The sequence below is a fragment of the Phoca vitulina genome, unplaced genomic scaffold (assembly GCF_004348235.1).
Source record: "Phoca vitulina isolate PV1807 unplaced genomic scaffold, GSC_HSeal_1.0 scaffold22, whole genome shotgun sequence".
NCBI classification, from domain to species: Eukaryota; Metazoa; Chordata; class Mammalia; order Carnivora; family Phocidae; genus Phoca; species Phoca vitulina.
The window spans coordinates 5,443,032-5,513,138 of record NW_022589725.1 but is presented as its reverse complement, the minus strand read 5'-3'; the positions used below and the strand labels follow the sequence as shown (position 1 = coordinate 5,513,138).

Genomic DNA, 70,107 nt, shown 5'->3' with positions numbered 1-70,107 from the left:
ATTATCATATGGTTTCACTTATTTGTGGAACATAAGGAATAACATGGAGGACATTAGGAGAAGGAAGGGAAAAATGGGCGGGGGGAATTGGAGGGAGAGATGAACCATGAGAGACTATGGACCTGAGAAACAAACAGGGTTTTAGAGGGGAGGGGGGAGGGGGGATTGGTTAGCCCGGTGATGGGTATTAAGGAGGGCACGTACTGCATGGAGCACTGGGTGTTATACGAAAACAATGGATCGTGGATCACTACATCAAAAACTAATGATGTACTGTATGGTGACTAACATAATAAAATTAAAAACTACAAAAAAAATAAATAAAAAATAAAAAATAAATAAAATAAAATGAATGTCCCCAAACTGCTGTACTTTGAATTATTTTGTACAGCGTTTCCGTCTCTGTCATCACCAGCTGTCTCTTCTTGCTGTGGTCAGTGTGTTCATCTCTAACGGTAGGTCCCTTAATTCACTGCTTCTGATATCAGACAGACCTGGAAAGCTACGCTATTAAGAGTCATGGGCCAAGGCTCACTCCTACCAGCCTCATCTCCTTCATACCCAGTCAGCTTCCAGACCCCACAATCTTAAACACTACAGCTGTGTTCCCCAAACTTGCCTAATTATAAAGAATTACCAGGTATGTGGGTGGCCGTGGGAGAGTTTAAAATATACATTCTCAGTCCCCTCTCCTATAAATTCTAATCCAGTGGACCCAGGATGGGGCCCTGAAATCTATATTTTTAACACACACCCTCAGATGATTTTCATGACCAAGTTTAGAAACACATACAATATGTCATGGGTGCTGCCCACTTGAATTGGGATTCCTTCTGAAGCATAATGAACCTGGGCCAAGGCCAACTCCTTCCAGAGAGACCTTGCAACCAATAAAGTTGCCAGGTCATTGCTCTTCCACTGTCCTCAGGTAAAATCCCCTGATCTTCTGAGGCTCCTGCAGGTGGCCATACACCTGTTCTCTTGCCGGTAGTCTTCACTGAAGACTTGGCACACTTTCCTTCTCTCCACCCCAGACGTCCTGCCATCCCTGTGATGGATTTTCTGACCACATGGATGACCCAAACAACTCTCCAGCCTCTCAGTTACTTGACCTCCTTGACTTCACTCATCTTCACTGAGTTCACTTCATTTTAGCCATTCGTGCCTGTAGCAAAACCCAGGAGCCCATCATGTCCAGTGATTAACTGCTCCAGCTCTGAAATCTTCCACTCACATGTCCCTGTCTAACCACAATCTCCTATTATTCTATTACTCCAATACACACACTCCTTGACTTCATCAACACCTCTGGTCCTTTTCTCCTCCTCACCCAGCCTAAAAACCTTTATCTGTCATGTTAATCACTCCCTGGCCAATATCCAGAGCCTCTGCCCCACCATCCTTCTGCCAGCAAACCTCAGCCCTGGCTCAATCCAACCATATGCCTTCTGTGCTCCTAAAACCCGGCAGCTGAATGTTACTGATAGCATTCCATCCATGGTCTCCTACCTCAACAGAGCCCCTGTATATTGTCAGGAAATCATGGACATTGCCACAAATTCACTCTTCCTGACCTCAGTTATATGTCAAATCTCCTTGTTTTCCCTCTGTCCTCCTCCCAATTAGTCTTAGCAGACAACCTCATCCAGTACCTCATAGAGTTGTTGGAAACGACCAAACAAGCACTTGATCCTAAGCCATCCCACCAGAAAATTCAACTGTGCCCCGATATTTTTTTAAGATTTTATTTATTTTAGAGGGGGGTGAGAGGCAGAGGAGAGAGACAATCCCAAGCAGACTCGTGCTAAGCCTAACACCAGGCTCAATCCCACGACCCTGAGATCATGACCCGAGCCGAAATAGTTTGACACTTACCTGACTGAGCCACCCAGGCACCCCTGGTGAGTATCTTTCTGATGAAAGAGAAAAAACTAGCCAGACTCTCAAAAATGGCCAGCCTCTCAAAAGATCTATCCTGAGAACCTGAGCATCTTCAAGATGAAAAGGAGTTTAAAAAGAAGAAAACTATCTTACCTCAAGCATTTAACAAGTTTGAATCCAAACATAAAGTTGCCATACGTCAGTAGAATGATTATAAATCACAAGCCAAATAGTTAATTCCCTGATCATTTTTATAAATTCAAAGCCAGAGTCAGTGAAACAATACTGTTAGCTATGGTCTTTTCACTCTAGAGTCCAAACTCTGATTTGTTGATCGGGCTACAAGTCTTTTCCTGAGGGTTTTTTCCCTCCCTATAATATTAATAGCCAACATTCACTGTTTTTTTGTGTATAATTATGTTACTCACAATGACCCTGTGAGATAAGAACTATTATTTTTCTCCATTTACAGCTGAAAAAACAGACTTAGACATGTTAAGTAATTTGCCCAAAGGCTTACAGCTAGAAAGCAGCAAAGGCAAAATTAAAACAGAACTCAAACTAATCTATGTGCTTTGGCATAGTGGTTTTTTTTTTTTTTTTAAAGATTTTATTTATTTATTTGACAGAGAGAGCGAGAGAGCACAAGCAGGGAGAACAGTAGAGGGAGAGGGAGAAGCAGGCTCCCCGCCAAGCAGGGAGCCCGATGTGGGGCTCGATCCCAGGACCCTGAGATCATGACCTGAGCCGAAGGCAGACGCTTAACCATCTGAGCCACCCAGGCGCCCCTGGCATAGTGGTTTTTAACCACTTCCCAGGAAATGCAGCACCCTAATCCAATTTTTATACTCCAGTGTATGCTTAGAACCCTCAGACATTACTATTATGGTCTATTTCACATTCATTCATCCCTACACTCACATCAGAAGGCAGTAATGAATAGGAGGAAAGTTTCTACAGTCAGATCACATAGATTCAAATCCTAGCTCCATCACTTTGTTAGCTGCGTAACTTTAAAATTTATTCCTCTAAGCTCATTTTTTTCAACTAGGATGCAGAAATGATAATGTAATAATCACAGTCACCTTAGTCAGTTCTCCCAAAGATTTAAAGATAATACATGATTGCACTTAGCTCTGGACCTGACACATAGTAAGTCTCAAAAAAGGTTAGCTGTTATAAAAACTAGTATTCAAAAGGTATTGAGGACCTGCACCCATTGGATTCAAGGCAGAGCACTGGGTGCCAGGACTGCACCATAAACAGGCCAAGGCTGTCTCTGCCTTCATAGGTCTTGCAGTCTCCTGGGAGAGCAGACAAAAAAGAAGGAAACATATCAATGAGATACTTAGAATTCTGGTGAAGCATTAAGCAGGAAATGCACATGTACTAAGAGGGGACAACAGGGAGGAAGCTACCATGGAAGGAGTGATCAAGAAAGGCCCCTCTAAGGAGGAACATTTTAGCTGAGAGCAAATGTTTGAGAAGGATCTTTCTATGAGAAGAATAGGGAAGGGTGCCAGGCAGAGAGAAGGGCCTGTACAGAAGAGGAGAACTGGCAAATTAGAGGAACTGACAGTTCCAACCTGACAGAAGAATGGCTGGGCAAGGAGCAGAGGTTGGAGAGGGAGAGAGAGGCCGAGTACATCAGATTAAGTGTGGGTGTGGGTCTAAGTGCAGTGGGAAGCCACTGCGGTGGGGTAACGTGATCTGGTTTGCTTTTTAGTAGCATCACTCTGGCTGCAATGGGGACAGGGGTTAAAAGAAGGCAAGAGCAGAAGCTAGGAGACCAAGTACAGGCAGGGGCACTCATCCAGCTGAGAAGACAGTGGCTAGATTAGGAGGATGGAGGGAAGGGAGGATTTGAGGTATTCTGGAGGCTTGGCCAACAGGCTGTGCTGATGGGTTGGATGTGGGGTGAAGAATCAGGAAGAATCAAAGACAACTTTCAGGTGTTTGGCTTGAACAATGAGAGGACAATAAGGACAAAGATAGGGAAGGTAGGGGGTGAAAAAAGCTGGGAGAGAGGGAAGACAGAAGTCAGGAATGAGGACTAGAAATCTGGAAGTTGGAGAGGGAGATTTTTTGGACATAGGAAGTTTGAGATCATGGCGGGGCACCAAGTAGAGGTAGCAGGAAGGCAATGGGGACAAAAATGCAAGACTAGAACCAGAGAAAAGTCCAGGAGGAGGTCTAACCAAGGGAGGGAGTTAGCATCCAAAGGGTATTAAAGTCCTGGGAATAGATGAGATCATTTAGGGAGAGAATATGATGACAGAAGGGAGGTAGCCAAGTGCCAAAAGAGAAGAAATAATAAGAAATCAGGTTGGTGGGCACTGCGTGGCTCAGTCGGTTAAGCGTCTGCCTTTGGCTCAGTGACCTGAGGGTCCTGGGATCGAGCCCTGGATCAGGCTCCCTGCTCAGTGGGGAGTCTTCTTCTCCCTCTCCTGCTCCCCTTGCTTGTGCTCACGTGCGCTCTCTCTCTCACTCTCTGTCAAATAAATAAAATAAAAATCTTTTTTAAAAAATGAAAGAAAGCAGGTTGGTAATCTAAAACTGAACATGACTGTCATGGTCAGGTAGCCCATGCAAAAACACATAGAACTGCCCCAACTATGTGCTCAATAAATGCCTATGGAACAAATAAAAATAAATTCTTAACGCATTCCTTTTAGGCCTTTAAAAGAAAATTTTCATTTAGGATTTTCTCCCCAAGTTCTTGTATATTTGAGGCTGTTTTTGTATACAAAGGAATCCTTTTCCTTATGAGCAAAAAACAAGGATTTTTTTTTTACCAAAAACTCACTAAAAAGTAGTCTACTTGAAATTCAAGCTTTTTAAAAAGCTTACACTCATGCTATTTCCTTTCTGTAAAAATTCTACCCCAAGATACAATTTTTCCCATCCTTATAATGAAAATGCAATTATATGTTTTACTACAGATATCATTTCATCCTGAAAGATGAAACTAGTACTTTCAAACCATTCAAGAGTCACATGAGAGATGTAAAATGCTCAAGAGATCAAGGATTTATTTTAAAATGTTTAAAAAAAAAAAAAAAACTTAAGTATACCTGTGAGGCCATCCAAAAACTGATAAGCAAGGAGTTGAAAAGGATAGAATTGCCAGGAAAATAAGTAAATATAACAGCTACTCCTCAAATGAAAACACATTAAAGCTGTAATTATATCTCTGGGTATCTGTTAACACAAAAAACTCACTATGCTCTTGAGGCTTATACTATCACTAAGAACTTCCAAATTGAAATCACAGCTGTAAACATAACTGGGATACTTTATACTTTTCAAAGATTTCCAGTGTGACACAAGGGATAATGCATAAAAAAGCCAGTAACATTTGCCAAAAATGTTTCTTCCCTCGATTGTTCAAGTCAGATCAAGACTATAATTCTAAGATTATAAGCCTCACATGTAAAATTCCTCTTCTCAGATATGTAAAGGAAAGGACTATCCTGACTTCTAATGGACTGTTATCCCACTTCAGGATAGACCTATCTAAAAGCCTAGGAGGCTACAGGAAGGTCACAGGAATGGATGGATAATGAACATTCATTTACTCATTCATTCAACAAATATTAAGCACCTATAATGTGTCAGGTGCTGTTCTGAGCCCTGAGGACACATCAGTGAAAAAAAGTCTCACATTTCTGGGTTAATGGGGGGAAAGACATAAACCAACAAATAAATATGTAGTCACCAGTGGGAATAAGTTCTATGAAGAAAAGTGAGGTTAAGGAGGGTTAAGGAGGACAGGGGAATGGGGTGTATTTTACACAGAAGGGTCAGGAAAAGCCTCATAAAGTTACATCTGACCAGAGACCTGAGGCGAGAACCATGATATCCAGGGAACAGAGTTCTAGGCAGAAGGAATAGCAAACACAAAAGCACTGAGGCTGGCATATGCTTAAAGTTTTAAAGGAATAGCAATGAGATATGTTTGGCAAAACTGGAAATGAGAACAGGGAGGTAGCCTGGTTAGCCACGGCAAGGACTTCATATTTTACTTTAAAATCAGAAGCTACTGGAGTGCTCTAAGCAGAGGATCCAATTTAGTTTTTGAAAGTATCACAAAGGGAACACAAGTTCTTACTCATACACAAGTTTTATGAGTAATAAATAGGTTAAATATATACCTACAGAAGAGGAGACAATACCTCCAGCTGCAGAGTACTTTAAAGTTGCAAGTCAGATTAAGCAAAGAATTATGTATAATCACCACTGAATCCCTACATCCACCATCCTCCTCTCACGCCTTTATGTACGAGGCATACATAATCTGTAAGATTTTACATAATCTATTTATAAGTAGGAAAAAAGCATATAATAAAACAATCTCCTAGGGCGCCTGGGTGGCTCAGATGGTTAAGCCTCTGCTTTCGGGTCAGGTCATGATCCCAGAGCCCTGGGATCGAGTCCCGCATCGGGCTCCCTGCTCAGCCGGGAGCCTGCTTCTCCCTCTGCCTCTCTCTCCCCCCCCCCCCCATCTCTCATGAATAAATAAATAAATAATCTTTAAAAAAAATAAAGAATAAAATAAAACAATCTCCTAGTATGGTAGCATTTTGGTAAGAAAAAAAAAACTTATACAGAGGAACAAAAGACTAAAAGGATAAATACCTAACTGGTCTTCTATCGTTTGTGGGATTATGGGTTTTTTCTCAAGCTTTTGTTTTTCTAGTTTAATGCTTTAAACGTGAATTACTTTTGTAATTTTTAATGTTATCTTAAAAAAAAAAACTCCTACCAGGAGACTGCTCTAGTCTGAAATCAGACTTAAATATGAAAACAAAACAAAACACGGGGAACATTTTCTCCAAAAATTACCCCACTTCCATGCAATGTTTGCCCGTTAACGAAGCACTGCACAAATCAAGCGCTGCTCAATGTATCAAGGTCACAAAACCAACTTGGTTAATATGTTTATCATTACATAGTAGCTCTGTCCTCTACAGCAACTTTGATACCATCTTTCCAAGGCAGCAATAGAAGGGCCCTTTCATTAATGTCCTAAGACTCTTTGATACTACTTTGCTGCTTCTGGATTTTTCCACTGTATGTCTCTTAGAAACAAATTAAGCCCGAATAAGTTGTTCCAGCTAATGAAGTGTGCTTTTGGCTCTTTCCCCGTGGTTGAGAACTATCCGGCAAAATACCAATTGTTTTAGGACGTATTTTCTCTTGGTTTCTAAATACTGCGATGCTAAGTTTACTACAAATAAAGAACATCAACATAACAACGTACAAGAACACGTATACATGGAAACTACTGTCGCCCCTTTTTAAACTGAAGATGTGTGGAGTCTCATGAATAAATACTATGTGTTCACATGACACAGATAAAAACAGGAGTATGCCCTCCCTCCTCCCTCTACCTAACCTCTCCCCCCACCACAGAACAGTTTCTCCCAGGGTGCAAGCCCAGGGCAATCACTGCTCAGAAATGCAAACCACGCAACTCAAAGTGACTCAAGCTCTCAAACACTTTCCACCTAAGCTCCACATCCCACCCGCTCCTCAATCACTTCCGACAGGCTTCTCTGAATGGAAATCCCAAACTCCGCTCACACGCCACTCTCGGCATCCGGGAACCCGGCGCCCAGGGGGAGTGTTTTCGCGTGGGCAAACGAGGGTCCCGGGGTGCAGGGCTCTACTGTACCCCCAAGCGGCTGGAGTCCCCGGCTCAGCTGCCTCCTCGGCGGAGCTGGCGCGCTCCACGCCAGGGGCAAGGGCTGCCCCACGCCCGCAGCGGCCCGCGGGAGCCGTAGCGAGGGGCTCCGGGCCGCCCGGCATCCCCGCCCCGGGCTCCCGGGCGCCCACGCGGTCCCGCACCCGCGCGCTGGGACACGCACCCTCGCGGGGCCGGCCGGGCTTCTGCGAGCGCCCCCCTCCCCTCCGCGCCCCCTGGCGCTCCCGTAGCGGCTGCGGCCCGCGGGGTCTACACCGAGCCCCAGGACGCCGGAGCCCGGGGCTGAGTGGGGGGGGGGGGCTGACAGATGGGGCGAAGGCGGGGCTTTGGGGGGAAGGGGCGGAGCCTGCGCGCATGGGGGTGCTGGCGGCTGACAGAAAGACCCGGGGCAGCGGGCGGGAGGGGCTGGCGGCCGCCGCCGGCAGGGCCGGGGGGTCAGGCGTGGCGGGAGGGAGCTCGCGCAGACACGGGGGGCTGACAGGCAGAGAGACACACACACACACGGAGACTGACAGTCCCGGGGGCACGCGGGGCCGGCGGGCCGCGGCGGGCGCTCACCTGGCAGCGGCGGCAGCGGCGGCGCCCGCGGCCGGGCCGCTCTCCCCGCGCTCCGGGCCTCCCTCCCGGCGGGCGGGCGGGCGGCCGGCGCAGGCCCCGCGGAGGCGGCGGCGACGCCGGAGCCTCGGACTGCTGGGCGGCGGGGACGCAGCTGCACCAACCGACTCCGGGCCGCTCGGCTCGGCTCGGCCGCGCTCGGAGCTGCTCGGCTCCGCTCGGCCCCGCTCGGCTCGGCTGGGGGCGGGGCCCGAGGCCCCCCGCCCAGGTCGCCTCTTGCGCCCGGGGGGCGGGGTTTTAGTGCGGGCGCGAGCCCCCTGACGTCGCGGGGAGCGGACCTTGCCCCGGACGCATGCGCAGGCGTCGTCCCGCTTTTCTCCGCGTGGAGACTGAAGGGGGCGGGGAAGGAGGGCAAAGGGGGCGGATGCTGAGGCCCCAGAGGTTCCCGGCTTTTGTGCTCCATATCCTGGTCTTTCTGGAGGATCACCTAAGGAAGGTCGCAGAAGGCTACTCTTTCGAAAGGATGTAGGCAGGGCATGGATCCTGGTCCCTGCGCGGCCCCTCTCCCTACGGTCCGGTTTTTCCCAACAAGCACCGCCTGGGAGTTGGTTTTTCTTTCCTCCCACCAATGCTTCCACTGCAGTTTTTAATCTCTTCTGTTTCTACACAACAACAACTTCTGATGGCGTTTTATCATCAAATCTTCAGGTACTTGAGAACTTGCAAGCATCAGTCCCCGCAGGTACAATAATGCTGTCCTTTCTTAACAGCTTCCATTGTGTCACCTGTAACACCCGGGATGGGGTTGGGCCCTTTTCTGGTTTTTTGTCACATGTCCCAGGTACCTGTGTTGTCATGGAGCCCAAGTCTATGGCAGATATGCTCTGAAAGTGATCCCCACCTTTAGAATCCAGTGATTAATACACAGCAAGAGCTCTGCAGTCTGACACATCTAGGTTGGCATCCCCGATCTGCATTATATTGACAGATTAATAATTGGCTGGGTGACTTTGGACATGCCATTTAATCTTTAATCCATAAAAGAGCAATGAAAATATTAGTAATTAAGCCAGTAAAAACGACTGAAAGATTTAAATGACAGCGCCCATTAAGCTTTCTGCACAGTGCCTGGTGTTCAATAAATAAAGCTGACTTTAACTTCAGGTTGCATTTTAACCTTCAGATTCTGAAAAACAGTGAACATATAATATAAAGTATTGGGCAACGTGTCAAACTTGAATGTCCAAAACCAAACTCTGGAAGTTGCCCCTCAATTTGCTCTTTTCAGTTTTCCCCACCTCAGTTAAGATCAATTACATCGGTCTGGTGGCTCTGGCCAAACCTCAAAGTCATCATTAACACCTCTTTTCCTATCAACATATCCCACATGTAATCCAACAGCAAATACCTCTAAAATACCCTCATTTGAGCACTGGTCATCTTCTTCCTGGAATATTGCAATAACCTTCTACCTGCTCTCCCTGATACACCTCTGCTCTCAGAGAGCTTGTTCTCAAGAAGCCAGAGGGATTCTTTAAAACCTAAGTCAAAACATATTTCTCCCCTTCTCTAAAGCCTCCAATGACTTCCTATCTCAGAGCAAAAATCAAACTCTTTTTGTCAAGGACCCCCAAGAGCCTATTGTGACCTCCCCCCACCCAACACTCCTCCCCTTTTCTAACTGCATCTCCTTGCACTCTACCCCTTCACTCCGTTCCAGCCACACTAGCCTCCTTCCTGCTTGTGGAACATGCAGGCTCACTCCTACCTCAAGACCTTTGCATTTGATGTTTCAAGGCATGTGCCCTTACTCCAAATTTCAAAATTTTCAAAAGTCACTGCCTCAGACTTACCCAGACCACTTTACTAAAATATCAAGTCCCACCCCCCCCATCATTCTCTCTCCCCTCATCCTGCTTTACTTTTCCTTATAGCCCATATGACCTGAATATCCTCTGTAATATTCTGAGGGCAGGGACTTGTGTTGTTCCTCTGCAGTATCTGGAACATGGCCTGATATGGTTAGGTACTCGCTATATATTTCTTGAATGAATAAGAGTATATATGGAATATGTTGCTCAACTTTAACTGCATTTACTCAACAAACTTTCTGAGCATCTATTCCAATCCAGGTACTGTGGGATGTGCAGGTAAACAAGGCATTCTCCCAACCACTAAGGAACTCAGAATTTCAAATGAGACAGACATACAAAGAAGTACTTCTGGAAGAAATATGGGGCACCTGAGTGGCTCAGTCCGTTGAGCGTTTGCCTTCCGCTCAGGTCACTATCCCAGCATCCTGGGATCAGCAGAGAGCCTGGTTCTGGGTCTCCTGTTCCCCCTGCTTGTGCACGCTCTCTCTTTCTCTCTGTCAAACAAATAAATAAAATCTTCAAAAACAACAACAAAAAAAACCTGAAAAGCAGAAGAAAATATGTAACACTACATGTATGTGTTACTTGCTTTGGGAAGCAGAGAGAAGGACATAATTAATACAATATAGGGGAGTGTAGAAAGTCTTCCCACAGGAGCTGACATTGGAGCTGAGTAAAGAATTGAGGGAGGAGGAGAGGACTCCAGGCAGAGAATATAACATGCACTTAATAACCAGTGTTGGGAAGTATGTCACAAATAGTATTTACCCAAGGAGACAAATTATTTTCCTTAAGAAAAAAAAAAAGCAGATTCCAGGTGATCCCTATAATAATGTCACCTGAACTCACTCACATTCTGATGAGCTTTCTCAAGCAGAAAGAAATTGCCAGAAGTATAGTTGATGCAATAGAATTGCCACCTGACCTCTGTTTTACTGGAATAAGCTACACCTGCAACCCTTTTTTGTGTCAGGGTCCAGAGGCCAAGAGCATGTATCAGTTAGGAGTTTGCTGGCAGCAAGTACCAGTATCCTCTCAGGCCAGTTAAAGAAAAATAAAGGGGAATTTATCTTAGGGCTTTTTAGGGGTCAAAGGGATGGGTCTCTCAGGCCAACAAGAACCCAGATGGACTGCTGGATGGATTGGAAGCAGAGCAGGGGGTGCCAGTAAGACTCTCCCCACAACCTTGTTTTCTCTCCTTCCAGGTAATACAATGGAAAAATATATCTACCAACTATTCCCAAGTACATGATACAATTCCAACTACACAGAGACTAAAAATTCCTCATCATTCCAAACCCAAAATCTCAGAGAAGAGGCTCTAATTGACCCAGCTTGTGTCAGGTGTCCCCCTCTCCCCCAGAACAATCATGGCCAGCTTACAGGTCATGTCGTTCACAGGAACCCACCTCTGTGGATCAAGACCACAAAAAAAGGGAATTGTTTTGAGTTGAGGAGATATCTTAATAGAAGTCCCTGGTAGAACCATGAACTCCACTTAATGGCAAAACACCTGGGAGACATTTGATAGTCACACACAAAGTGAGTACTGAGTTTTCCTGATTTCTGCAGAGTAGGGAGGCCTCTTTTTCACGTAGCAATCAAAACCATAAGTTATTCTTTTCCCAAGAAAAAGTGGACAAAAACTGGGGTGGTCTCCATAAGCCCTCTGTGGTGGGTATTCTGATGGCCTCCTGTGGTAGTGGACATTAATGCTAGCCACCAAATATTTCTGGTGTGTTTCCCAGGCATATGATAGGATTCTACTTCCTTACAGCTTGCAGAGGTGGCCATGCCACTTGCTTTGGTCAATAATATTGAGTAGATGTACTCCCAGGTCCAAACTTTAAGAGCTAGCAGGCAATTTTGTGTACTCTCTTTCCCTCAGCAACAATAGACAATGCTGAAGATGGTGATTGCTCCATGGTTCTGGGTCCTGAAGGGAGGAGACATTAAATAGTGCCCCCCAGGGGACTCACAGTACACATGTAGTAGGAGCAAGAAATAAACTTGGCTTGTTAGCTACTACAGCCAAACCTAGCCTATCCCGACAGATGCACCTTCTAACATCCAGTCTATCCCACTGCTCATTGTACAGCATGGAGGCAATTTGGGTGGGATAGACCCCATTCCCCACATGTGAGTGTGGATTCTCTGCTAAGTCAGTTGAATTAATCTCATCTACCTTGTACTGATTGCTTCAGGAATAGACCTATTACCTAGGCCTACATCTATCAGTATCCAATATTAACCCTGTCACAATAGTTGAATAAAATCCTACTTCCCTGGATGTCAGTGAGGAACCACTTGCTGCTGGCAACTATTTTGTGACCATGAAGAGAGCAAGCCTAAAGATGAAGCCAACACATGGATAGGCAAAAGCAGAACAAAGAGAAACAGAGCTGTAGTGCTGATCAAGGTACCTGAACGAATAAAGTCAGGTAAATCAATAAATTCCCCATATTATTGATTCTAATTTGAGTTGGGTTTTCTAGTACTCGAAACCAAAAACATTCCAACTATGGCTATCCTACCGTATTCACTGCATAGTTCTGAGCAGTAGCCAGCGCTATGGGATCACAAGGGGAAAATGTCTGAACTTTGAACAATCACAGGAAGAGAAGCTGAAAATGCTGAGATTTATATGCCAGCTCCTTTTCTAGAATAAGGTATCACAATGCAGGCAGAGCACAGAAAAGGAACAGTAACCAGCTGAGAACCAAGGATTTGAAGGAGAAGAATCCTATAGAACCAGGATAGTGACAGACCCCCTGGTTTAATCAACAATACATAGTTCATTTCATAGAGAGGGTTCTGTCACTCCCCATGAACCTTTATGTTGCATTTATAAAGTCTGGAGTGAAAGAATCCAGGAGGCAGTTTCACGCAGTACGTAAGTAGGATTTAACTTTGCATCTCCTGGGCTTGAATCCTGTCTCCCCCACTTACTTGCTGTGTGAATTTGAGTAACTTACTTAAATGTAGTTACAACAATTGAATGAGATGCTCCGTGTTACTATTAACGTGGTGTGTGATGCATTATAAGGACTCAATGGCTTAAAACGATGTCCTGTCAATTATTTTAAGAAAAGTCAGTTAAGCGTCTGCCTCCAGCTCAGGTCATGATACCAGGGTCCTGGGTTCAAGTCCTGCATCAGGCTCCTTGCTCAGTGGGGAGCCTGCTTCTCCCTCTGCCTGCCACTCCCTGTGCTTGTGCTCTCTCTCTCTCCCACTCGCTCTCTCTCTCACACACACAAATAAATACATAAAATCTTTTAAAAAATAAATTTTAAAAAAAGGTTCTTAATCCAGTTGTGCCAACTTATCGCCTCTCGGCTCTAAAGCCACTCTTCTTTGTCTTGCCCTGTGATACTGGAACTGAATTCTGTAAACATTTCCCTTTTGCCAGTGGCACGATGCTAGGCTCTGTCAGTAGAGAAGGTTGGAGAAATCAAAGGAAAAAAAAGAAGCAGCATAAGGGTCTTCCTGGTTCAGAACCTTCCAGATTCCACTCTGCTCTCTTGCTCCTATAGCACATGGTTCCTGTGGTCTAGAGAGACCCAGTGGTGCTCACTGGGCTGTTCTGCCACCTGGATGGCCAGCTTCTGACCTATGGCCTGTGGCCATCCATCAAACATCTCCACCGTCCAGTGGGCTGAATTCCTGCTCTCTCCAACAGGGCCCAAATCTCACCTTGGGGTTGGGGGAGAGGCATTTGCAAGTCTGTGTTCTCCTTGGTCACTCTGCCCCAGCCCTAGAGATAGTAGGTACAGTCTATAGTTAGTATGCCTATATTCTTTGGAGTTCTCTTTTGACCCTTTTAGTCACTAACCACCTTTCATTAGCTAATAATTCTTCATAAAAAAGGTCCCTTGTTCAAATTACTGGTGTGGTTTCTGCCTCCTGAGTGGGCCCTGTCTGATACACCAGCGGCCCCAACTGCCAATTAGACAAATTTCTGGGATTGAAAAGGAACTGGTTTGTGGGAGCAGGTGGGGGGAGTACAATTGTGTGTATAACAGTAGTTACAAAGTCATGACTTCATCCTCAAGAGAACACTGTAAGAAACATACAATGGGGGGCGCCTGGGTGGCTCAGTCGTTAAGCATCTGCCTTCGGCTCAGGTCATGATCCTAGGGTCCTGGAATCGAGCCCCGCGTCAGGCTCCTTGCTCAGCGGAGAGTCTGCTTCTCCCTCTCCCACTCCCTTGGCTTATGTTCCCTCTCTCGCTGTGTCTCTCTCTGTCAAATAAATAAATAAAATATTAAAAGAAAGAAAGAAAGAAAGAAACAAACAAACAAACAAACAAACAAACAAACAAACAAACATACAATGGTGTCCTCCATACAGCATGAGAGCCAGTCTTCTGCCTGTCCTTACAACTGGGGTTCTGCTGGCCAAGCCCAGCCCAGCCCAGGACCTGAGCCAGACATTATGGGCAGGATCCTGAGGCCTATCACAGGGTGGGGCCTAGAGTCACATCTTGATTATAAATATATAGTTTCTGTTGGACCAGAGATGAGTTTGAATGTCCATAAATCCCTCCCAGCTCAAGGCACTGTCTATCTCCACCCACCTCTCTTTCCCCAAAAAAGGTGTATTGTGCACCTACTATGTACCTGGCCCTGTATTAGGTTCTGAGTATGCAGCCTTGAATAAAACCAGAGACCTTAATGTAGCTTACAGTCTAGTAAGTAAGGCAGACATTGGTCAAATAACAAAAACATAAATCTTACACAGTGCATGGTACCATGAGATCCACTAATAGGAGGCTTTGGCTCAAAGATGTTTAGAGAAATAGTTGGTATGAAATCTAAAGGGAAAAATAGGGGTTAAATTAGATGTATTAGTCTGCTTGGGCTGCCATAACAAAACACCATAGACCAGGTGGCTTAAACAACAGAAATAAATTTTCTCACAGTTCTTGAGGCTGCAAGTCCAACATCAAAGCCCCAGCCAATTTGGTTTTTGGTGAGAACTATCTTCCTGGCCTTGCAGATGGCTGCTTTCTTGCTATGTTCTCATATGACCTTTCCTCAGTATGTGTGCGCAGCAAGAGAGGGAAAATGAGCTCTCTGGTGTCTCTTCTTAAAAGGACACTAATTCTACTGGATCAGGGCCCCACCCTTATGACCTCAATTAATCTTAATTACTGCCTTACTCCAAATTACAGCCACACTGGGGGGTTAGGACTTCAACATATGAATTTTGGGGGAATATATACACTTAGTCCACAACAGTAGGCAAATAGGGGCAAGAAGAGTACTCCCTATAGAGGGAACAATACATGCACAGGCCCTGTGGTCACCAAGGATACATAGTGGTTTAAACAAAGAAGAAGGAAAATGTACAGTGAGGCAGATAATTGGAGGAGATAAGGCTGGAGAGGTGGCCAGTGGCCAGATCATGTACAGCTTTGAAGGTCATGGTAATAATTTAAGTCATATCCTAAGAGCAATGAGACTTTACTGAACTGAACTGAGTAGGGACAATATGCTGGGTGGAGATCAGAAAGGAGGGCTCTGAATAGACCCAAAGAGCACAATAATGAAGTTGTCCAGGGTGTCTAGGCTCAGCCAAGACTACATAAGTGGTCACTGGCTAGCCTGGAGGAGTCACTGGCCAGAAAGTTTGCCCAGGACCAGTGAAGAGAACCTGTTTCTGGCCCAGGTGAACTATGACCTGCAGCTTCTCTGCAGTCTTGGCTTCTCTCCTGCTATACTCCACCTGGTTGACCCCATGCATTATCCACCTCAGCGAGGACAGACCAGCTCTCTGACTGGTTTCGTATCCCTAGCCCAGTCTGGCCCAGCTTGCCTTCCTCCTTTTCCCATACTGGACCACAGAACTAAGATTCAACATGCTGCCCCCTGACGAAGCAGATGTCACAGCAGCTGCCCATCCCTTCTCCAGACTCCTCAGTGTGACATTCAAGCCCTGAGCCAACAAAACTCTTTACACTTTACTTTAATCTAGGATCCTGAAGAGCTTTAATTTAAGAGAAGATGTGAACTGGAAGTGATCCATTCCTTTTGCAGATGGTTTCAAGTCATCTGAGTGGACTAGATAATGTCAAGCTCTGAATACAGAGCAAAAAGATCCTAAACTTTTAGCACTCCTAGGGCCTAGGGGGGGAAATCTCTTTGGGGGTGCCTGGGTGGTGCAGTCCATTAAGCTACCACTCTTGGTTTTGGCTCAGGTCAAGATTTCAGGTTTGTGAGATTGAAGTCCACATCAGGCTCACACTCAGTGCGGGGTCTGCCTCAGATTTTCTCTCTCCCTCTCCCCCTCCTACTCATGCTCTCTCAGTCAAACAAATACATTAAAAAAAAAAAAAGAAAATCTCTTTGGAAGAGGTTTAATTTACATCATTCTAACATTAAAATAGTTTCTACAATTTTTTAAATGCACTACAATGCCTAATGCACAAATACAGCCAGACATATAAGAAGACACCACAAGAGGAAATAAGTAAAATAAAGAAACAGACTCGTGATGACCCCAAATACAGGAAATTATCAGAGACCAAAAAACAGCCAAACACACTACATTCATGGAGATAAAAGCCAAGCTTAGACAAATAAAAATCATGAGATACCACTCCACAATCATTAGAATGATTATTATCCAAAAAAGAAAAGAAGAAGAAAAAAACAGATGTTGGAGTAGATGCAGAGAAATTGGAACACTGGTGTGTCATTTGTGGGAACGTACAACAGTGCAGCTGCTGTGGAAAACAGTATGATGGTTCTTTAAAAAATTAAACATGGAACTACCATATGTACCAAAAATTCTACTTCTAGATATATATCAAAAAGAACTGAAAGCAGGAGCTCGGAATACACATTTGTATACCCTTATTCATAGCAGCAGCATTCACAATAGCCAAAAGGTAGAAGGAACCCAAATGGCCATCGACAGGTGAATGGAAAAACAAAATGTGGTATATACACACAATAGACTATTATTCAGGCTTGGGGCCTAGGTGGCTCAGTCGGTCAAGCAGCTGGCTCTTGATTTTAACTCAGGTCATGATTTCAGGGACCTGAGATCAAGCCCCACATCCAGCTCTGCACTCAGCAGGAAGTCTACTCCTCTCCTCCTCCCTCTCTCTCTGCCCCTCCCCGAGCTTGCATATGTTCTCTCTCTCGCTCTCTTAAATAAATAAATCTTTTTTAAAATAAAGAATATTATTCAGGCTTAAAAAGGGAGAAAATTCTCAGGGTGCCTGGGTGACTCAGTCGGTTAAGCACCGACCCTTCCTTTTGGCTCAGGTCATGATCTCAGGGTCATGAGATAGAGCCCAAGTTGGGGTCTGTGCTGGGTATGGAGTCTGCTTGAGATTCTCTCTGTCTCTCCCTCCCTCTTCCCCTCCCCCCACTACATGGGCGCTCTCTCTCTAAAAAAAGGTGGGGGGGGAGAAAATTCTGACACATGCTACAACATAGATGACCCTTGAGGACATAATGCTACATGAAATAAGCCAGTCACAAAAGAACAAATACTGTATGACCCCATTTATTTTTTTGTGATTGCAGTTTATCGTAAAAGATATAAATGAACAGCCAGATGAAGAGGTACATAGGGCAAGGTTCAGAAGGGTCTAAAACACAGATGGAGTGTATGACCCCATTTATATGAAGTACCTAGAATAATTAAATTTACAGAGACAAAAAGCAGAATGGTGATTGCCAGGGACTGGGAGGAGGGATGAGTGGGAAATTATTGTTTAATAACATTTTTTAAGTTTTCAGTGTTGCAAGATGAAAAGAGTTATGGAAACTGGTTGCACAAAAATGTGAATGTACTTAAGACTAGTAAACTGTAGGGGTACCTGGATGGTTCAGTCATTAAGCATCTGCCTTCGGCTCGGGTCATGATCCCAGGGTCCTGGGATGGAGCCCTGCATCGGCTCCCTGCCCAGCGGGAAGCCTGCTTCTCTCTCTCCCACTCCCCCGCTTGTGTTCCCTCTCTCACTGTGTCTCTCTCTGTCAAATAAATAAATAAAAATCTTAAAAAAAAAAAAAAGACTAGTAAACTGTACACTTAAAAATAGTTATGATGGCAAATGTTTTTATTTTACCACAATGTTGAAAAATCAAATGGAGAAGATAAAATGGAATAATAAAAAATACTTGATCCAAAAGAAGAAAGAAAAAGAGGAAAAAAGAGGAACAAAAACCAGGTAGGACAAAAAGAAGGCAACAGGATTATAGATGTAAATGGTTTTTAACCATATCTGTAATGATGTTAAATGTAAGTGGACTAAATATTCTAACAAAAAGAAAAAGATCAACAGAGCAAATTTAAACAAAATACAAGACTCAACTATATGATGTTTATGACATACTTTAAAATGAGGACATACAGGTTAAAAGATAAAAGAATGAAACTATTCCAGCCAAAATTTTAAATAAGAAGTAATACCTATCTTATACAAATACTCTCAGAAAATAGAGGGAACACTTCCCAACTTTATTTTATAAGGTTAGCATAATTGTACCACCAAAACCTGACAAGAAAAAATATAGACCATTATCTCTCATGACCATCAATACAACAATCCTAAATAAAATGTTAGCAAATCAAATACAGTGACAAATTAAAAGGATAAGAAATCATAACCAAGTGGAGGTAATCTCAGGAATGCAAATTGGTTTAATATTTAAAAATCAACCAACCACATTAACAGAATAAAAGGAAAAATAATTTGATTATCTGAATAGATGCTAAAAAAGCATTTGACAAAATTCAATACTTATTCACAGCAAAAACTCTTAGCAGCCTAAAGATGGAAGACAACTTCCTCAATCTGATATAGGAGATACAGGAAAAAAACTAGAGCCAACAGCATTCTTAATGGTAAAATAGTGAGCATTTTCCTCTCTAAAATAAGGAACAGAGCAAGAATATCAGTTATCATCACCTCTAATCAACATTTTATGAGATGTCTTAGCCAGGGCAATAAGGCAAGAAAAAGAAAAAGAAGTCATAAAGGTAGGAAAGAAAAAAGTAAAACTGTCTTTCTTCAAAAATGACACGATTGTGTAGGTAGAAAGCCCTAAGGAATCTCAAATAAACTTTTAGAACCAATAAATTATTGTCTTAGTCTGGCTGCTGTAACAAAACATCACACACTGGGTAGTTTATAAACAATAGAAATTTATTTTCCCCCATTTTGAAGGCTGGCAGTCTGAGATCAGGGTGACACCATGGTCAGGTTCTGATGAAGACCCTTTTCCAGGTTGCAAAATCAATATACCAAAGTCAACCTTACTTCTATATTCCAGCAAATGTCAGAAAATTGTTTTTTAAGAATAGAATAGTTTTGAAATAGCAAAAAAAAAAAAAAGTACCTATAAATGGATCTAACAAAAGACAGGTATGACCTCTATGGAGAAAACCATGAACATTTTAATAGACATTAAAGAATAAATGAATAATGGAGAGAGACAGCATATTAATAGATTAGAAGACTCAATACTGTAAAGCTGTCATTTTCTTCAATTGGCCTATAGATTCAAAGCAATCCCAGTTGATTTTCACATGGCACTTGACAAGATCATTCTAATATAAAATTTATATGACACTGCTGAAGGCCAAGAACAGCTAAGGTACTCCTGAAGAAGTACAAGGTGGAGAGGATTTATTCTATCAGCTAACAAAACTTATAATAAAGCTCTAATAATTAAGACAGTATGGTATTGGCATAAGAGTAGACAAAAACCAATGGACAGAAGAAAGACCCTCCCCCAAGCAGATTAATGTTAGAGATAGCATTGCAGAACAGTATGGGGAAATGATCTTTTGAATAAATAGTGTTGAGTCGATGGAATGGTCACATGGGAAAAATGGCACTGGAATCCCATCATATACCATACTCAAAAGCCGATTTCTATTAGATTATGGACTAAAATACAAAAGGTAAACCAATAAAACTTTAGAAGATAACATACAGTATCTTTATGACATCAAGGGAGGAAAAGTTTTCTTAAACAAGATCAAAACAGCACTAACCACAAGGGAGAGACTGATAAATTGGACTTCTTTACAGTTAAGAACTTCTGTTCATCAAGAAACATCATTAGCCACAGAGGAGAAAGATTAACAATGCACATAACTGGCAAAAGGTTTATAGCCAGAATATACAAAAAGCTATAAAGAAATAATGAAAAATACAGAGCAGCAGAAAAATGGGAAAGAACAGGGTCTTGGCTTCACACAAAGAAAATCCAAATGTCCAATAAACGTATGAAAGGTGCTGAGCCTCATTAGTAATCAGGGAAATGAAGCAGAGAGAACACCTACTACAAACCCACCAGATGGCTAAAGTACAAAGTCTGATAGTACCAGTTGCTGGTGAAAACTGTTGGTAAATGCACAAGGGGAGCTCTCATATATTGCTGGGGAGAGTGTACTTGTCTAATCATTTTGGGAAACAGTTCAGCATTATTTTTTTAACTTAAGCATAGGAATACCTATAACCCAGCAATTCTGCTCCAAAGTATATACCTACGAGAAATACATGCCCAGGTAGACAGGTAGACATGTACAAGAATGTTCACAGCAGCATTATTTATAATAGCCCTAAGCTGGAAACAACCCATATGTCAATTGGTAGAAAGGATAAATTGTGGTATATACGCTCAACGGAATGCTTTACACTGCACAAAAAATGAACCACACCTGCACACAACAACATGGAAGATTCTTATAAACAATGTGGAGTGAAAGAAGCCAGACACAAAAGAACATCCACATTTAATGACTGCTTTTATATAAAACCCATAACCAGACAAAATTCAACATGCCCCCTGCCCCCACAATCTTTGCCCCTCCTGTACTTATGAGATATGTGAAGAATGGTAATAAAAGATGGATTTGCGGGCGCCTGGGTGGCTCAGTTGGTTAAGCATCTGCCTTCAGCTCAGGTCATGATCCCAGGGTCCTGGGATGGAGCCCCAGATTGGGCTTGCTGCTCAGCGGGTATCTGCTCTTCCCTCTCCCTCTGCCCCTCCCCCGGCTCTCTCCTTCACACACTCTCTCTCAAATAAATAAATAAAATCTTCAAAAATAAATAAATAAAAGATGGATTTGCAAGGTACCTGGCTGGCTCAGTCAGTGGAACATGCAACTCTTGATCTCAGGCTCGTGAGTTCGATCCCCACATTGGGTGTAAAGATTACTTTAAAAAAAAGGATGGAGGGGCACCTGGGTGGCTCAGTCGTTAAGCGTCTGCCTTCGGCTCAGGTCATGATCCCAGGGTCCCGGGATCAAGCCCCGCATCGGGCTCCCTGCTCAGCAGGAAGCCTGCTTCTCCCTCTCCCACTCCCCCTGCTTGTGTTCCCTCTCTCTCTCTGTCAAATAAATAAATAAAATCTTTAAAAATAATAATAATAAAATTAAAAAAAATTAAAAAAAATTTTAAAAAGGATGGATTTGCAGACAAGTTGGGGAATCACTCTTTTGTCCCCAGCCACAACCACCCCCCCTGCTGGAGTATCTCCAGTCTGGAGGGATGATAAAAGAAAATGGTCCTGGAAGTGAGCTGAAGGAAGTTATTGACACAGCTGTCTGATGTGGGGGTGGAGAACAAGAGTCAGGCACCCCTTATGTTGGGGTTCATTATGAGGACCTCAGTGACATTTTAATAAAGTCACTCAAAGATAGGGGACCATAATGATGAATTTCTAGTGTATTAAACCTTTAAAGGAGACCTGGAGACCATGAAGTGGGACAAGAATCATGGGCAATTTCTGTTTTGCAACGACGTGGATGGAACTGGAGGGTGTTATGCTGAGCGAAATAAATCAATCAGAGAAAGACATGTATCATATGACCTCACTGATATGAGGAATTCTTAATCTCAGGAAACAAACTGAGGGTTGCTGGAGTGGGGGGTGGGGTGGGAGGGATGGGGTGGCTGGGTGATAGACATTGGGGAGGGTATGTGCTATGGTGAGTGCTGTGAATTGTGCAAGACTGTTGAATCACAGATCTGTACCTCTGAAACAAATAATGCAACATATGTTAAGAAAAAAAAAAGAAGAAGAAGATAGCAGGAGGGGAAGAATGAAGGGGGGGAAATCAGAGGGGGAGACGAACCATGAGAGACGATGGACTCTGAAAAACAAACTGAGGGTTCTAGAGGGGAGGGGGGTGGGAGGATGGGTTAGCCTGGTGATGGGTATTAAAGAGGGCACGTTCTGCATGGAGCACTGGGTGTTATGCACAAACAATGAATCATGGAACACTACATCAAAAACTAATGATGTAATGTATGGTGATTAACATAACAATAAAAATTTTTAAAAAAAGAATCATGGGCAATTTCTGAAATGCACGGTGCACTAGCCAAATAGGGCTAGGCTGTTTTCGCAAGATTCCCAACAATGAACATAATTTTTGTGTGTGTGTGTGTTCTTCCAGATTTTTTTCAGGATATCTAAACATTTTTCATTAATGTAACTATGGGATTATACAACACACTGTTGAATTTTTTAAAAAACTTAACAGGTGGTAGACATCTGCCCATTTCAATCCATATCGATCTACTTCTTACTTGGAGGTGGTGGATATATTCATTATCTTGATCGTGGTGGTGGTTTCATGGGTAATTACACATGCCAAAACTCCAATAGTACACCTTAAATATGTGTGGTTTACTGTACGTCAGTCACACCTCAATAAAATGAGAAGTGTTGTGCTTTCAAGCTCTTGGACTGCTTTCCCCACTTAGCTCTGTAAGTCCTATGCTGCTGTATGCACCCCTATTTCATTACTTCTCATAGCTGTGTGGAATTCCGAGGTCGACGTCCACCATGGTTTACTAGCTCTTTCCTTTAGCACTTCCCCTACCTCCTGTTCACCCGTGCCATGAATAATGCTATTCTAAATAACCTCCTTCTTGTCTTACGTGTATCTGAGCAAACTTCCAAAATACATTACAAAGAGTGAAATGGCTAACCTCTGTGCCCTATGCATACTTAATGTTATTGAGAACTACCTGTTTATTTTACAGAACAGCTAAGCAAGTTTCTATTCCTCCCAGCTGGGCATGGAGAGTGCCCAGTCTTCACTGGGGTTTCTGACTCTGCACGCCGCACGAATGTCCATGCCTCGTCCCTCCCTCCCCCTCATTTGGTATTGACTTCATGGTCGCCGACAAATAATTCTGCAGACCGTGGCACACGGCTGTGGCCATTCCCTCATGCTTAGCAGATGGAATTTCTCTCCATCTTTACTAGGTTTGTAATCATGTTTTTTGGGGAAGGGCGCAGGTTCGAAAGGGGAGCTCTCTAGCCTGTCTTTCTGGGCACTCCCTGGCTGCCTTGAAAGGTCCCATCTACACGAAGGAACTGGGCCTTGGTGCTGGGGCCAGTGTTTTAAGCTGCGAGGAATGTGGTGACTCAGCTGGTCTCACAGGGACACCTCTGTGAACAAGGCCGAGGGAAGGAAGTCATTACACAGACAGCTGGGCTATAAAAAACAAAAATACTCCACACACCAAACTCTACAAAGTAGTGTGGCTGTGGGTCCCATGACTCAACGGGACTGCTTCTGCCATGTGGCACTCGGCTCAAGATATGTGGCACACGGCCCTCACCCACTGCCAGCAGGCTGCCCTCTGAGCCGCTTGCAAAGCTGGCTGGGCGGGGGCCCCAGGGAAACCTGTGCCGGTCCTCTCTCCACCCTCTCCACTCTGCCCATTGCTTCCCTCATCATCTCCTTCCTCCTTCCTCCCTAATCCTCTTGCCCTTAAATAAAACAAAAACAGGAATTTAGTATTTCACGCCTGCTGGAGACGTGGCAGGGACACAGCGAGGTCAACACACGGGCACCCCAGGAAGGCCCTCCTGAGTCAGGCAGATGCCCGTGACAAGTCATATCACCTAGGCAGGGGCTGGAGTCCTGGGGATAGAGGTTGGAAGGAGATGGAGAGTTTGAGTTAAAGGCAAGACCATCAGAGATGTGGACACTTACCCACTAACCTTTACTGGAGACCTACTATGTGCCAGACACCATTCTTGGGATATATCAGCAAAGACAGATCTTGTTCTCATGGGGCCTACATTCTCGTGGAGAGGGAGACAAACACCAAATATCATAAATAAGTAAAATATATCGCATGTAAAAAGGTGGTTCGTGGTCCTGGAAATAATTAGAACAAGAAAGGTGGATGGGAGTGGTCAGGGCAGAAGGGTGACATCTGAGTCATCTTGAGGGGGGTGCAGGAGTGAGCCATGAGGGTGTCTGGGGAAAGAGCACTGTGGGAACCACCAGGGCAAAGTGGGGAGTGTGCCCGGTGTGCTTATGGATCCATGAGGTGGTGAATGGATGGCTGTGGAGTGGGGGATGGGGACGGAGTGGAAGAGGAGGGTGGCGGTGGGAGGTGTGAGACTGGGAGCTGTGGGAGGCTTCTGAGCAGAGATCCCAACAGAACAGATTTTGGGTTTAACAGCATCCTGCAGTCAGATGGCTTTGACCCCTGGGAGTATGGCACACAGGGAGTACAAAATGAAACTGGAAATCTTGCCAGAGATGTAGAATTTATGAAGTCAATGAGCATGAAGTTGGCAAACAGCTAGAATCACACAAAGCACTGGCGAATGAGGGCCTGTTTGCGTCAGGTCAGAAAAGGACAGTGACAAGGTAGGAGTTTCCAAAGAATGATTTAAGTCAGAGTTAAGTCTTAAGGAAAACGAAAGGAGCCACAAAGTATTTTTGGATGGTCGTGCTTTTTAGAACATACAATGCTCCATAAGGGATGTCATACCATGCAATCTACGCCCTGCTCCCAAAGCATTTATTCTGTAGTCATACTAAAAATTATGATACAGTGGCATGTATAAACCAAAATTTGTAGGTATAAGATAATAAGATTTTGTTCAGTATACTTTTAAGTGTATGTTAATAACTGGTTTCCTTTTCTTCATATGTAATAATGGTTCCCACCTAGCCAGGTTGTAGTAAAGATTAAATAAGAGCATTGACTCACTAACACTTACAACTAATATTTATTATAGATCTTCTTCCATGTGTCAGGCACTGAAAGAGACTGGGGGCAAAGTGATGCACAAAAGTACCCTCATGAAGACATAGCATTCATCAAATGGTATATATAAATAAATGGTCACATAAAAGAGAAGGATGAAAAAGCACATTAAAAAAAGAAAGAAAAGGCATATGATGCTACGAGAGCCTACATCAAGGAGTTAACCTAGCCAGAAAGTGTATTAGTTTTTGCTCCGTAACAAGTCACTACTGACTCAGAGACTTGGAACAACATATTTATTACCTCAGTTTCTGAGTCAGGAGTCTGGGCATGGCTTAGCTGGGTCTTCTACTCAGGGACTCCTAAAGCTATGATCAAGGTGACAGCAGGACTACATTCTCACTCAGGGGCTCCAGCTCCCTCAGGTTATTGGCAGGATTCATTTCCTGGTGGCTGCAGGACTGAGTACCCTGACTTCTTGCTTGCCATCAGCGGGAGGCTGCCATAGGTCCTAGAGACCACCCATAGCTCCTTGCCCTGTGGGCTTCCTCAACATGGTGGTTTACTTCATCAAGTCAGCAAGGAGAGTCTCCAGAGCTTATCTGCTAGCAAGACTCTTACATAACGTAGTCATGGGAGTGACATCCCATCACCTTTGCAGTATTCTATTAGTTAAAAGCAAGTCACAGATCCCACTCACACTCAAGAGGAAGGGATTACACAAACATGAACACCAGGAGGTGGGGATATGGGGATACAGGGGGTCACCTTAGAGTCTGTCTGCCACTGAAGGTTTCCCTGAGGAAGTAACAGTGGAGTTGGGAACTAAAAAATGAGTTGGTGGGACACCTGGGTGGCTCAGTCGGTTAAGTGTCTGCCTTCAGCTCGGGTCATGATCCCAGGGTCCTGGGATTGAGTTCCGCATCAGGCTCTCTGCTCAGCGGAGAGCCTGCTTCTCCCTCTGCATCCTGCTCCCCCTGCTTGTGCTCTGTCTCTCTCTCACACACACAAATAAATAAAATCTTTTTAAAATAAAAATGAAAAATAAAAAATGAGTCGGCATTAACTACATAGATAGAGGTCAGGGGGAGAACTGTCTAGGTAGAGAGAACAATGTGAGCAGGACAGTACAATAACATTCACAAAGGATCTAGTACAATGACTAGCAGTGTTACTGCTCTCATGCTTAACAACCATCCATGGCTCCTCAGTGCCCATGGTTTTGCATGACATTCAAGGCCAGATGGGTCAACTCCTTACATTCACTTTCTCTCTCTACCATCTATGCCTTTACTCACCACTTCCACCCACTTAGACTGCCCTTGCCCTACTATATATACTCCGTCTATATATAATTCAGAGCCCAGCAGAAATTGATCTTCCCTAAACAATATTTTTGAACATCTATTTAAGTAGAGGGCACTATGCTAGACCCTTGTTGAATTGCAAAGCATAGTGAAATATGGTCCTGGATGCCAGATAGTGGGTGGGGGCAGAAGTTACACCCAAATAAAAAGAGGAAGAATAGGAGGTCCCCTGCCGAAGGTCAAGCCCATGGGGCAGCTGGTAAGTCCTGCAGAGATCTTTAGACGACAGAACGCTCCACTTCATGCAGTGGTTAATGATCTTTCAGTATTCCTCCCTAGGCTAGAAATTACAAACGGATTCTAAGGTCCAGCCAAATTGACGTTTTTCCGGGAAGGACAGTTGGAATTGGGAACTGCCCAGCATCAGTCCACACTGCCAGGCAACCTGGCCAGGCCGGTCAGTTCTCGGCTGGCAACAAAGGCTTCGTTGGCTGGAAGAGGAGATAGCCACGAAGTGTCCTGTGCTCCAGCCCAGGAATCCCTGGCCACATCCAGGGCCTGTCCTTGAAAAGCTGGGAGAAGAGGCCCCAGTAGCCCCACGGCCTTTGCCACACCAGCAGGAAAAAAGGAACATGGGAGGCAAAAGCCACCCAGGCCAGTGGCCCAGAGCCTGGCTTCCTCCAACCACCGGTGGGGGGCGGAGCCGGAGGCAGGGGGTGGGACCGGAAGCAGGGGCGGGGTCGGTTGTGGGTGGGGCCGGCAGGGAGCGGGGCGGTGACGGGCCCTGCTTCCCCAGTCCCGCCTCTCAGTCCCGGAAGGAGCCGGCCTTGAGCTCTGCGATGCGGGTCTTGGAACTGAGGACCTGCCCTCTCCTGCGATTGGGGGTTGAATCTCTGCAGACGCCTTGGAGGGCAGAAGCAGCCTGAATCTAGGGGTGGGGGAAGGCCTGGCACCCCCTGCATCTCTACCGTCCACCCTCATCTTCCCTAGTGCCCTCTCCACCTGGAAGCCAGAGGGCTTTTCTCAATACCCATTAAAGCTGTTTCCTTTGTTCTGCGGGCAGAGGACCCTCCCCCCACAATCTGATACCTCCTCCGCCCCCCACTCTCCTCACCTTCATCTTCTTCAAGACTGAACCACCCCCAGGTAGCTCTGTAGGGCCTTTTTACAAATTAGTCCCTACGCGTGGAACATCATTTCCACCTTTCTTCATCTAACTAATTACGACTTATTTTTCAAGCTTGGGTATCTACTTGGGAAGGCCCTCCTTGACCCCCTCCCATCCTGCTATGGGCTCCTCGGCTTGGCCCTGCCAAGCCTAGTCATCTTACATCGCAATTGCTAGACTACCTGTCTATCCTTTCCCTTCTCCCCACCCACCCCAAGACTGTGGGGTCTCTGCAGCATCTCTAGTGCCTGGCCCAGGTATGGTGAGATCATAAACACCCTGCCTGGCAGTCCTCTGCCATCCTCTAGACCTCTGCCTGGTGACAAACCCCTACAGTCACTTCACTTCTTAGGGCAGCAGGTCTCAAACTAGAGCGCATCAGAAACACTGGCGGGTGGGAGGAGGGTGTCTTATTAAAATACAGATGGTTGGGCCCCACCCTCAGAGTTTCTGATTCATAGGTGTGGAAGAGGGCCTGAGAGTTTGCATTTCTAAAAAGTTCCCAGGTGCTGCTGATGCTGACACAGGAACCCCATTTTAAGAATCACTGTGTTGGGGCATCAGTTTCTTCATCAATAAAATAGGATAACTTCTGTCCCTGCCATGTGAGGTTTTGTGAGAATCAAATGAGATTATGCAGATGAAGAACTAAGCATGGTGCCTACACCCAGTAGGTGCTCAATAAGTGTTTGCAAATGCTACTGGGAGTGGGAGGAACACATGCCATCAGAGAAAACATGAGCAGTAGAGGTAGGTCAGGGCCCAAGCAGGTCAGCTGGGCTGGCAGAAGAGCAAGGCCCAGCACAGTAGCCAGGGAGTCCAGGTTGTGCTATGGAGGCAGATGGGAGCCATGCACAGTTCTGGAGCAGGGCAGTGACAGGAGGAAGCTAAATGTGGCAACATTGAGCAGGAGGCACAGCAGCAAATTCCCTGTGCTGGGTTTTTCTCATCTGTTTGGCCAGGCATAGAGCTGCCAGATTTAGCAAATAAAAATGAAGGATATCCAGTTAAATTTGAAGTTCAGATAAATAACGATTTTTTTTTTTTTAGTATAAATATGTCCCAAATTGCATGGGACATACTTACACTAAAAAACCTTTTGTTATTTATCTGAACTTCAAATTTAACTGGGTGTCCTTTATTTTTATTTGCTAAATCTGATAATCCGAGCCAGACATCAACTGCCTGCCCCAACCCCAAGCCTCTATACTGGAGGGAGCCAGCCCCAGGTTCCTCTGCCTCACTTTCCCCCTTTCAATGAGGCCACCAGGAGTGACTGAGGAGCTGCTCCTGGGCCCAGTCTTGCTGCCAAGACAAGTGGTCACAACTGCAGGCCTGGGTGAGCAGGTCCTCCCACTTCATGCCAGGTTCGCCCAGCAAAGAAATAGTGAAGCACAGTAAATAATCACTGGGTCTGTAATTTAATGAAGCACATAAGGTTACCAAGTCCCATAAAGAAGGAGGTGCCACCTGCACTTGTGGGTTACTTAAGAAACAAACAGTTGTCGATGGTATAGGCCCACCCGGTGAGTGTACCCAGAGAGGAGAGTGTACCCAGAGAGTACCTCTATCCTTAACCCCAGAAATGATCAACACAAGTGCTCAGACTGCTTGCATGCTCACAGGACGCCATGGGAATGGTTATATAAACCGCAAGCTAGAACAGGGGGTCCCTGCCTCCGTCAGCTCAGTTGGGCATTGGGATAAATCATGCTACCAGAGGCTGCCTCTGTCTCCCCCAGCCCCATAATCACCAAATCCCAGATGATTCACAATTCCGGAAACAAGCCTGTCGGAAATCCAATTTCTGCAACAACCTTTATATCAACTTTTTTTTTCCTCTAATGAGGAACAATGAAAACAATATGTGCTCCATTTTTTTTAAAAATGTGATAAACATTACTGAATTCCTAGTGTGTGCCCTGTGCTGTGTTCAGCTTTTTATTTAGCTCAGTAGTTCTCAGCCTTGGCTGCACATTGCAAACACCTGCAGATTTTCCAGGTGATCCCAGTACCCCAGGTATCAGTATTTTCCCCGGGTCATGGTGATTTCAACACACAGCCAAGGCTGAGAACCACTGATGTAGTTCATCCTGCTTAATCCTCACAATATGCAAGGTAGGTGTTACCTCTGTTTTGCAGATGAGGAAATTGAGTTTCAAAGAGGTACAGTGACTGCGGCTTGTGTAGCCATAATCTTGGACCTCTGCTTTCCTCCCAGGCTCCCTTGAGGGATTCCTATGTTTCCACGGGTAAATATCATGGGTATATATATAATGCTTCCACAGATATGTTCGCAGCCTTGCTGCCCTCCAGCCACCTTGGGATAGCTCTGCTCCCAGCAGGGCTCTTCGGAGACACCAGCCAGACTCAGCCTGGGTTTAGGACTGACACTAAATGACTTTTGCTATAGTGAGGACCACTGAGGCCGGTCACTCCACCCAGGTCCTGGCATCTAGGATCATAGAACGATGGCGGCCACCTCCCCTTCCCCACCACCCAGGGCCCTCTAAGCCTGGGTCTTTATAATTGCGTCCCCCCCCCCCCCAAGGTTTTCCTCAGTGCCCTCCTCCTTCACAGCAAACCCCCTCACCTCCTGATTCTTCTCAGCTCATCTTCTTTGCAGGAGCCGTACATCCACACAGGTTGCGAGAGAGGTCTCTGATCCAGGACAGGCCGCGAGCCACAGATCCGAAGGGAAAAGCCGTGCGTAGCCCGACTCCTCGCCCGGGGCTCGCGGGCCCACCGATTCTTCAGACCTGGGCGCACCTAGGCTCACCTGTCCCCTCCCGCGGCGCCTGCCGGCCGAGAGGACGGTCAGCTGGGCCAAAAGGCTGGTCACCGCCTGCCCTCTGCTGGCCGGTGGCAGTATTGAGCCCGCTGCCGCTCCACCGGTGCGTCAGAGGGATGGAATGAAGGAGCGGGCATTTATTGAGCTCCTGCTGTATGTCAGGCACTGAACTGGGAGCTGGGGGTGTAAGGATGAACGCGACCTGCTTTCACAAAGTTCAGCTTCAAATGAGGAGACAGACAATAATCAAATAGTCATTCAAGCAAATACGAAATTACAACTGTGGGCTATGTGAGCATATAACGCGAGGCTCCTGTCCAGTCTACGGGGTGTAATGGGGGGCGGGGGGAACGGTCAGGGAAAGCTGCCCTTGAGGAGGGGACGTGTGAGCGCCAGGTGCCCCACAAAGTCATTCCATGTAATCCTGAAAATCCTACAAGGTGGCTATCCCCTTTGCCAAAGCAGGAAACAGGCTCGGGTTGGGGAAAACCTACCCAAGGTCACACAGCGAGCTGGAAGCAAAGCCAGGAGGGCCTAAATCGGCCCAATTCGAAAATCCCCACTTCTCCGCTGTTCCTGGCAGTGGGGTAGGTGGCAGGCCACCGGGACGTCCCATCTAGCCGCTCTAGGGCGCGGGGCGGGGCCGGGGTGGAGCCTGCGCGGGGCGGGGCCTCAACTCCGGCCTCGCCCAGCCTCTATAGGTGAAAGGGCGCCCTTGGGCGTGGGGACTGGGCGGAGGCGGGGTCTTTTGGGGGGGTGGAGCCTGGGCGGATTGGGGCCTGCAGACACCCGCCAGGCTCAAGGGGCGGAGCCGGGATCTCACCCGGTCCTGGAGGAGACGGAAGCTCCAACTGAGTGTGGGGCCGAGGACACTTACCGCTGACCCCGTGCACTCAGGCGGCGTTTCCGGATCCCGGAGGTCCAGTGGGCAGATCCCCAGGTAGGGCCTAACCCCGGCTTGAGAAGAGGTACCCCTTACCCAGCCCTGCCCTGCCTGTCTGTCCTGCCATCTGACCCACGTTTCTTCCTGTCCGCGGGCCTGGGTCCATTTCTGGACATCAGAAGGTAACTCATGGGTGGAGGGGCCGGTCTCACTTCGTCCCCCTCCCTGGCCCAGCCGCTGCGGGACCCCGGACATCCAGAATATAGGATCAGGAGATAAGATGCCAAAACCTCTCAGGGGTGGCTGGCCCAGCTTCACCCCAGGCCTTTGGGAGGTCACCCACCCTCTCTGGTACTGAGTGTCCTGTGTTGCAAAACAGGGTCTGACCCTTGCTCACCCTGCGGAGATGGGGTGAGACCCAGTAGCTGTGACGGGTGCTGGGGAGCCAGGGGTGGGGCTGTCTCCCTTCCAGGGCTATAGGAATGCTTATCCTCCTGCTTCTTCTGGTCCTGCTGTACCTTCACCCTTCCCCAGATCTGGGAGCCCAGAAAGGCTGAAGCTCAGACCCTGGGGTAGAGCTGTGTGCTGGCCTGGGAGGCCTGTGGGTGTTCCAAAGTGGGCCCTGAGGCTTGGGCGCCCTGTGAGGCCTGCCTGGAGTCTACCTGCTCACTTTGCAAAAAGTGGGCCACCATGGTGTAAGAGGGCCTGGAATGATATGGAAAGAAGTCTAACCTCTCAACGGTGGGCAGGGACAGTGCATTGCAGTCTGACCTGTAGTGCCCTCAGGACCAGCCTGGGTGACTGAGGCTGTCATGATGCCCAAAAAGATGCTGCTATTGATAGGTGACACCTATGGGCATTTACTGTGTACTAGTGCTTTCCGTGAGTTATCTCATTAATTACTCACACATCCCCTATCCCCATTTCAGAGGCTGAAACCGAAGCTCAGAGAGATGAAGTGACTTGCCCAAGGTGTCAGGGAGGGAATTAGAACCCAGATAGTCTAGGGGCGCCTGAGTGGCTCAGTGGTCCTGGGATCGAGTCCTGCATCGGGCTCCCTGCTCCGCGGGAGGCCTGCTTCTCCCTCTCCCACTCCCCCTGCTTGTGTTCCCTCTCTTGCTGTCTCTCTCTGTCAAATAAATAAATAAAATCTTAAAAAAAAAAAAAAAGAACCCAGATAGTCTAGTATCTTACAGTGTCCTGTTGCCACCCAGGATCTGAGCATCCTGTAGTAATGCCTTGACCTAGGACAGCAGGAGGAGAAGGAAATGGGGGGATAGGATTCAGAGGGTTCGGGAGGGAGGGATGCCCATGAATCCTGAGAGGAATTCAGCTGATCTGGTTCCCCCGGGGGAGAGATGAAGTGTTTGAGTTTAGACATGTTAGTTTGGGGTGAAGGGTGGTGTAAGGGAGCCAAGCAGAGCTCTTGGAGAAGACCAAGAAGGCAGAGCTGGGTCCTGGGGGAGAGCAGATGCCTTCAGAGATGGGTGCAGATAGAAGAGGGATCCCAGGGCTTAGCTCATTGGAGTCCCCCCAAATGCTAAGCAGGCAGATGTGGGGGGCATCCACTCGTAGTGTGGGGGGGAACAGGGGGAGGGATGAATTCTAGGCTGAGGAGGGTTTGAAAAATTGGGGCCTTGTTTCATAAAGGGGAAACTGAGGCTAGCACATTACTTGCCTGAGGATGCCCCACAGCTGGAGCAGAGTAGGACCCCATGCCTCCCAGAGATGGTGCCATCTCTGCCATTCAGCTCTACTACCTCATTGGCTCTCTACGAAGAGCAGTTTTGTTCCCCGGGGGACATCTGACAATGTTTGGAGACAATTTGGTTGTCACACCGGAGGGTGTGTGATATTGGTATCAGTGGGTAGACACCAGGAATGCTGCTAAACATCCTACAATCCCCCCGAAGCGAAGGATTATCTAGCCCCAAACGGCAATGATGCTGAAGTTGAGAAACTCTGTACTAGGTCAAGCCAAGCCGGTCACTACCCAGCCCAGCTCTTTCGTCCTCAGCGGGGCAGATAGTGAAGGTCTGAGCCTCCACCTGGGCAGACCTTTGCCCCTACTCCCGGTCTGCCCCTCCCATGCTTGCTCCTTTATTCCTGGAAACTTCTGGAGTCTTCTCTGCTTTTCCTGAGCACAGTGATCTAGAGACCTGCCCATCACATGTCTGACCTTTATTCACAGAATTTGGTGTAGGAAGGAACCAAAGTGGAAATTTTCACCTAGCACATAGTGGGTGTTTTGCAGATAAACTGTATATTATATTTGAATGCCATTATCAGGGTCCAGAAAGCTTCATTTTATTGCAAGTTTTCATTTTAGCAATTCCAGTTGTACCTTATGTTTCTGAAGGTCTAGGTTTCTAATGAGCTCCCAGGTGATGCTGACGCTGCTAGGCCACATTTTGAGTGGCAAGGCATTGCAGTGTTGTGCAGAGGTGGGCTGGGGCGGCTGCCCTCCCTGCAGACAACTGTGGGGTGGTTTGGGGACTGTGGGGTGGCAGGAACCATGACATGGGGTCAGGAAACCGGGATACGAGTCATCACTCTCCCCACCCCGCCCCATCTATGGCCTATGGATAAGTCACTTAACTTCTTTGAAGAGTGGTCTTGCATGGCAGGTGGTCCTCCAGGGGTTCTGATGCGGGGTCTGTGAGATGGGAGTGCCATGTGGAGATGGAATGGCCTGGCTCCTGGCAGCCAGAGGGGCAGTAGGCCATTGGCCTGGCCAGCAGGGAAGGGGCCATGAGCTGCTGCTGGTGGGGCGGGCACCGTGCCAGCGTGGAAGCAGCTCTCATTACGGCCCTGGCTCTTCCCCATGGCTGCCACAGCCTTCTGCTTCTGGCTTGCCTAGCTCTGCCTGGTGTGGGAAAGCTGGAGAGACCGGTCTGGCTGGGGGAAGGAGGGGCAGCTTTGGTGGGGTAGGGGCCAGCCTGAGGCCTGAATGTGGGTCTCCGGGCCTGGCCAGCTGAGCCAGGGTCTCAGAAGTGGGGGTCAGGCCTGAGAACTGTGGCCTGGAGACATTGGGGTCAGGCTATGGATCTTGGATAGGATTCCCACCTGTTCCAGGGAAACTGGGAAGGAGTTTGATATTTGGGGCCGTAAACTGGGAGGTCATTTTACCCCCAACTATAGGAAATGCCCTCCCTCAAGTATCTGACCCCAGAAACAGAGCTGGGCAGAGCCCTAGGTACCTGAGGTACCCTACCCCTGGTTCTCCACAGATCGGCCACAATGGTGCAGCAAGGCCCCTTCCAACTCCTAAGACTAGGAAGCAGCAAGACAGATGAACCTATTTCTCAGATGGAAGAACTGAGACTCTCTCCTCCCTACTTACTGGGAAGAGATCAGCCTTTAGGGCTGTCACCCATTACCCAGCCAGGCCCTGGGCCTAATATATCATGAGGCTGCCACCCATTGCATCAGGGAGGGGTGCTGACCTGCCCCTGTCCCTGCAGTTGGGCCCACCCAGTGGTTCACACTGAGGGGTCTGCAGCCACACAGGCCTGGGTCTGAGTCCTGGCTCCTCTCCTTACTAGTCATGGTCCTGGGCAAATCACTCCAAGCCTCAGCTAGCTTGTCTGTAAACAGCAATAATGACACCTGCTCGGCCAGCCTCGCAGGTTGTTGCAAAGATGGAATGAGCCCTGCCACCGCACACCATGGTCATTATCATTACTCACGGCAGTTAGAGACGCAGGGCACTCCAGATCACCTCACCCAGTGCTCTCATTTGACAGATGCGGAGATCGGCACTTGGAGAAGTAAGGCAGGTGTCCAGGGGCCCCACAGCAGGTCAGTGGGCGAGCCGGGGCTAGAACCCACACCTGTAGGCACACCGCCCATCCCTCCGGTCTGCAAAGGCGCTCCGAGGGCAACACACCGTAAGTCTGGGGAGACCTTTGCCCCCCACTCCTGGTCTGCCGCTCCCATGCTTGGGGACCTGGGGGTCCTGGGGGCCGGGCTGCAGAGCCTCCCCACTGAGGGAGGTGGACCCGGCCTTTGTCCCAGCACCTCCTCCCTTTGCCAGCACCGGCCATGAACTACGTGGGGCAACTGGCAGGGACGGTGTTGGGGACGATGAAGGACATATACCAAGGCCTGAACCCGGCCACGCTGAGTGGTGGCATCGACGTGCTGGTGGTGAAGCAGGTGGACGGCTCCTTCCGATGCTCGCCCTTCCACGTGCGCTTCGGCAAGCTAGGCGTCCTGCGGTCTCGGGAGAAGGTGGTGAGCGCTGGCCAGCCAGGGGCCATGGCAGGGTGGGCTCTTAAGGCCAGGGCAGCCCCTGCAGTCCCAGGAGAGGGCCTAGACCTCCCTCAGGTGGGGATCTGTGCTCTGGACAAGCATCTGTTCTTTTGCATTTTCTTTGACAGTTTGGGGTTGGTTTGGGGGTTTGGGTCCCGGAGGGTTCCCATTTTCCTGTGGGAGCCGCACAGTGGGGCTGTCCCTGGTACCTGGGCCGTCCGACCTGGCTCCAGCTTACTAAGACCTCACCTGTGCATTCTTGGTAAGTCTCTCCACCTGGGCAAATGGTTGCACACTCTCATCTACCTGGTGCCGGAGGGGTGATTTGGGAGAATGAGATAGGAGCTGATAACACTGTCCCAGGGCCAGGTATGTGGGTGGCACTCAAAAGGTCAGCTTCTCTCCCTTCGGAAAGTTGTGCTGTCTTCTCTGGGCCCAGGTGAACATGACAGCTTTTTTTTAGTGATGAGGTCTGGAGTATGAAAAGAGGTTTGGTGGGTCCAAATCCCCTTCCTATGGGGCCCCGAGGAACGTGCCAGAATCCTAACAGGAAAGTGTCAGCTGTGGGGGACTGTATAGTGAGGCGGTAAAGAGCTGGGGCAGATTTCGTGGCTCACAGCCGCGCTTGGCCACCTCCCAGTACATAACACCCCTGGGGTCTCGGTTTCCTCGTCTATAAAGTGGGGGTAGGGATAGGAGCTACTGCACAGTGTTGCTGGGAGGTTAAAGGGGAGAGTCCAGATAAAACTCTCCATCAGTGCCTAGAAAGTGGTCCTTCGTACCATTGTTCATGTAGTCAGTAAGCACTCTGGGGGTTGGGGACACAGCGGCAACAAGATGGGTCATGTCTTGTTCTGATGGGGTGTGGCAGAAAGAACAGAAATCAAGGCAGACAAGAATACTGAGACAGTGGTATGTGCAAGAAAGCCCAGAGAATGGAAAAATGGGGGGCTGGGGGGTGGAGAACTCAGTGCAGCCTCTCTGCAAAGGGGAGCCTGAACAGAGAGCTTCGGGGTAGGGAGCAGCCAGGCACACCAGGGGCTGGGGGGTAGGAGTTCCAGCAAGCGCAGTGCTCCAGAGGGGCAGGGGGGCCAGTAGAACAGAGTGTGGGGGTGAGGGACAATGGTGGGGACTGTGCGCCACCACACCCCTTTACAGGTCGACATCGAGATCAACGGGGAGCCTGTGGACTTGCACATGAAGCTGGGGGACAGCGGGGAGGCCTTCTTCATCCAGGAACTGGAGAGCGATGATGTAAGTGCCTTGTGGCACCTGCCCCCTCTGGGCTGGACCTTGGGCCCTGTCACCGACCTGCCCCTGGGAACCACCCTAGCAGCAAGTCTGATGGGGGCGGGGGGATCAGCTAGGGCTGGCACTCCCAGCATGCTGTTGGAGCCTAAGCAGAATTGGGATGGGGGCAGCAAGAGCTGATTTCCTATCTGGGGAAAGCTGGGGAAGGTTTCTCAGAAGAGGACACTGGAGCTGGGCCCCTGGAGGGTGAAAAGGAGGCCTTCCCTGGGCGGCCTGAAAAGGAGGAGAGTGCTGTTGCATGGCTGGGAGGGGGCTGGAAAGCATGAGATGGATTGTTCTGGATCTGGTGCTGGCTCGGTGCAGTTAAGAGCATGGAAGGATGAGGGTGAGGGACGAGGAGAGGGGTGTTTCAGAAGGGAGGCAGAGCCCAACACAAGCCAGCGGGAGGTGTTTCAACAGTCTGAGCTTCACAAACTTTAAATAGGCCCCTATTGTATGCCCGACACTGTGCAGTGGACTCAGGTGACGGGTCACCCCTGCCTGCAAAGAGGGCTCCCAGACCAGCCTGGGAGCCAGACATATCAACAACAGATGATGGAACTATATGGTCATGGCAGTGGAGGGGGTTGGAACTGGGGCTGGAGTTAATCAGGGCAAGCTTCCTGGAGGAGGTGATGTCTGGCTGAGTCTTAAAGGGAAAGCAGGTGTGGGCGGAGGAGGAGATGAGTAGCCAAGGTCCAGGGTTCTACCTGGACAGGGTGGTTCGTGTGGCACCCGGGCCTGGTTGCGAGGCCTTGCTGCTGCTGCTGCTGCCTCGGACCAGCCTCCGTGCCTGTTTTCCTGAGCCCGGATGAGCTCACACCCAGGCCCTGGGACTCAGGCAGGGCTCAGAACGATTGGGTGGCGAGGGTGGCCCCCCAGGCTCTAGCCCCTGGTCTGTCTCCCAGGAACACGTACCTCCCTGTCTGTGCACATCGCCCATCCCTTGTGGAGACCTGTCTGGGCTCCCCTCAGACTCCCAGCTGAGCACAGCCAGTGAGCCTGAGGCCATCTCTGACGGGGTGCCCTCCACTGGGCGGAAGAAGAGGCTTCGCAGGAGGAAGCCCAGGCGGAAGGAGGGCACGGTGGCAGCCAATTCTAGTTCGGAGGAGCTGGAGACAGGCGCTGACAGTGAGCTGTCCCTGCTGGAAAAGCCAAGGCCAGAGCCCCCAGGGTGTGTGCGGACCAGGTGGGGGGCTAAGGGTGTGGGGATACCACCCAGGGTTCAAGCACTGTTTCCTCTGCTGCTGCTCTGTGACCCTGGACAAGGGCCGTGACTTCTCCGGGCTTCACCTCCCCGAGCCCCTGACACCCAGGACCCCACACGCTACCTGGGGTGCCCGGTCCTGTCGGTGACCATTTATTTCCCTGCAGCCCCCTCAGCAGCGTCCAGTCAGAAGGGGAGTCCTTACCGCAAGCCAGAGACATCTACCCCTACTCTGATGGCGAGTGGGGCCCCCAGGCCAGGTGAGAGTCTAGGTGGCCAGCAGGCAGGGACCCAAGGCCAAGGTCTCCGAGTGGTTTCTATTTATATCTTCCTGATGAATAATGACGTAAAACACGCTTAATATGTTTACCAGCCAGTTCTACATCCCCTGTGCCAAGTGTTTATTCAGGTCTTTGCCCATTTTTTTTTTTTTTTTACTAGCTTGCCTCATTATTGTTGGTTTGTAGGAGTCTTCCGTATATTTATACATTCTGGATCCAACAGAGGCACAAATATGTATTATAAATATTTTTTTCCTCAGGCTGGGGTGGGCAGTGGTGGGCGACAGGCTGGCTTGAGGGCCTCTAAGTTCTCGCTTCCCGCAGCCTCCCGCCGGGTGGGCTCACATCCCCTAAGAGTGACTCAGAGCTGGAGCTGCGGACCCCCGAGCCCAGCCCCCCACGAGCTGAATCCCACATACAGTGGGCCTGGGGGAGGCTGCCGAAGGTGAGTGACTCCATGTCAGCCTCCCATCCCTGCCTTTCAGGGGCTCGGTGGTCCCCTGCGGGTCAGAAGTGCAGTGACTGAGACTTGGACCCCCAAGGCCTTGTGGGGTGTGGGAGGCAGGCCCTGCGCTGGTTCACATCCCCTCCCCCACCCCATTTGTTTGACCAAAGGTGGCCAAAGCAGAGTGGCCTGAGTCCTCGAAGGTCGCTGATGGCAGGGCTGGGTCAGCCTGTCCTCTTCGGGGAGAGCCCGGCACCCCCTCCGCTTCTGTGGCTGGTGCGGACCCTTCGGGACCCCTAATCCTGCAAGCAGGGGCTGGTACTGACCTTCCTCCTACTGACGCGGAGCCTCCCGCTCTGGTGGGCTCCCCTCTCCCCACTCCTGAGAGAAGGGAGACCACGCCTCAGAGCCGCAGGGATGCAGGCCTGCCTCTTCCCTCGAAATCCTGGAGCTGGGCCACCCTGGAGGGCCCAGTGGCTACCAGGGAGCCAGAGGGGGGCTCCAGGAGGGAAGGTGAGTGATGGTTGGCCCTCTCCCAGGGTTTTCCCTGGCCTCACATAACCCCCTGGGTGGACTCTGGTACTTCAAGCATGTTTTGAGCACCTACTGCGTACCTGGCACTGTGCTTGGCTCCAGCCCTCACGGGCTCGCAGTGAGGGAGCTAGATGAAGCATGCGTAAGCAGAGAAGAGCATGTCATGGGTGACACAGAAGAGAATCATCGGTGGGCACGGAGGCTATTTAAATCATGTGGTCGGGGAAGGCCTCTCCGAGTGGGGGATGCGTGAGCTGAGACGCGAACGATAAAGACCCAGCCAAGTGAGGATCAAGGGAAGAGAATTCTGGGCAGAGGGAAGAGCATGTGTCAAGGCCATGAAGTGGGAGAGAGGTTGCATGTCTAGGAAGGGAGGCAGCTGGTGTGTCTTGAGCAAGGCAGGGTTGTGGGGAGGAAGCCAGCAAGATGAGCAGATGCTGGATCATTGCTGGAGCAGGAGCTGGGGTTTATCCTAAGAGTGTGGGAAGGTACTAGGACTCACTGTCCAAATCAGTAGTTGCTGGCTATATATGGCTATGTAAAATGTAGTTAAAATTACTTGAAATTAAATACCATATACAATTCTGTATCTCCATCATGCCACATCTTCAGTGCGCGGATAGTGACGTGTGGCTGGCGGTATTGGGCGGGCAGATGGGACATTTCTACCATCCCCGAAAGTTCTACCAGACAGCGCTGCTTTAGGGTGTTCAAAGACAAGGGGACACCTCCTGCTCATGCTACTAAGCACATGTTAGGACTAGAGGTGTCCCCTCTGCCCTTAGGCTCCCTGAAGAGAAGCCAGCATCTGGGCCCCAGTGACATCTATCTGGACGACTTGCCCTCTCTGGATTCTGAGAATGCAGCCCTTTACTTCCCCCAGAGGTGCCTGGGTGCTGGGTGCCAGGGTGTCTTGGGATGGGGGTTGGTGGGGCCAGGGGTTGGCTACCAAGGGCCTGAGAGGGTGGGCCCTCCTCCCCCCAGCCTCTTTGTAGTCACATCACTGTTGGCCCCTCTGCCCCCAGTGACTGTGGACTGGGGCCCAGAAGGTGGAGTGAACCCAACAGCCAGAAGCCCCTGGGAGACCCCAACCCCAAACAGGAGCCAGAACCCACTCTGGACATGGTGGATATGATAGAGCTGTCCCTCTGTGGCGGACTCGCTGAGAGCCGGGACATCTCCCTGGGTATGTCTGACCAAGGCCTGAGCCCTTCCAAGGATTGGCACTGAGCCCAGGGACCTGGGGAGGGCGGGGAGGCCCCCAGAGTGTGGGGGGGGGGCAGCAGAGGTGTGAGGCTAGACTGGGCGCCCTTGCTGTTCTCTGCTCTGTGGAGCCCCGTGCAGCCAGCGAGGGCAGGGCATTCCCCAGGCCCTGTGAAGCAAACACTTAATGCTAAGCTGTGACTTACCCTGTGAATCCAGGATGGCGCGTGCCAAAAGTAGAACTTTTGGGGATGGTGGGCACAGCAGGTGCAAACACCACAGGTAGAGGAGCCCTGCTGGGTCCCAGACCCAACCTGCAGGAGGCCTGAGTGGTAGAGTGTGTGTGTGGGGGGGGGGATCCGGGAGGGGCTGGGGCAGCAGGTCACATCAGACATGTCAGCCTCACTCCTTACTCTCTGCCTCTGTGCCCAGAGAAGTTCAACCAGCACATCGTCTCCTACCAGGACCTCGTCCAAAACCCTGGCCTCCTTGAGCACCCAAACCTGGTGGTGAAGATCAATGAGAAGTGAGTACCAAGCTTGAGCCGCTGGCAGCCCCAGGGTGGCCCTGCCCTCCACCGCCCCATGGCTACTGCAGTCCCGACTCCCCGTTCTGTCTCTCCAGGCATTATAACTGGGCTGTGGCCGCCCCCATGATCCTCTCCCTGCAAGCCTTCCAGAGAAACTTGCCCAAGGTAATGGTTAGAGCACCACCGGGCCTGCAGAGGAAAGTGGGCCCACTGTGGGGCCCTTGGCCAAGAAGCGGAGAGTGGGCAGAGATGGGCCTGGGGCTGACCAGCTGCAAAACCCACTGTGAGAGGAGCCACTGAGGGCCCCTGGAACCTCACCCTGTGCTGTGCGGACAAAGCCCCACCCCGCCCTGGCTTCCTGGCCTGGATGAATCCCATCAGGGTTGGACTTGACTTCGAAGGAGCTCAGGGCACACCGGGGGAGGATGATAACCTTCCACAGGAGGCTTTTAGATCTGAGAGACGAGGCTTGGGAGACAGAGGCCCCGCTCCTTCTCTTATCCCGAGCAGTTCTCCGGGCTGGGCTGCAGCATCGCTTGCTTTATTGGCCTGCATTTGTTGAGTACCTACTGTGTACCAGGCACAGGCTGTCCTGTCCCCACAGTCATGCCCTCCTAGAAAGACAGTTAATCATAAGACTCAGCCAGATGAATATAAAATTCAACCGTGAGTATTGGGAAGGAGAGGCTGCGTGCTTTGAGAGGCTAAAACGGGGGTTTGCTGAGCACGTGCCCCCTGGGCAGAGATCTGAAGGATGAATAATCCGTAAGCAGATGAGGGACAGGGAACAGCATGTGCTGACGCTCAGAGGTGGGAAGGAACCCAGTCTTTTCAGTCCTTCCCAGAACTTCTACCCTCACTGACTTGCACCTGCCCCCCGCACCCCCCGCCCCGCCACTGGCTCCCCTGCCCCGATCTGGCCCATTGTTCTTGCATTGATTAGACTTGCCCAAGAACATCACCATCCAGATTTTGACAGCTGACGCCTCCCTTTGGTGACACTCGGCTCTATCCTCTGGCTGGCTCTGGGTCTGAGGAGGAGGGTTACTCTCTTGCTTGGCTCTCCTCACCTCCCCCAGACAGATCCACCACCTGAGGCCCCTGGGAGACTCCCCCAGCCTGTTTCCAGCTCAAGGGGGTACCCTGGCTGACCCACTTCCAGGTCATGTCCTCCTGACTTGGGTTCACCATTCTGTCTGTAGGACACTGATATGTCTCCTGGGTGGGCCTTGGCCTAGGCTCTCCTGGGCTCCCCCTGGGAATACCTAGCACGAATCTAATCAGCATCTTCCCAAGGTCATGTTGCCCCCACCAGACAGCGGTGATAACACACAGAGAGGGAGGCCGTGCATGGGATAGAGTCATTGACCTTTGGGGTTGCCTCTGTTGGTCTTGGACGTTGAAGGGAGTACTGGCTATAGACTGTTCTTCCTGCTGTCACTTGGTGGCATCATGCAGAGAGTACTAGATCCTGAGAAAGTCCCAAAGCACTGCCTTCAGCTACTTTAGTAGGATCTGGAGGCCTGGCCGAGGCTGGGCAAGAGCTAGGGGGTCAAGGCTGGGGTAGGGTGGGGACTGGCAGGAATGGCCGTTGGTCTCCTGTGCTTAGCTCCATGAGTCATTGCTTGGAGTCCCAGCATGGAGGTGAGTATGCTTCCTCAGCCTCCAGATGTTGATAGCACCTTGCTCTAGGGTCAGCCCCAGACTCTGGGTTCATGGGGGCGATGAAAGGTAGGTTTTTGTGGTGCAGGGAAAAATGCCATGGCCTTTATCTGCCCTCAGAGCACCGTGGACAAACTGGAAAAGGAGAAGATGCCCCGGAAGGGTGGACGGTGGTGGTTTTCCTGGCGACGCCGGGACTTCCCCGCCAGAGAGGTGAGTGGTCAAGGTCAAAGGGCGTGGTCAGCAAGGCAGGGGGTGGGGCTCACTGGATGTATGTTCTTCCCACAGAGCAGTGCCCAGACGGAGAAAACCACAGCCCGGGAGCAGCAGGGGTGAGCTGGACCTCATGGCTGGAGCTCTGCAGCTGGAGCCAAGCCTTGGGGAGATCCCTGTGGGGGCAGGGGTGACGCCAGCACCTCTCCCCCAGCTATGGTTCTTTGTCACTACCCAATCACTTCTACACCCTTTCTTTTTCTTGAGAAATGTCCCCATTTCACAGATGGGAAAACTGAGGCCTATAGCTACACCAAAAGTCCTAGAGCTGGGAACTGGCAGAGCTGGACCGGGTGCCCAGACTCCTGACCCAGACCAGGGACTACTGTCTTAAGGAGGGGCAGGGCCTCCCCTCTTTGCCAGGGGCAGGCTGACCTTGCCTTTTTCATCTCTCAAGTGACCAGAACACCCAAGCTTGGGTGGGGGATGACCAAGGGCAGGTCAGCTGAAGCCTAAGCAGGTGGGATTGGTAATAAGCCCTAAGACGCACCGCTAGGTTTTACAGATAAACATCTCCAAGGCTACCTTGGCTAGGCACCGAGGGCCAGGAGCTTCAGCTCTGCTGGCCCCTTTCTGGGTGCGTACTGCTGGGCTGCGTCCTTATGTCTGTACCCCTCTCCAAATGGGTGGCACCATGGTGGGGTTTCTGATCCTCTGGAGGAACAGGGACAAGCCCCAGGTTCCTTGTGGCATGGGCTGAGGGGTGAACATCTACTGGGAGTGTAGGACCTTGGCTGGGGAGAGTGGCCTGAGAGCCGGGCTGCCTGCAGGGAGAAGACTGATGTCCTGAGTAGTGAGGATGATGCCCCAGAGAGCCCTGTGATCCTGGACGCCCCCTCTCTGCCACCCTCGACTCCCGCCTACAAGAAGTCCCTCCGCCTCTCCTCCAATCAGATAGTGAGTGTGTGCGTGGGAGGGGGAGGGGGGCTGGGGCTGAGATCATTTGGCTCTGTGGAGCCTTGAGTTTCCCAGAGCCCAGAATCCATCCCCTCGGCAGCCTCCCTAACAGCCTTTGCTTGAAAACCTCCAGGGTCAGGGGCTTGCTTCTTTATGCACCAGCCCATTTCTTTGTTGGATGCTCTTATGGGAAAAGTCTTCCCTATGTTGTCTTAAAGTATCTACCTGCGGTGGGTTCCCGGCTCTGGATCAGCTCTTAGAGGCCACTCTGAAGGAATCAAAGGCTGATGACAGCCCCTCAGATATTGGCCGTCCCTGCCCCCAAGCCCTGTCTTTGAGCGTAGTCACTGGCCCCCAAGCGGGGCTCTGTCAGGGCGGTGCCCAGGGCGGGCAGCGACCATCTGTATGGTACCCCAGTGTGACACCCACTTTGGGGTCAGCCAGGGCCCAATAGCCTTGGTCCCCGGCTGTGGCTGAGAGCTGCCCTGATTCTTCTCTATGGACCAAGGACAGGGCTAGGAGTCTCTATGGACGGATGTCACGAGTACCCTAGCCCCAGGCGGGAGGCTACCTGTGGGGATCTCGAGGGAGTGGGGTGTCTCCGTGCCAGGAGCAGGGTCAGCCTTAGGGCTGACCTGAGAAACTGGGTGGCAGCCATGGGCCAGGCTTTGCCTGTGAGCTGCATCCCAACGGGGGCAGGAAGGGAGGTTAGGGCTCCTGTGTCTGGGCCCGTGTGGGCCCCGACCAGCACTCTGTACTCCCTCACTCCCCGAGGTCGCCCTCTACCCGTACGGATGTGTCTGCGTGTGGCTGTCTCTGATGAATTCAGGCAGGTTCTCTGAGTTGGGAGGCAGAGGGGAATGAGAGGCCCATGGGGATCACAGCTTCCCCCCTTTGCCTGGCCCCAGCGGCGCCTGAACCTGCAAGAAGGTGCCAATGACGTGGTCTTCAGTGTGACCACCCAGTACCAGGGCACCTGCCGCTGCAGGGCCACCATCTATCTGTGGAAGTGGGACGACAAGGTGGTCATCTCGGACATCGACGGGACCATTACCAAGTGAGGCCTGGTTGGCCAGGGGAGAGAGGGAGGGCCTGGGACTGGCCTCCTCTGTGCTGCGGGAAGGGGGATGTCAAGAAAGGCCCTCCTCCTCCCCCCCAGTGCACTGTCCTGGGGGCTGGGGGTGGTGGAATGCGAGGGCTACGTAGGGCTGCCTCAGAGTGACCCCTCTTCTGTGGCTGTAGGTCGGACGCTCTGGGCCACATTCTGCCCCAGCTGGGGAAAGACTGGACACACCAGGGCATCACCAGTCTCTACCACAAAATCCACCTGTGAGTGCCTGGGCTGGGGCAGGGCCCCAGGGAGGGAATGACAGGATGTCTGAGGCCACCACAGCCCTTGCCCCAGGAATCCAGGCTTGGGGACCCACGAGGGAAGAAACCCCGGGCATGTCCCTGGATGGTCCTTCATTCTCCCATGAAGCCCTCGTCTCCTGTCGTCTGGCCTCTGAGTCTAACCGCTGGTCTTCATGCTGCAGGAGGGGCCTACAGACTTGCTCAAACCTTTGTCCATGCTGGTCCGCCTGGGCCTCAGGACGCTGTCCGCGCTCCTCCTCCCTGGGACAGCTACTGCGGGCACCTCTCCCCGATGTTCTCCCTAAGTCCCCTCCCTGCAAAGGCCTCTGGGTTTGAAGGCCAGAGCCACGGGGTTGCGCTGAGCTGGCCGAAGCCAAGGAATGGCTGGTCTCTGATGGCTCTGGGCCTCTCCTACCCCCACCTCCAGAAACGGGTTCAAGTTCCTGTACTGCTCGGCACGGGCCATTGGCATGGCTGACCTCACCAAGGCCTACCTACAGTGGGTGAGCGAGCGGGGCTGTGGCCTCCCCAAGGGCCCCATCCTGCTGTCTCCCAGCAGCCTCTTCTCCGCCCTCCACAGGTAACCAGCCCTACGAGATACAAGCCCAGGGGTCCTTGCGGGGAGTGACAGGCTCGCTGGCGGCTCAGGCTAGGCCAGCATCCGGCCATGCTTGGGTGTCAGTTGAATCCTGCCCTGTGTCACCTGACCCTGCCGTCCTCTGATGGCTGCCCCTCCTCGGTTCCCTCTCCTGCCCATGGCCCCGGCTGCCCCAGGGAGGTGATTGAGAAGAAACCAGAGGTGTTCAAAATTGCCTGCCTGAGTGACATCCGGCAGCTGTTCCTGCCCAACGAACAGCCCTTCTATGCTGCCTTTGGGAACAGGCCCAACGTGAGTGTGTCCCCTCCCCACGGGCCGGGCCGCCTCCTCCCTGTCCCCCAGCCCATCAGCCCCTCCTTGTCCCCCATAGGATGTGACTGCCTACCGGCAGGTGGGCCTCCCTGAATCTCGAATCTTCACAGTCAACCCCCGGGGAGAGCTCATCCAGGAGCTCATGAAGAACCACAAATCCACGTGAGGCCAAACCCTGTCATGGGTCCCCCACCCCTCCCACGTCCCCATGCCCCAGCCTCTCCCTGGGCCTCACTTCCATCCAGGTCTCCTCTGCCTGATGTGGTGGGGGCTGGGGCCTGGTGGCCGCTCAGGCTCTCGGTGCTGACCCTGTTCTGCCCACAGGTATGAGCGGCTGGGCGAGGTGGTTGAGCTCCTCTTCCCACCTGTGGCCCGTGGCCCCAGCACAGACCTGGCCAGCCCTGAATACAGCAACTTCTGCTACTGGCGGGAGCCGCTGGTTACTGTGGACCTCGATGCCCTGGCCTGAACCGGCCCCAGCTGCCCCCTCCTCCCTGGCCAGGCCCCAGAACTGACTGGGTGTTCCCAGGGAACGGGAGGTTACAAGCTGGCTGCCACGGGGCCGGTCCACTGAAGGGAAGGAGGGGGCTGAGGGCCGACTGGCAGCCACAGAGACCTTCCCTCCTCCCTGTCCTGTCTCCTGCCTTCTCCAGCTGATCCGCAGGAGGTGGGGCAGCCGCTCCAGGCCTCAGCAGGGCTCTGCCCAGCAGTGAAATGATGATCACCTGGGCCCTTGCAGGATTCTCCGTGCCCTTGACATCCCTGTCCCTGTCCCCCTGGTACACTGCCTCAACTCCTGACAGCACGGAGAGGAGAGGGAGGCCTGTGAGGCTCGAGACCTGCCCGCACAGGAGGGGGTTGGCGGCAGCAGGGGGGAGTGCTTGAGCAGCATCTGGGCAGCATGGAGCAAACCCTCTGAAGCCAGACCCTTCCATAACCCTGGCCCCTTCCCACAGCTCTTGCGCCAGACCTCACTGCTCTCCCTTGTGCCCCAGGATCTCAGCACACCCCAACCCTGGGTGCTCAGACATCAAGGAACAGGGATCCCAGGGCAGTGCAAGGGCGGAGGGAGTGTGGCTCCCCCTGGGCCTCTCCCATACCCAGCTGCTTCTCCTGTTCCTCTGAGCACCTCCCCTGAGGACACAGCCCCAAACCCTGCCAGTGTGGGTGGCGGTGACCTGCCCAACCTCCCTAGACTTTGCTGGTCAATTCAGGGCCCACACAGCTGCTGAGCGAGCTCTTGCCTGAGGGGCTGTAGGAAGCCGGGCTGGCAGCCCACTGCAGCCTTCCGGCCTACCGTCCGTCCTTGGGGAAGAAAATACCTTTAGACGGGCTAAAAGCTTTAATCCAGGCCTGCCCTCCCCCAACAGCACCACAGTGGAGGGAAGAAACCAGAAGGCAGGGCTATAGAGACCTGGAACATAGCACAGGAAGGCCTGTGCTGCTGAGGGGAAATGGAGGCCAGGAGCCTCAACAGAGATGGGCATCAGGGTCTCTGGAAACTCTGCAGGCCAGATGAACACTGTGTTTTCAGGTTGTCAGACCTGAGTTTCTCACCACTTAGCGAACACCCAGGCGGGGCCGGGGTTGTGCTAGGATGCTGGAAACTAGGCCTGGAGCCCTTTTTCTCCCCTGGCTTCCCGTTCAGAGTCTGGCCTCACTTAGGCCATGACATCTACTCTCTGGAGAGATTCCCTAACCTGGGGGGTGGGTGGGCAGGATTTCCCCCCCAGATGGAAAGGAGAGGAGGGTGTGGGGACCAGAGGCCCTGAAGCATCTTTGGGAAAGAGAAGGAAAAGAATAAATTGAGGTGGGTCTCTAAACAGAAGGTCTGGACCCTGTCCTTTTCTCAGGGAATCTACAGCTGCCTAAGTAAGCCCTCACCTGAGGGGAGGGTCGAAAGAAATAAAAAACCTCTCAGCTGAGTCTTTGTGTTTCTGCTCTGTCCGAAAGGACGGGGGGAGCTGGAAACCTCTGGTCCTTGGTTCAGAAACTATCCACAAAGCTGCCAGGTGGGAGGACAGTGCCGGTGGCCGCCACCTTCCCGCAGAAACTGGGCCCTGACGGCTAGGGAGGGAAGTCAAGGAGACAAGGGAACCAGAAGCCTCCACGGGGTGGGGGCTGTTGCCCCAGGACAAGGGGAGATGTGGACAGGTGACTGGACCTGCGGGTCTTCATCCAGATGCTGCTCCTGGTGTGTCTGCAGAAGAGCAATGTGCATGCTGGATTGTGAGGTCAATCAGGTCCGCCCGGCCTTCAGGCATGATGTCCTTGCCTTGACCATGATCCTGATTTGTCCACTTGATACGGCACTGAGTGTTGATTTTCGTGGTTGGGACAGTCCCATGGAGCTGGACCAAGGCTATTCCTTCCGTGGCCTCTGAAGTGGCATCCCCGTTGGCCCCGGGAGGCTGGGAGGCACTGCTGAGCGAGGCTGGGCTCTGGAGCGGCATCCCCAGTGTTGGCGGGATCCGGGGTTCGGTCCCGTCTGGCCCTCCTAGTCGGCTGGCTGGGGCCGCGCCTGCTCGGCCAGCTGGGCCCTGCAGTCCAGGAGGTCATCCCGGAGGCGGGCGATGTCCTGTGCGTGTTGAGCCAGCGTGCGATTCAGCTGGTCCACATAGCCCCACAGGCCCTCCGTGGGCCTGAGCGACTCGGTGGGCAAGTGGTCCAGGCCGGCAGCCAGTCGGCCCAGCCTCCCACACGCACCCTCCACTTGAGCCACCCTCCGGTCGAAGTGGCCCACCACTTGCTGCAGTTCCTGGGCTGTGTCCTGGCAGCGGCTCAGCCCGCCGGCCACATCGGCCACACCGGCCTTGAGTCGCTCCAGCTCCCCCCTCAGGCCCAGCACCTGCCTGTGGCCAGCCTGAAGCCGAGAGCCTTGGCTGCTGACCTGTTCCTGGATGGCGTGAACCTCAGCCTCCACCTTGCGTTCGCGCTCGCCCAGGGATGAGTTGGCAGCCGAGAAGGCGTCAGAGTACTGGCTGACGGAGTCGCTGAGGCCCGTGAGGGACTTGCTCACAGAGTTCAGGTTGACCTTGAGCAGGGTGATCTCGCCTTGAAGTGAGCTGCCCGTCGCTTCTGTCAGCTGCTCCTGGACCCCGGCCACAGTGCCATTGAGCTGCTGGAGCAGGGCGGCGTGGCTGGCCACCTGGCGGAGGAGGGCCTCGCTCCGGCTCTGCCAGGCCTTCACCTCTGCCGCCAGGTTGTCCAGGACGGCTGAGGTGGTGCTGGGGGTGCACGAGGTCTCCAGGGAGACCAGCCGTTGTTCCAAGACCGCCAGCTCCGTCTGCACCAGGGGCCGGGCTGACCTGCCCGGGGGGGCGCCGTCGTGGCTTAGCTCCCCCGCCAGTGTCACCAGGCGCTCCTCTAGGCTCTGCACTCGCTCTTCCAGCATGGTCCTGAAGCTGCCGGCCTCCCACCCGCCCTCCTCCATGCCCAGGCAGCAGCCCCTCGCTCCCCCCTCCGTCCCGTTGAGGGTCTCCAGGCCCTCCAGCAGCCCGTCCACACCCCCGTCCAGCATGGCAGCAGAGAGCCGCTCGAGCTCATCCCTGGTGAGGGGGCCGTGGCCCCGCTGGGCCTCGGTGACTGCCTGTAGGTTCCGCTCGAGGTTGTCCACGCGGGCGCTGATCAAGGGCAGCCGGCTGCAGCAGCTGCTCCCGCCAGCCACGCTCAGGCCCTGCAGCCTGGTCCCGAGCTGGGCCAGCTCCCGGCGCAGGGCCAGCTCCCGGCCGTCCAGGCTCTGGTGCAGCCGCTGACTAGCCGCCTGGCCCTCCTCGCACTGCTGCCGCACCTCCTGCACCCGCAGGTCGCACGTGCTCTGGACGCCTTGCAGCTTCTGCTCGAAGCCATCCAGCAGGCTCCCCCAGAGCCGGTGCAGCCGTCGGTCCACGTACTCGTCCAGCAGCGCCAGCGAGGTGAGCGGAGACGGACGCGCCTCCCGCAGCCGCTGCAGGTGAGCCTCGTGGCCGAGGGCCAGCCCGTGCACCTTGTCCAGCAGCTGCACCTTGGTCCGCAGCGTGTTGCTCACCTCCGTCACCTTGCTCAAGATCTCGTCAAGGGGAGGGGTGAGTGGCCCTCTGGCTCTGTCTCCGGGCCTCACGAACCCCTCGGAGATGACCCCGAAGCCCACAGGAGCGGCAGGAGCCCTTGGACTGCCAGTCATCCTGTTGGGGTCCTCACGGCTGGCCACCAGGCCACTGAGGGTACCATATGCTTGTACCAGGCGCTGGACATCACCCTCCAGACGTTCCAGCCGCTCACCGAACAGCCCTGGGCCTTTCCTTCCTGGGAAAGAGGAGGAGAGAACCCTAGGGGCATCACTGGCCTGCCTCCCTCCACCTGTCCTATTGCCAGGCCACCCGGGAGAGTTTCTGTTCTAGGCTGACCTTCCCACTGAGCATATAGCTTTCTCAGCTTCAGGAGGAGTCTGTGAGCTTTGCCTCAAGCCCAGTGTGAGATGCACCCTCCCCAGCCCTGCCAGAGCTCAGCCCGCCTGCGTCAGGCCCCTCTCCACCGCCCCCAAGAAACCTGATCACCTGGTAGGGTCTCCATGGGCAGACTCACCATAGGGGCTGGGGGCCGCTCTGCTAGAAGAAGGGGGCCGGGGCCCTGGGCCCAGCTGCCCTGAGGGAATCTGGACCTCAGGCTCTGGCTGGGCTGGGGTGGCCCCGAGGTCGGTCAGGTGCTCGGGACAGCCTTCTCCAGTGAGGCCAGGGCAGCATCGCCAGGCGAGGTCCGTCACTGTCTTGTAGCTGACCTTGTATCTGGGTCTGAGCACTGTTCGGTACCTGGGCCAGAGAGGGGGAGAGGGCAGGGCCCTGTACTTGCGGACTGAGGCTCCTGCCTCCCAGTGCAAGATCTGGATTCTCTGCCCTCCTCCACTCCCCGCCAGAGTTTTTCCTTTTTCTGTGCATAAGGTGACAGGGCGGTGGGGTGGAGGCAGGCCTTGCAGAGGGTCAGAGAAGGGTTAAGGAGCAGGTGCAGGGGAAGCCCTACCCCACCCTGTTTGCTTGGGGAGAACACTAGCGGGATTTAGCCCCAGTGTCCCCAAGGCCAGTTTGGACCACTTTTAGCTCATGCTGCCATCAGAAATTCCACTCTGGCTTGGGCGGTACCTGGAAGAATCCTGTCACCACCTCAGCCCTTCCCTATGGGTGTGCGAGGGGGTGCTGCCCAGGAGCCGGAGTGGGCAGCCCTTCTCAGTGCACTGGGGCCACTCTTGGCTCCCCTCGGTCCCCTTAGTTTTCTCTACTCCTTCCTAGCCTACTCTGGGAACTCAGCTCTGGCCACCCAGGCCGGTGGACGGCACCCCTGATTCTGAGCACAGAAGGGAAGGCCCAGCTGTGCAGGGCAGGCCTGGCCAGGCCCACTCCCTCCCCTGCTCAGCCATGTACCTGTTCACCCACTGACACACTGGAGCAAATGGGATTGTTTTCAGACATGCGTTTGAGCCTCTCCAAGTACAGACCTGTGCATCACACTTGTGCACCATCCCAATACCCTCTACAGCCCCGTCTGCCTGACCTAAGCCCCGGCAACCTGGCTTCCGTCCCCTCACCCTTGGCCTGCCTTCTCCACAGTCACCGCAGCCCTCCCTGGGTCTTCCCAGGGCCCCTTTGGCGTCCACTGTTGTCAGTGTGACCCTCTGCCCTCTCTGTTCACTTTCAACCCTCTTTGCCTCTGCTGCTTCTTCCTTGCCTCGTTCTGTGTGTCTTCTGGGAACCCTCCCCTGGCCCCCCTGTGGGCCCTAAACTGAACCTGCCATGTCTCCTCCCTGGCCTTCTCCAGCCAGCCTGCGTGGGAGCTGGGGTAATAGGTTCTTTGGAGTCCAAGGAGTTCCATTCCCTTGTGGTGCTGGCTGGTGCCCTGGGAGAGAGGCAGGCCTGGGGCTTGTGCCCAGCAGTCCCGAGTGGGTGGGATGGGGGTGCACTCACGTGACTGTCCCGGGGCACTTGGGCCCCCATCCACACTGTCGGTACTCGGCCTTCACGTAGCTGTCTGCTCCCTCCTGTAGGACACAGGTCACATTCCTGTGCACCACGTAGGCACAGAGGGCCCTGCAAGGGAGAACGGACGGCATCCTTGGAATATCTGGCCTTGGCCAGGCCTGTTGAGGAGCCTATACCTGCCTTCCCCATCTGTGGGCCTCCCCAGGGGACCAGATCCCCATCTCTCTTCTGTCCCTTCTCCTCGTTCCTGGGAGACCACACTGCTCATCCTTCCTCCCCTGACTCCTTGGGAAATGCATGCCATCTTGTAGTTTCCAGCCCCCCACGCCCCCACCCTTGGCTCCTGGTTTCTCACTCTCTGATCACTTCTTGTACTGCCTTCTCCAGGAAGCTTGCTCTGATGTGCCAAGCCTGCTGAATGTCAGCTATGGGCTGAGCACTCTCCTACAATACGATTCAGCCAGCACCCCAGGTAGAGGCCCTAACTCACCTGACTGGGGCCAATTCCCAAGCCCCTGGCTACTGAGGACCAGAAGCTGAGGCCTCCGCGAGGCAAGAGCCGCCCTCACAGACTACAAGGGCTGGGGAGGTGGCTGCCTGGCATAAGCCAGCCACCCGTGGGCTGCTATTGGGCTCTGGAGCCACAACTCGGGCCCAGGACCCAGGCGCCCCCACCAGTTCTGTGGCCCAAACCCGCCGGGCTTCCCCAGCGGTGGCTGGGGTCAGGCTGACCGCGGGAGGGGGCGGGCTGCAGGGCGCTAGGCTCCATCTCCTACCTGGTGGGGCAGGGGAGAGAAGGGGGGGCGCGCGGGGGACATGCATGGGAGAGGCCCGCGTGTGCCCCGCGCCGACGGCCCTCCCTCCTCTCCCTCCACCTGGTCCGCTGCGCCGGGAGTTTGCACACAGCGCAGCTGGAAAATGTTACTTCGCTGGAAAGGTTTCCGCGGGCACTGCCAGGTCCCAGCCGCCGCGCCAGGCCCCCTCGGCTTATTTTTCTTCGCCAGCCCCGCAGCTTCCCGGAGCGTGGGGCGCCCGTCTGGGCCGGGGCTCGGCCTCGGGTGCCCGGCGCGTCCCCCCCGGTCTCCCGCGCGCGGTCGGGGCAGGTGGGAGCGCCGCCCGGGCCCCATCCCTCCCGGCTTCCCGCCCGGGCGCGGCCCGCGCTTACTTGTGCGGCCCCGGGCGCAGCCGCGGGCGCCATCCCGTGGTGTAGAGGTTGTAGCGGGGGGCACCGGGCGGCGCGGGCCGCGCGACGAGCGGGGTGCCCTTGGCCTGCGCCCCCGAGAGCAGCGCCGCGACGGCGCACAGCCACACCGGCAGGCGGCGGCCCATCGCGGCCCGCGGCTCTCTCCACCTGGCCCCGCGCGGGGCCCCCGCCCGGCGTCCGCCCGCCGCGCCGCCCCGCCGCTCGCCCTCCCGCCCGGGTCCCGCCGCCGCTCGCGGCCCCCGGAGCTCGCTGGCCCGGCCGCCTGGCGCTTCGCAGCGGCTGCGTCCCGCCGAGTGGTCCGCGCTGCTCGCCGCTGGGGCCGCGGAGGGGAGGCGGGAGGCGGGCTCTGCGCGGATTAGCATAAACTTGGGGCCGCGTCGCTCGCCTCCGCCGGCCCCCTCTCGGCCGCCAGCCCCCCGCCCCAGCTCCGAGCCGACGCCCGAGGGGCCGCCTGCACGCGAGAGGTGAAGGAGGGAGCAGCCCCGGGGTGCCAGGGGCGCAGGCCGTCGCGCCCTGGGAGGCCCCCAAACACACCCATTCACCACGATCGCCCGCGTGCGCGGCGGAGAAGCGGAGCCAGACCCTTGGGGCGGGCCGCGACGCGGGGCTCCCGGGGAACGGCCCACCCGCGGGGCACACGGCTCTTAGGAGCCCTGGCGTGCGGGGAGACCGAGGCCCGGGCTCTGCAGCTGAGATGACCCTGTTTGGGGGCGCAGCGGCAACACCTCCGCAGCCACCGCTTTGGAATAGGCCCCAGAAGGTCCCTGCTGGCTAGCTGTGCCTCCTCGCACCGGCCTGTCTGGAGGTGACCCGGGCAACTGCTAACTAACTGCTGACCCCTCCGCGGCATCTTAAACTAACGCTCTGCTGCCCGGTGTGGCCAGGCCGTCCCTCTGGCTCCCTGCTGCGGTCCGGGTTTTCTCTGCCTCTCTCAGGTGTGGGCTGCCCGGAGCCCAGACACCCAGCACCTCTCCAGCCAAGCAGCAGAGGCTCTGCTTCTCTCTGTGCAACTAAAGCTCTTAGCTAGCTGGACCACCGCCCTGGCTCATTCTTAGCCCCCGGGCACTCCTTCAGGGCTTTCTCACAGGAGTGCTGCTAAGGCGGGCTTCAGCCTATTTCCCTTCTGAGACTGACTCTCGGAGCCCGGGAGTTGGCCTTTATGGGCGTTCTCATTCGAGGTCATCTTGTTGACTTTCTAACCTGCAGAGAGCTTCTTGAATCCCCATTCTTTCATCCGCAGGGTGGCGTTTCTTCGTGGCTTCGTCTCGTCTGCACAGGTGGCCGCCGCCTTTGGTCTTTACCCAAGTAGCTGACTGGAGTGTGGAAGCCACAGAACCCCGAGGCGCATACGCGGAGAGACCTTCCTCCAACCCAAGATGTGAACCCACACCCTCTGGGTAAAGTGACGATGGAAGGGTGTAAATGGGGCACAGCTCGGAGACTCACATCTGTGCCACCTGCCCATTCCCAGCCGTAGTGGCTCGTGGGTCCCTGGTGGGGGAAGCAGACCCCTGAGCACAGTGGGCTGGTTGGTGCCTCATTTAGGCTTTGGGACACACGCGGAGGGGACCCATCTTCCAGGTGGGGAGTTTCCTGGTGTATTGGTTTCCTAGGGCTGCTGTAACAAATGATCACAAACTTGGTGCTTGAAACAACAGAAATTTACTCTCCCACAATCCTGGAGTCTAGAAGTCTGAAATCGAGGGGTCAGCAGGGCCACGCCCCCTCCAGGCTCTCGGGAGGAATCCTTCGTGTCCTCCAGCGGCCACAGGCACCCCTCGGCTACGAGCTGCCTCACCTCACTGTCTGCTTTGTCTTCACGTGGCCCTCTGACTTGTGTGTCTACAGGGGTCTCTACGGGGCCTTTGTCTCTGTGTCTCTGTGTCCTCTCCTCTTCTCATAAGGACACTGGTCATTGAATTTAGGGCCCAGGCTAAGCCAGTCTGACCTCATCTTAACTCATTACATCTGCAAAGACCCTTTCTCCAAGGAAGGTCACACTCTAAGATTCAAGGCAGACGTGAATTTGGGGGGAATACTATTCAGTCCACGACAGGGTCCCTGAGGGCTGGTGAAGGGACAGACCCTGGCGTGCTGAGCCATAGCTATGCGGGACTAATGGGAAGGTTAAACAAGAGAGTTTGCCAGAGGAGAGTAGGGCCGCGTCTAGGGGTTGTGGTGCTCTGGGAGAGGGGCGGGAGGAGCCTTTTGGTAGTTGGCTTCCCCTGTCTGCTTCCAATGACCCACCTCGCTTGAGCTAACTCCGATGGGTTTCTGATGCCTGTAAATGATGTCTAAGACAGGCTTTCATCCTCTGCCACAAATTCACTGAATGTGCTTTTATATTCTCCAGCCTTTAACAGAGAAGTCCTTCTGCTGGGGGCAGGATACATGGTATCCATAACATGCTCTTGACCTTGTAACCACTGCTTAGAAAGTGAGAGACATCTGGTGGGACATGAACTGAGCTGGGCTCCTCACCCTGGGGCTGGGTTCTGACTGCCTGGCAGCACTGCCCAGGAAGTTCTGCAAGAATCCGCCCCCCTGCACGCCCACCCCCCACCCCTACACTACAGAAGCTGTGATCCTTTTCCAAGGGGCCCCAGCCCTACCTCTCACTCCCTACCCAGCCCAGATGTGGGGCCCACAACTCAGAGGGAGGAGGCTGGACCCTGTCTGAACTTGGAAAAGTCCACATAACGGGGGGCTAAAAGGACAGTTGGACCCCACTTCCCCCCTTCCCAGGTGGCTGACATCAAACACTCTCTTTAACTGGAAAAGTTTCGGGAGCCAGCCCTGGGGCCCCATCCTGGGGGAGGCGGGTTGAGGGGAGGACATCGGCAGAGGAGATGCTCAGGGTCTTGGCGGTATCCAGTCCCGCCAGAGGCTGGGGTCTCCCCCGCAGATGATGAGGCCACTTTCCATCTGCCAGACAGGAAACCTAGGGAAGGCGGAGACAGCGGAGGGAGGCAGTCATGTCCCCACCCCACCCTCCCCCACCCCCGCCCCAACTCAGCCTGGAGTCTCTCTACACCTGGATGGAGGCGGGCTGAGGGGCCACACACAGGATCCCAATTTCTATTCACAGGGACATGCACGCCCATATGCAGACACATTCCATCTGTCTGTCTGTCTCTCTCTCTCACACACACACCCCACTTCCATACACACACACAGAAGCATACTTTCCCAACCTTCACTAGCCCTTGGTGACAGATGAGCCACCTCGATCTTCAGGAATGATGGAGGATGCCATCAGGAAGGCAAGATATCCCTAGACAGGGATAAGTGTAGCCTTGCATTTAGGGTCCCCCAGGGAGTGGCCCAGTGGGTGAACAGGAGTGGGGACCTCTGCCAGACACTGTAGCCTCCCTCCTGCCTCTGTGGGCTTTCTGGGGCAGAGGGGGAGAACTGGTGTCTGGGGGTAGAGAAGATGGGAGAGTGGGTCGCTGGCAGCGGCAGAGATGCGGGCTTTCCTGGTGGTAAGGCCCCACGGGACTCTGGTGCTTGGCATCCCGCCCACCTGGAACAACCCTTCCCTACCTCCGTGCATTTCTCTGAGGCCACGGAGTTTCCTCTCCCCTCTCCAGGTTCCTTCTACCCCACCCAGGATGTTCTCCCTACTTTATCCAGGCCCACCACATGAGATCATTGAGAGCCTCACCACGCTTTATGGAATGTAGTTCCCCTGAAAGAGACAGGAATAGAAAGCACTGGAACGACCCATTTTCTGGCACAAGCCCTTCTCACCACAGATGAGCCTCCTACGACTGGGAGAGGCACGCCCCACCCCCCAGGCAACTGATGGGGGCACCAGCCCTAGGATACGGGCTCCTGACTCCATCAGTCCTTTGTCTCTGCCCACCACCGCACCCCATCTCCTTTCTTCTGAGTGTGCACAGCCTCCCTACAAGGGGCCACCTTTGGAAGTTCTGTGTAGCAAGGATCTTTCCCTGGGGCTCACTCTCTCCCCAACATAAACATCAGCATGCTCAAAGCCCAGTTGGTGTTTTGATTACACCCACACCATCAAAAACAGTTACTGTCAATACATAACTTGTCCATACGTGTTTCTGGGGCAGGGGTTTGGAGTGACCCCTTCCAGCAAGGCAGAAGCAGGGCTTCTCCAGGCCCCCGGGGGGTGGGTAGATGTGGGTCCTCCAGGTGAGGGCCTGGGAGAGACGCCAGAGATCATGGAAATTGGACTCTACAAAGCCCGGATGGACTTCTTCTGAGTGAGAGTTGCTTAGAAGCAACTTAAAAATTGTACTAATGGGGCCTCAATGTGGACACATGCAAACCAGATGCAATCGTTATGCAAATCATATGCAAAATACATGCATGGGCCTCCCAACTATTGCAAATACCAGATGCAGCCCCCGGGGACCGTGACTTTAGCTGAGCCCTGTTGTGGGGCACATAGATGGCCCTGGACGTGCCAGTCTCTTATGGTGGGCAGGAAGGGCTTACCTCCAAGGCGGTTCACACACTGGGGGAAGGAACCAGGCAGGGAGTCGCTCAGATCTGGGTTTCAATCCCAGCTCCTCCGCTCACGAGTTGCTTGACCTTCGTGGAGTCACTTTACCCCTTTGAGCCTCTGTCTTCCCATCTGTAAAATGGTAACTCTGAGGACTAAATGGGAATATTGGTTAAAACTCCCATCTGCAAATTCAGGCATCTACGGGACGCTTAGTGAGGGGGTAGGACTCAGAGTCCCTCCCTGGGTAGAGGGTGGGTGTCTGGACTTCTTTCCACTCACTGAAATTGAGACTGCCATGGGCAGGACCGCCTCCAAGGGCAGCAGGGCAGCTGTGGGCTTAGGGTAGGTCAGTGCAGGATGGGCCAAGAACCCACATAGTTTACATCTGTCAGAGGTCCCACTTGACTAGGGGGTATGGCAGATGCTGTTGGTACCCTGCCAGACCTCCTTTACCCAGCCTGTGCATCCATCATCTTCCCACTGTGGGAGTGACAACTGTGAATGCTCATGGCCACCCCTCCTGCAAATTGCCCCTGGCTGAGGACAGCCATCTCCCTGGAAAGTTACACACCCTCCACCCTCAGAGCCAATGACGGGCTGTTATAAGGATACAAAAGGCTCGTCTCCTCAGGGAGACAGCTCAGCAGAGCAGTCAGGTTCCAGAGCCCCCTGGATCAGGCCACATCCAGATGCTCCCTGAGATCCCATTCTTGCTTTGCTCCTCCCCTCCCCTTCCCCCCCTGCCCCCCCACCCCGCCCCACATGTGTCTCCTGAGAACCCTCCCTGGTAAATCGCATGGTCCTGAATCCCTGTCTCCAGTTCTGCTGCTGCGGAACCTGACTCAAGACAGGAGACAGACCTGCAAACAGAGAAGGATGATGCATGTGATACTGTTATGGTCCAGGAGCCTCAGGAGCCATGGGGTCTTGAGGCCCAGGGAGATGTGTCTGGGGTGGGGAGAAAGGGTCAGAGATGTCTCCCCAGTCAAGCAACACTGCAGCTCACCTGTGGGGAGAAAGCATCCCCAGCGGTAGGCATGGCCTGCATGGGGCATCGAGGCAGGAGACAGCCTGGCGTGCTTGGGGAATACCAGGAGCTCTGGGCCGGGGGTGGGGTGCAGGCCCCACGAAAGGTTAGCAGGGGCCAGACAAGAGGAGCCTTGGATACTCCAGAGGAGGCAGGCATGCGATGGGCCCGGGGAAGGGGGTTACCCTGCACCCGGGCGGGGGCCAGGGGTAGGGAGGCAGGTCGTTGCCATGGCAAACTCATGCTTGGATAGGCAGAACCTGACCTCCACCCAGACAATGCCCTTATCTCAGACCTGCTCTGCCTTAATTCCTTAATTCTCTGGGACATTTGCAGGTTACCACTTGGTGCTAGAAGCACGGGAAGGTGGGTCCCAGGCTGTGCTCAAGGCACCCGAGACTGGGGGGGTGGGGTGGGGTGGGGACACAGAGGTGGCTGCAAGTTGGTAGTCCCGGGAGGGGGTCAGGAAAGGGGCCTGGGGAGGGGAGGGGGGGAAGGAGACTGAGGGGTGTTTGTGGGGTGGGGAGGGCCAGTGTGTAGGCTGACTGGGGAGGTGTGCACAGAGATGCTTGGACTTCAGCCCCCGTGAGCCTGCTCATCTGCCAGTTCCTACACGGCCCTGTCACTGTCTCTGAGTAGAGCCCCCCTTCTGACTGACAAGTCGCTGATGTAGGGGACGCCTCCTGTCTGTGTTTGCTGAATGGTGAACTGTAGGTTTTAGTCACTCTAGAGCCATGAGGAGGATACACTGGGGAGGCTGGTGCAGGAAACAAGGCAAGAGATGCTGGTGAGGAGAGAGGGCATGCATTTGGAAGAAGGGCTGCCAGGCTTTCATGGGCTGGCTGGAAAGATGGATCAGGGCCAAGGTTACAGTGTGGACTCACACCGCGGCAGGGTCCCACTCCTGTCTCCCCGCCCATCTCACACTTGGTGCAAGGCCATATATTTGGCATCTATTCAGAGGGCTCCCTGCCATAGCCTGACTACTCTGATTCCCCAGAGCAGCCCACCCACTTGCTCTTGCCACCCACCAGGGGACCCATGGGGTCTTCCCCAGCTGAGCCTCTGCAGCCAGGGACTCCCACATTCCTGGCTACACTGGCGTTGGCCTCAGTTCCTTTGGCAAAGGGCAGGCAGGAGGCTCCCATGGTGGGACTTTATCCCTCCTTCCCTCCCCCCCACCCCCCGGGGCTGCGCTGGGAGGAGGGCAACCTCCACCCCCACTGTGCCATCCCAGCGCCTATCACCGTCCACTGAATGCATCTGCAATCCCAGGTCCTCTTTCCCTTACGCCTCCTCCTCCTGTGTCTCTGTCTGGCCAAGGGCCCCATTGTTCCTTCAGCTACCTCGTGGAGTGCCTGGGTGGGTGATGGGGAGCGTGGGGGCCAAGGAAAGGGGCCTTAGTTCTGGTTAGGAGGCTGTGCTCGTGCCTGGGGTGCAGGTGGGGACTGATGCCATGGAGGTGAAGACAGAAGGGAGTGGAAAGCGTCCAGAAACATTAGGAGAACGGGGAACCCCTGCTGGCTTTCGGGGGGCTACAGGATGCCTCTAGGTTTCCAGTGTGGGGGAGTCCTTTTTGCAGAGACAAGGAGAGAGGGGAGGCACAAGTTTGGAGGGAAGCCACGCTGAATTGGTGGTGCCTGCAGATACCCTGGAGGAGATGGATTGTCCATGATATGCATGTATTTGGGGTGTCCCATTTGTCCGCAGCCCCTTCTAGCTTGGGGAGCTGGGACGTGCTCGGCGGGCCCTCGAGTGCAAGGTCAGGAGGTCTGCCCCACACATACCACTCCACTGGGGTCTAAGGGTTCCTACAGAGCCACGGGGAAGGGGCCAACTCTTTCCTCCCAGAGGCCCAGGTTCTGTCTGGGTAGCTGGCGGAGGCCCTGAGTGCCCCTGCTGCCCCTTGTCCCCCCACCTGGCACCTCCCAGGCAGCCGCTCCACCACCAACCCCCCTTTCAGCTGTGGGTCCCTGGTACGTCCTCATCCTTCCTCCCCTCTCCCTGGTCTCTCCAGGCTTCCTGCCCAGGTGCCCCCCTCCTCTCCTCCCCCAAACCTCCTCCTTCTCCTTTTCCTATAATTAGGAAGAGCCTCGATAGGGCCTACTGTATCTGGGACTCAAGCTGGCAGCAAGAGAAAAAGTCATTTTCCCCACCTTGAGAGCTCGGACTTTAGACATTCCAGGGCCAGGCACACGGCACTCCCAGGAAGAGGTGGGAGATGTCTACATTCTGCCCTGGGGGGTGGGTCACCCTCCCCAGAATGGTCTGAATGACTCTTAATCTAGGGGAGCAATAAAGACCAAAAAAGAAGTTTTTGTGCCAAAAACAAATGGGAGTTTCAAAACCTGCCCTGTCTGGTTCATCTGAATTTAGAGAGAAGTTAATTCATTGGCCAAAGCTAAGGCCATGGGAACGAAGAGGTATCCCAAGGAGTTTGTGTGGTGTAAAAAGGAAGCTGGGGACATTTAAGGTGAGAACGAAGGAAGAAGAGGCAGTGAAGGAGAGCAGAAAGATGTGCTCAGAAGAGCAGCAGGGCTGGGTGGAGGGGGGCAGGGGGAGGGGGCAGGGGGTAGGGGAAGGGAGGAGAGAGACACCAGCCAAGACAAGGGAGAGGAAGTCTCCAGGAGACTCAGGGAAGCCATAGGGGAGGCCTTGTCTTTCCTGACCCAGAGAGAAGGCAGGACACCCTTTACTGGAGCCAACCAAGCTGGGCTGAAACAGGGGGAGCAGGGAGCAGGGGGCGGTGATGGTGGTGGGGAGGGCGGGGAGGAAACAAAGGCAGATGAAGGAGTGAGTTCCAAGGAGGGCTGGGGGTCTGGAACCTAGGCCCAAGGGAGGAGGGGTGGGAGGAGGGGGATGGCCCGGAAGGCCCCGGAAGCTGAGCACCTGCAGGTGTGGCAGGGGGCAGGGGGGTGGCAGGAAGCAGAAAGGGCTCCCACCTGCTGGTCTGGGCCTCTGGTGCCACATGGCAGGTGAGGCGGAGAGGTGGGGTGGGGATGGAAGGATACTTAGAGGAGGCCAAGGAGAAATGCCAAGGCTCGACCACGGTGTCTGTGGCCGAGACACCGTCATCTGAAGGTGGGGGAGAAACCATGGCTCACGGGGCTTATCCAGGGCTTGTAAGGGCAGATCGCGGGAGGGAGGGGAGGACCGCGCGGAGTAGGGATGGGGTGCTCCTGGACCCAGGTTCCTGCACGAAAAGAAATTTAGGATCAGCAGAAGCATGACAGTGCCTTCCAAAATTACCTCACCTGGTTATGTATAAAAAGCATGGCTCTCCTCTTTGTCTTGCGGCAATGTAAAAAAAAAAAAAAATCACCCATTTTCAATGAGAAAGAAAAGAAACAACGGAGGAAAACATAAATGTTTGGGAACAACCCGACTGGCGTTTCCCTGTGCCCTTCCCACCTAGCCCGTGTCACCAGCCGGCCCACCTGCCCGGTTTGTTTCTCAACATATTGGCAAACATCTCCTACTCTTTGGTTTCCAACGTCTTGACCCAAGTTGGCTGTGGGTTCTTTCTTAGTAGTTGTGATTATTTAAATACAGCCTGTTGTCATTCCCCCCCCACCCCCCCAGGAATCTCGAGGCTGCCCAGCTGATTAAGTGATGGTATGTGCTTTTCCAGAATCACTAACACCTGGCACCCAAGTCCGAGTGCGGGAGGGCGTGCTACCATTCTGAGCCAGGGGCTGCTTCCTGAGTGAATGCTGGCTGATGTAACCCATCAAAAAACACAAGTTCTGTGCAAATGATAGGATTTTTCAGAGTCTTGGTAATGAGAGAGATTTCGCATTTTGTGACTTTTGCCAGTTTGTCGACCATAAAAAAAAACGAGTGGTGGGAAAGCTGAAAAGTTTACCAGGAAGAGAGCATGCCTCGTCAGTCTTTTTGTGAAGGCATCATTCAGGGGTTGCCGGAGATCGGAAGAGCTCAGGGAGAAGAAGCCTTTTCATCAGTAAGGACGAGTGCTGAGATCTACAAAAGTGTGCCAATTCTAAGTAAATTGCTAGGAAAAATAAAAAGTGAAAGGTCACAGAGTTTTGAGACAATCAAGGTTTTCCTGGCATTTTGGGGGGAAAAAAATGAGTAACGAACCTTAGCTTTGGGTCCACAGAGATTCTTTGCGTTGTTCCCTCTCTTGTAGTGTGTGTTTAGAAGTTTCCGTAATAAAAGTTTTTTTTAATTAAAAAAAGAAAGAAATGATTGGAACAAGTGACAATAGATGCTGGTCATTCTTCTTTTCCCTTCCCATTTTGGAAGCTCCACTCTAGGTCGACCTCCACTCGTGCTGACCTTCCCTTTTTCTGGCTTTTCTGGAATTTCAAAAAGTTCTATTTAGCACTTTTAGCTGCAAGCTACCAGTCGGTGTTATTACATCGCTCTTCTTTTTTTTTTTTTTTAATTTTTTTAAAGCTTATTTGGTGCTTATACTGCAAACTCCATCTCATCTCTCCTTACCCATTTGGAGCTAACTACACATGAATTGGTAGGCTCTCAGCTCACTCTTGGGTGACGGCCTCCTCTTCTTCATCTCCCTTGTCTGCAGTCGGATTCGATTATTGCCTGATGAGGTTCCTTTCTCTGGTGTTTCCCCCTGTCCAGGGAGCCTCCCTGGAGCCGGGCATCTTTTGTGTCCCCATGAGGCGAAGGGCACCTTGGCCAGCACAGGTTGCTTTTCTCTTTTGTCGCTTTGCTGAGGAGATGTGTGGTTTCCGTTTGATTCTCTTTTCCTCCCATGTAATGTGTTCCCTCCCTCGAGAAGCTTGTAAGAGTTTTCCCTTTAATCATGGAATTCAGGACTCTTCCCCAGGCCGTGCCTAGATGTCTGCTTTTTTTCCATCACTCCTGCCTGGAACACAACGAGCCCTTGCAAACCAGAGTCTTTCTTTGAACCACGGAAAATTTTCTTTCTTGTTTTAAAGTTATTGCTTCTCCTCGGTTTCCTGGGTTTTCTCTCCCCTTGTAGGCTTTTTAGCCTTCACATATCATGTCTCCTGGGTCTCTGTCCTCCTAGGCTCTGGTTTTCCTCCACACGAGTTCTGTCTTCTTCCATTTTTGCCTCGGGTTTTGCATGATCTCTTTCACCTGCTCCCAGCTCCCCATCCTCTCCTCTAGTTCATGTTAAATTTAAAATCGTGCTTCCCTGTTCAGGAAAGCATTTTCTTTTGCATCTGATTTTTTTTTTTAATGCCCTTATTGTTTTCTTTGTGCCATTGTGTGAGGCTGTGGTCTGTCTCCTCCCGAGGCTCTGACTGGATTGCGGGCTTTCTCCTGACTCTCCGGTGCTCCCTCTCTTCTCTTTGCCCTTTTCCCCTCCAGAATGTCCATATACATCTTATTAAGTTCCATGTTCCCCAGCCTTATTGAGGTATAATTGACAGATAAGAATGGTACAAATTTAAGTGCACGAGGTGACATTCTGGTCATGACGGGGTGATCGCCGCAATCAGGCTGATGAACACGTCCCTCTCTTCACAGTTGTTTGTGGGATTTTTGTGTGAGAACACTCAGGATCGACCCTCTCAGCCAATGTCAAGTATACAATACGGTATTGTTAACGAGGGCCACCGCGCTGGACGTCAGGTCTGCAGGGCTTATCTGTGCTGTATAACTGAAACTTTGTACCCTGTGACCAGCCTTGCCCCCTGCCCCCCAGCGCCTGGCAAGTGCCGCTCTACTCTGGGCTTTGAGGAGTTCAACTTTTTTTAGATTCCACGTATACACGAAGTCGTATTGTATTACGGCTTATTTCCCTTAGCACGATGCTCTCCGAGCTCATCCATGTTGTTGCAAATGGCAGGATTTCCTCCTTTCTCGTGGCTGAGTGATACTCCATTGTATATACATATACCGCATTTTCTTCATCCATTCATCTGAAATCATTCCAAGTATCTTTTCCAAGCACAGTGGAATGGAGCTAGAAATCAGTAACAGTAAGGAAATGAGAAAATTCACAAATATGTGGAGACTAGCTAGTACGCTCATGAACAACCACTGGGTCAAACAGGAAATCAGAAGGGAATTTGAAGAACATCCTGAGACAAACGAAAACAAAAACACAATGTACCGAAACTTAGGGGTCGCAGCCAAAGCTGTGCTGAGAGGGAAGTCTGTCCCTATGCATTCTTGCAGCTCCAACCGCCCCGAGCCTCAGGTCCAACGGACAGGCTGGCTGTGCCTGCAGGTGCCTCAGAAGGGACAGGGAAGGATTCTGCAGGTCCTCCCAGACCACCCACGGCTGCTGGCCCCAGCTCTGTGGCTGCTCCCTGCACCAAGCTCTCCCCTGGAACTGGGCAGATCCGAGTCTCATCCAAGACGCTCTCTGCTGCCGGCCCCTCCCGTCTGGCTGGAGGGAACCAGCGCCCTCAGTCTAGGGCCCTGCCCACCCTGCATGGAGCCTTGCTGTAGGAGCGCACCTGGAGTTGGGAAGCAGGGAGGGCAGCTCTCCTCCAGGAGGTTTAATTAAAAAGAGGTTCTTAGGCCTCATGGATTTTGATGAGCCGACTGGGATTGATGGTCTTGTGCAGGGTTGTGAAAATACACCTGCAAAAAAAAAAAAAAAAAATGACAGCAAAGTGGGATTGAGTTGAATGTGCTACCACATCTATGACAATGCATCTGGAAGGTACGGCACACTGAGCGGCACCGAAGGGAGTCTGAGAGTTGGGCACATCTTTTGGTTCTGGTAATAATGAAGTTGTGTAAGGAAAGGAAAGACCTCAAATGGCCTCTGTTATGTTCTTGGCACGACACAGTGTACCTCCTGAAGGAATTTCCCGGGGCTTTGGAAGTGGGGTGCAGATGAAGTGTGCAGGAGGTGAGGTGACTTCTCTAGAATACCTGTAGCTGGGAGGAACAACGTTCAGAGGCTGGGAGGCCACAGCCCGTCGTCGTAAATGGCCCTCCTTGTCCTGCGGCTCTCAGTGGGTCCAAAGGATAGCCCTGTGCCCGAATTTGAACTTATCTTGTGTTTTAAATTTCTTTACCACATGGTAAGTGTCCTAGGAATTTTTTTCTGAAGAGCTTCAAAGTGAAACTATAGATGCTTTCTTTGTCTTTAAAATCCAAAAAAGACCATCATCTGAGAGAAATTAGGAACATTTCAAAGCCACTTGGGACAGAGAGGATAAATTATGCCAAAAAACAATTCCTAAGGACTTCAAAGTTGAAAAGTACTTCTTTCAGAAGGAAGGAACTCTGAAAGAAAGTGAGTGGTGGTGATTCGGATTGGGCATTTCTTCAGCTTCCTTAGAGGAAAAGTATTAAATTAGTAACTATTATAAAGGAGGCGTTCCTAGATTATGAGATTGAAATGTAGCCTTTCCTAGAAGTGATCGTGACAAAGTGCACTTCCCCATTCAGATGGAACAAAAAAACAAACAGAAACGGTCAAACGTGCAGGACTCGTGTAGCCTGGTAGCCCTTTGGATCCCTCAATTCAGAGCATGTTTTATGAACCCCCCAACACCCCTTCTGTTGGGATCGCATTGGACTAATTGATCTCGGCTGCCCCGCTCCTTGGTCTCTGCTATCATGCCAGGCAAGGCAGAAAGCTCATTTTCTACTCTCTGTGGCCTAGAAATCCACTTTTGCTGTCCTATCACGAGAGAGGCTCTGGCGTTTGATGGCTGCCGAGTGGGACAAATCATAGCAGCGAATGCTTCCTGAGTCCTCACTTTTTCCAGCCGCTGGGAACACGCTGAGCTCAGGAGTTCATTCAGTCTTCAAGCAACCCTTAGGGAAGGGATTGTTAGCCTCACTTCCTGGGTGAAGAAAATGAGGCTCAGAGAGTCTTAGTGACTTGCCCAAGATCACACAGGAAGTGAGACTCAGATCCAGAGCCCCCGACACCAAAGCCAGGGTAATCACTATGTTATTTGTAACCAAAGCCGCGGATGAGACCCCTCTGACATCATGGATTTGCCTGCATCCGCCGAGATAAAAATAATGTGCTACTACTTTAATCTGATGTTTAAGAACTCATTTCAGGAAGTATAATGTATCTTATATACATTTTAGGATGATTAGACGTTCGAGTATAGTTCTGAAGCTGCCTGCTGAGTAGGGCTGGCTGTCTGCTCTGTCGCTGGGGTGACACAAAAGACATACATTAGAGGGAAATGTGCTGAAACAATTCTCCCGTTAAAAAATAAATTGCGGGGGCGCCTGGGTGGCTCAGTCGTTAAGCGTCTGCCTTTGGTTCAGGTCATGATCCCAGGGTCCTGGGATCGAGCCCCGCATCGGGCTCCCTGCTCCGCGGGAAGCCTGCTTCTCCCTCTCCCACTCCCCCTGCTTGTGTTCCCTCTCTGGCTGTGTCTCTCTCTGTCAAATAAATAAAATCTTTAAAAAAATAAATAAATAAATTGCGTTTGCTAAACTGTGGGATATTTATATCACGGAATAGTATTCGGCTATGAAAAAGGAGCACAGTACTGATGCACATAGCAACACAGATGAATCCCAAAGGCTTCATGCTGGACAAATTCAGCCAGACACAAAAGAATACCTAGTGTACGATTTTATTTATATGACATTCTGGAAAAGGTAAACCTGGCCTATTAGTTTGCTACAGCGACCACAGACACGAAGCGGCTTGAACAGCAGAAACTTACTTTCTCACAGCTCTGGAGGCCAGAAGTCTGGGCTTGAGGGGTCAGCAGGCTTGTAGAAGGCTGTCTTCTCCCTGTGTTTTCACATGGTCTTTCCTCCCATGTGTGTGCATATCTGTGTCCCAATCTCTTCTTATGAGGACACCAGTCATACTGGATTAGGGCCCACCCATATGACCTCATTTTAACTTACTTACCTCTTTAAGGAAAACTGTCTTCAAATACAGTCACATTCTGTGGCCCTGGGAATGTATGAATTTTGGGAGAACACTATTCATCCCATACCACCTAGTGTATGGTGAAAATAGCCAGAATGGTGGTTGGCTCTGGGAGGAGTTGGGGGGTTGGGGGGGCTGACTAGGAAGGAGCGTGGTGAACTTTCTGGGGTTGATAGTAAATTGTACCCGGTGATGGGGGTAGGGGTCACGGAGGTATCAGACTTCCTGGAATAATACACTCAAAATTTATAAGTTTCACTGTATGTCAATTTCACCTGAAAGAAAATCAGAAACAAATATTGAACTCTAGTTAATGATTTGCATGCACAGTGTTTAGGGGCGAAATATAGTGATGTCTGCAAATTGCTTTTGAACTGATTGATGGGTGAATAGATGGATAGATACAACAGAATGTTGACAACTGCAGAATCTAGGTGGTGGGTTTATATGGGTATTCACTGTACAGTTCTTTCAACTTTTCCGTATGCTTGAAATTTTTCATCATAAAATGTTGGGGGGAAATATATATATATATATATATTTTTTTTTTTTTAAATTTCCATTTCAAAATGTTAGCCAGATATTTCTCATAAAGCCTCTTCGGTGCTAGATCAAGGTCCATAGAAGCACCACGACCTCATGCCAAAGTCATTGGTAGCTCAGTGACCTCCGGTGTTTTTAGCCCCCATATGCCTGTGTCTGGGAGGAAGGGTAGGGAGACAATTCAGAGAGAGGTCTGAGGATCCTAGGGAGTTCCAGAAACTGGCTAAGGTGTCAGAGGAAACTGAGGTGCAGAGTTGTTCAAGCTTTGTTGTTTAGAATCCAGGACAGACCGAGCTCTGTTTTCTCAAGCTATGATGGAGTAATTAAGCCATGATGGGTTGGGGGTGGGCATACGAATGGTAAGGAGTTGGCAGCACACAGTAGGTGCACAAGTACTAAATAAATATTTGAATGACATTGGAAAGGGGCCTTCTAAGCACGTGACCCACAGGAGACAGTGAAGTCTCCAGTCCGGTTAGGGAGTCTGTCCCTGCCTCTGCCCTGGCCCACCTCGCCCTGGCCCGAGTCACCTCGACAAATGGGCCCAGGAGAGCTGGCCTGGTCTCTGGGTTCCTGGACAGCCAGAGTGAGGGCGCTTTGCCACATTCTTAGGAGAGAGCACATCCAAAACAATTTCTTTTTCTAAAAACTCAGTGCTAACGGGTTCCAGATGTCCATTTGTTATATAATGGGGTTTGTTTTAATAGCGTCAACTTCCAGATGTGCAGCCTGGAATCAAGAAGCCCATTGGCCCCCTGAGGACACCATGAGCCAAGCCGAGAGCTGCCCGGGGGGGAGAGGCAGACGTACGTGCAGAACCAGGCATGGATGAGGAGCTGGCCGTGCCTTCCCGCCACCTACTGGGCCCTTCACCTGCCTGGCGGCTGCGCCTTCACCAAGAAGTGGAGAGGGTGGCCCATCCAGCTGCCAGTTGGCCAGCCCCGTCCCTGAACAGGGGCTCCCAGGGGACAATCACAGAAACGCAGCCTGAGGGGTGTGGTGCCTTGGAATCTGAGGTGCACTGGAGCTTCTGTGTGACCCTGGTTAGGTCCCTTGGCTTTGCTGAGCTTCGCCGTCCTCCGAGGTAAAGCGGGTCAACACCATTCCACCCTCAGGGTCACGGGGGAGGGCGAGGGGAGGGGAAAGGGCACAGAGGAGATACCGGGAAGACTTGGGCCTTTTCCCTTGGTCACAGGGCAAGGACCAGGCCCTTGTAACCCAGCACTCCCCCACTTTCCCACTAAGCCAGGGAACCCCTGGCCAGCACCAGCGACACGTTCCCCCGGGAACACTGGAAAAGTGCCACTGGTAGGGCTCTCACCACCTCCGCTGGAGGCTTGGTTCGTGGCCTGCAGCTATTCTTCCCGAGGTGGGAGTTCGGCTCTCTGGAGCCTTGCTGAGCATCTCACTCCCTCGTGTACCTGATGGCCCTTGGGTGCCGGAAGACGGGGCCTCAGACCCCAACCCTTCTCCTCTCGGGTGGCTGCAGCTATAACAAGAGACGGACTCCGGTTTAGGTGTCCTGAGGAGGGGTGGCCAAGATCCCGGACAAGAAACCTCACACAATCTGGAGGCAGTCACAAGACCCACACGCACACACTCACACACGTCTTTATCCACAAGAGAAAAACTCACTACCGTGTAGAAGATAATCATCCCCAAGTTAACCCATAAAAATAATGTGAGTCCAACAAAATTCCAATCAAACTGGGGGGGGGGGGGATACAATATAAGTGGAAATTATTGAAAATGAAATGAAAAATTGAATTATTGAAATTGCAAATTATTGAAAATGAAAAATTGAGATGGAAAATAAGTACAGTTAATAATTGCTATGGACTGAATGTGTCCCCCCAAATTCATATGCTGCAATCCTAACACCCAAAGGGATGGTTATTAGGAGGTGAGCGCTTTGGGAGGTGATGAGGTCAGAGGGCAGAGCCTGCAGGCACGGGACTCGAGCCCTCGTGGAAGGGACCCAGAGCACTCTGGCCCCTCTTCTGTCCCGTGAGGACACAGCGGGCAGCCCGCAGTCCGCCACCTGGAGGAGGAGCCTGTCCAGAGCCCAACCGT

At 52.1% G+C, this 70,107-nt stretch overlaps 2 protein-coding genes across 2 annotated transcripts; one reads left to right on the top strand and one right to left on the bottom strand.

Annotated features, from left to right (window-relative positions):
- Positions 1-31,306: 31,306 nt before the first annotated feature.
- On the top strand, positions 31,307-46,481 carry LPIN3 (lipin 3). The gene is made up of 21 exons (XM_032420028.1): positions 31,307-31,343; positions 34,908-35,051; positions 35,198-35,397; positions 36,574-36,669; positions 37,614-37,879; positions 38,080-38,172; positions 38,518-38,638; positions 38,809-39,151; positions 39,958-40,057; positions 40,198-40,358; positions 40,808-40,901; positions 41,000-41,069; positions 42,687-42,779; positions 42,855-42,898; positions 43,610-43,736; positions 44,645-44,793; positions 44,979-45,065; positions 45,517-45,669; positions 45,864-45,978; positions 46,058-46,161; positions 46,324-46,481. The coding sequence occupies exons 3-21, from the start codon at positions 35,206-35,208 to the stop codon at positions 46,466-46,468; spliced, it is 2,553 nt and encodes an 850-aa protein (XP_032275919.1). The 5' UTR covers positions 31,307-31,343; positions 34,908-35,051; positions 35,198-35,205; the 3' UTR covers positions 46,469-46,481.
- Positions 46,482-48,471: 1,990 nt separating this feature from the next.
- EMILIN3 (elastin microfibril interfacer 3) lies at positions 48,472-53,276 on the bottom strand. Its single transcript, XM_032420029.1, has 4 exons — positions 53,113-53,276; positions 51,933-52,055; positions 50,563-50,786; positions 48,472-50,283 (listed from the first exon to the last, which is right to left on the bottom strand). Exons 1-4 carry the CDS (start codon positions 53,274-53,276, stop codon positions 48,497-48,499), a joined length of 2,298 nt encoding a protein of 765 aa, XP_032275920.1. The 3' UTR covers positions 48,472-48,496.
- Positions 53,277-70,107: the final 16,831 nt, after the last annotated feature.

Coding starts and splice junctions, on each gene's coding strand:
- EMILIN3 (XM_032420029.1), bottom strand. CDS start 53,276: ATGGGCCGCCGCCTGCCGGTGTGGCTGTGCGCCGTCGCGGCGCTGCTC. Junction 52,056..53,112: donor CTGCGCCCGGGGCCGCACAA/GTAAGCGCGGGC, acceptor TCTCCCTTGCAG/GGCCCTCTGTGCCTACGTGG. Junction 50,284..50,562: donor AGCGGCCCCCAGCCCCTATG/GTGAGTCTGCCC, acceptor CCTCTTTCCCAG/GAAGGAAAGGCCCAGGGCTG.
- LPIN3 (XM_032420028.1), top strand. CDS start 35,206: ATGAACTACGTGGGGCAACTGGCAGGGACGGTGTTGGGGACGATGAAG. Junction 41,070..42,686: donor TCCAGAGAAACTTGCCCAAG/GTAATGGTTAGA, acceptor ATCTGCCCTCAG/AGCACCGTGGACAAACTGGA. Junction 46,162..46,323: donor ATGAAGAACCACAAATCCAC/GTGAGGCCAAAC, acceptor TTCTGCCCACAG/GTATGAGCGGCTGGGCGAGG.